Source organism: Nicotiana tabacum, chromosome 1 (assembly GCF_000715075.1).
Source record: "Nicotiana tabacum cultivar K326 chromosome 1, ASM71507v2, whole genome shotgun sequence".
Lineage (NCBI taxonomy): Eukaryota > Viridiplantae > Streptophyta > Magnoliopsida > Solanales > Solanaceae > Nicotiana > Nicotiana tabacum.
The window spans coordinates 193,704,588-193,765,535 of record NC_134080.1 but is presented as its reverse complement, the minus strand read 5'-3'; the positions used below and the strand labels follow the sequence as shown (position 1 = coordinate 193,765,535).

Sequence of the window (60,948 nt, the reverse complement as noted above, 5' to 3'; positions counted from 1 at the left end):
TGAAAGTCTTTGTGTATAGTCTGTAGCCTAGAACAGAAGAGAGTATTAGGATCCACTTAAATTCCATTGGTGTTCATTTATGTTTCATGATCATCATTTGTCACAAAATTTAATATAGTCAAATAAAATAATTAAATTATTAACATATTTGATCATGTAGATTTCTACAATAAGTATAGCAAAATATCACTCACCTATGGGCAGAATGTTGAACGCCTCAAACATAACCCTGGTCTTAATACATAATACAAACTTGTTAAATTTCTTCGTACTTTCATGCTCTATTAGAAGAGGTTAACCTGTAGCTTATATTATTCCTTAAAGTTCTCCATAGTATGGCATGTAACAAAAAGGTCAACTTTTATACAATATAAACAATACCCACGTGAGATAATGTAAAAAAAGAAAAAAAGATAAGCAAGCAAATATAAAACTTACCCTTTTAAGGAGGATGCATAAAAATCCAAGAAACTGAGCGGTCTACGTAAAGTAGTAATGAAAAAGGACAGATATGTTGTGGATAGAACAAATCCAGAAGTTGGGATTGTATAGTAAGAATTGGAGATAAAGCAGAGGTATTTGTACAAGTTAGTTAATAAAAAAAAAGAGGACAAAGGAGGAAGTCACAGACGAAAACAGAGCAAGCCATTGGAAGATGAAGACGACTCTACAGAGAACAGCAGTTGCTAGCGACGCACGTGTCAAAGTGGGAAAAAAAGGGGCAGTGCGTGTCTAATTTTGTAAGCGCAGGAGGCCTTTTCCTAATTTTTCAACCATTGCTATATTGAGTATCGGGGGCAAAATAGAAATAAACTAAATTTTATGGTTTTTATGTAAACTCACATTGACCAGAAGCTCCTCTCATTCCCCTTTCTATATAGTAGTAATAGTAATAGTAATAGTAAAGTAATATTTTTGGATGATGTCCTTTTTCTTATTTCAAGGGTTGTTTGGAGGTTATAATTTGGAGAAATTTAGTTACAGTCATTTTTAGATTAGCGGAGGTTATATGTCCTATAAAAAAGTGAAGGGGATGAATTTCAACACCCTAAAAAAGTTAGAGGTCGTTTGGTAGAGTGCATTAGAGATCTAATGCATGCATTAACTTTGTGTATTAATATATTGTTTGATATATTTTTTCAATTATGTATAACTAATACAAGCATTAGTTTTACATTATATTTGGTATTATCCTATATATAACTAATGCATAACAAACCATAGTATTAGTAATACCAAGGCTATTAGTGCATGCATTAGTATGATTAAAGATAAAATTATACTTTAAGTCCCTTAAAACTAAAGAATATAGAGGACATTTTTATAAATAACTAATTTGTTAAAAATTATGTAATGCATTTTAATTTTTAATACACCACACCAAATAGTGTATAAAAAATAATTTTTACACAACTAATACTTGCATTACTAACCCATGCATTACTAATCTCTGCATTACTAATACACTCTATTCAACATTATTCTTATACACCCTACTAGGGGTGGCAAAATGGTTCAAAAAGAACAGTTAATCACTCATATTATCCATTAAAAAAAGGGTTGGATAATGAACTATTTAAAAACGGGTCAAATATGGATAAGAACCATATTATCCATTTAGAAAATGGATAACCAATGGATAACTAATGGGTCTAACTTATACATTTGTAAAGCCTCAAATTGGGGGTTCCTCAAGTTAGGGAGACTAAGAATTCTCCCAAAAGTGATCATATGTAAGAAGTCATGGATAATATGGTTATCCGTATTATCTGCTGGTTAACCCATTTTTATCCATATTAAACATGGGTCGGGTCATATAATTTACTCCTTTTTTATTATCCGTTTTTAACCCGAACCATATCCAATCCGACCCGCCCGTTTGACATAAATCGTGCGGAAGAAAAATACAGTTTCTCGTTTTTACATAAATAACTCTAAGCTTCAAAGTTCAAACCAATGGCACCGTGAGAATAGTTGCGAGTTGCGACACTATGAGAAGAGAATATTAGCATTAATACGCAATACGTTAAATTGCATATCTTGAACTAATTTTGTTTGTTGTTGTTGCTATTGCCACGTAATCAAACTGAGTAAGTTACAATTTGCACCTAACGTATATGTAGTTTTTTGGATTTACACCTTATCTTGTTTTTAATAATCTGAACCCTAATCTTCTTAGTTTCTTGCAAAATTATATAACTTTCCTTTTTCTAATTATTTACAAGGGAAAATTAGAAAATTAGAATTAGGAAAGTGAGTAAGTTGTTGTTAATTACGTTTTTTTTATACAGTGGTATTCGAGCTAACTTGTACGTACCTCGATTGTTCCATTCCATCAGTACAAGTACTGGATTTAAGTAGAACATAACATGTCTATTATAAGTTCAAAATCATTGAACCTGATCTAAACAACTTGTTAGATTTGAAAAGTTAACTTCATTTGTAAAACTTTGCATTACATTCTGAAATTTTAATCTGTTATTTTTATATGCTACATTGACCATTTTTCCGAAAAAGGGGAGTCTTGACATAACTGGTAAAGTTGCTGCCATGTGACCAAAAGGTCACGGGTTCAAGCCGTGGAAACGCAGGGTAAGACTGCATACTATAGACCCTTGTAGTTCGGTCCTTCGCCGAACCACGTGCATAGTGAGCGCTTAGTGCACCGGGCTGCCTTTTTGATCATTTTTCCGAAATTATAATTATTGGATGCTAACTAGAATTATGCTAAAGCATTTTAGTGACTGTCAAAACTAACATAATCTGTTACAAAACAAGAACAACATACGCCTTACTGTGATCCTTATATACTAAATTAGTTTAGGTAAATGCATAGACAAGTTTAGGCTGTATTGTCACTTGATCTATGGGTCAGTAAATCAACCTTTTGCATTCCTATTCCTTGAAGGCGTCATGTTAGTTGATTTTGGATAGCAAGAACTATTTAGATAAGATATAGCACAGTTTTCACGAGTTCTGCTTGTAAAATGGTCCGTACATTAATTCAGTTTGATGAGAACTTTGGACAAGATGCCAAAATAGGTAAAGCTTTATGTTATTCTTTAAAGATAGGCTTTGCTATTCATTAACCATTGGTTTGGTGCTTCATTTTTTATTTGTAGAGAGATTTATTTATTTTGGGTTTTACATTGTTGGTCTCTTATAAAAAGGTATTTAAATTAGAATCACAATATTTGGTTTATTTTAATTATAGCACATTTTATAGAGAATGTAGGAGATAGTAACGGTTAATTCCTTAACTCTTCCTCAAAATTAGGGATTACGTTATTATCTTATTTCTATTTCTCTCTCATTCATAAATCATATATATTTCTTTCCTATTCAAAATCCTAAGTAATTAAAACATAAAATAAACAATCCTAGTAATGAAAATAATTCCTTTTTCTTCTTATCTTATTTTCTTTCTCTTTCAACTAAAAAGGCAATCGTAATTCTAAATAGACCAAGAATATTTTCTAAATATACAATGCAAAAATAAACATAGAAGGATATACATTATACAATTATTATAATTTTTGTATAATTAAACATTTCTAGTTAATTTTGCAATATATTAGAATTATTTCATAAATATTTAATGTATATTAATATATATCTTATGTATCTTTTACCTATTATGTCAATACACCTGGAATATTTTCTAAATAAAATGTGCATAAAAAATTGCATACACCATATACATTATGCTATCATTATATTTGTATAATAAATATATTTTAATTAAATTTTACATAATCGTCATAGGATGGTATGGAGTATGCGGTATGTCGTGTATGGTGATATCTGCATGTGTGAGGTCACGGTTCAGTTCTGAAAGGAAGGTCATAAATTCTTAGATAGCACGAGCAGTTTCAGATGAGTAGGTAAATGATGTTACTAATTGGTGTGGTTTGATGAGGGCATACATTTTAGAAAGGGCAATGTGTTTGAGTTAAGGGTACTTCCTTGATATTGCGGCACTCTCTTATTGGATCGACTGCTGATATTCAAGTTTGCTTGGTGGCACAGAATAATTATAGGAGTATCCCTCGTGGAATGATCGAGTATTAGAGGTGTGTTAGATATTCAGGCAGTAGAGTTGAGATCGGATGAGGTGATTCGTATGCTTCATGGATTTGGAGACTGAGAATGCTCAAAAACAGGTTATTTCGTGGTGGTAGAATGTGAAGATGTGGGCAAAGCTAGTCAGATGATAGTATGTGCCAGGATTCTGTCATTGTGAACTTTCGGAGAGTGATTTATCTATTGTGGACCAGAGTTGATTTGGGGTTCATTGGTAGGCCCAACATGGATGTATGTTCTGTACCTGATCGGATTTGTTGACTCCGAGCTGCTATTGTTGAGAGATGTGCCATTCGATTGTTGTTGAGCTTATTCGTGTTCTGGATTGATCTATGAGTTACTCTTTTGTATTACGAGGAGTTATAATTTGTTGTGCGGTTCAATTTGGGCTTTATAGCAGAAATTGAGTGAGACGGGTATTTGGGTGTTGTAGGATTGACTGCGCATTTGATGTGTTCTCTCGGACTGGTATGATATTGCGTCATTTGCTCTCTGTGGTTATGGTGATTCACTTTTGATACTAGATATCAAATTGCGCGTGGTAGTTGATTTTGGACATGGTGTTTTGAGGTGTTTCATGTGGACCAACGTTTGGCTAGGATCGTGCATTGCAACGAAGTTATGTAGAGGTATGATCCTTCGGGTTGGATTCGTGTGTTCTGGTTTTACGGTGTGTTATGGGGTTTTAGCATCGTGTTGTGATGGTACTGGTGAGCTCGCGGTACAGCTCTCTCATTTGAGTTATTCTCCATGATTTGAGTATATTTGGACTGCTGCTTATTGGTGCACGGGTTGCACGGGTTGTGTCTTGAGAATTGTATCGATGTGTCATGTCACTAGAGTAGCCGTATGAGATGAGATGAGGTTATTGGGATCTAGAATGAATACTATCGGATTCAATTTTAGCATGTTGGAAGGATATTAATATTTGGCTTAGAAATTTACTATGGTCCTTGCCAAAGGAGAAGTGGCTTCATGAATGGTTGATATGAGGAATGATTATGACTTTCTGCATGTTTCATTCAGCATTGACAATATACGAAAGTGTTGGAATGAAGCTTTATTTGATAAGAGTTTTATTATCGATATTCGGTTGTTTTGAGCAGCTGCTGTGATTTGAAGTTATCACATATGAGTGTTTGAGTTGTGTGATATATCATACGATTTCCATCTTGAATTGTGGTTATGGTTTAATACAGCGTGTTTAGATTTATTCGATGTGTAGATGTGAGATTCTGATCTTATAGATAATTTCGAAAGTGAAAATTTGGTTCTAAGGTTTATGGGCTAGGTTGGATTGTGAAATTTTAGTTACATTGTGCTATCGGACCTATATGAGATAGGGTGACGTGGGATCACCCCCGGAGATGTGCATGGTAAAGTTACACAGCGATTTGATGGTTTTCAAAACAACTCTGGGCACGTTCGAGGACGAACGTATGTTTAAGTAGGGGAGGATATAATGACCCGACCGGTCGTTTTGAGCATTCGCACTTTGCTTGCCAGTTCTCAGGCATGACTAGCCCCGTATGATGTATTATATCTTATGTAAATCGTCGGTTTCTTTTAGGATAATCGGAATAGATTTGGAAGAACAATTCTCACCTTGAAGCTTTAAATTTGAAAGGTTTGACGAAGTTTTGATTTTTTAGTATTCGATCTCGAATTTGGATTTTTATAATTTGGTTAGCTCCGTTAGGTGATTTTGGACTTGGGAGCACGTCCAGATATTTATTTCGAGGTCCGTAGCTAAATTAGGCTTGGAATGACACAACAACAACGACCCAGTATAATCCCACAAGTGGGGTCTGGGGAGGGTAATATGTACGCAGACCTTACCCCTACCCCGAAGGGTAGAGAGGCTGTTTCCAGGAGACCCTCGGCTCAAAAAAGCAATAGGAGATGATATATTAGTACCATAAAAATGCGTAATAAAAATAACAACAATATATAAGAGATATGAAATATGAAATACAGAATACGAAATACGAAATACGAAATAGATGGCTGGTATAGTACAACTAGAAGGTAAAGCCCTGCATCAATAGACGACCAATGACATTCCTAGTCTAACTCCTAACTGGATAGTCTCCCTCTATTGTGCTGTAGAAATATTCACACTCTCCCCTAACCTACAACCTTAATGCTCGACCTCCATAATTCCCTATCAAGGGCCATGTCCTCAGTAATCCTAAGTCGCGCCATGTCCTGTCTGATCACCTCTCCCCAATACTTCTTAGGTCTTCCTCTACCTCTCCGCGTGCCCACTACAACCAGTCGCTCACACCTCCTCACCGGTGCATCAGTGCTCCTCCTCTGAATGTGCCCGAACCATCTGAGTCTTACTTCCCGCATCTTGTCCTCCATGGGGGCCACACCCACCTTCTCTCGAATATCTTCATTCCTAATCTTATCCATCCTTGTATGCCCGCACATCCACCTCAACATCCTCATCTCTGCTACTTTCATCTTCTGGATGTGTGAGTTCTTTACCGGCCAACATTCAGTTCCATACAACATGGCAGGCCTAACCACTGCTCTATAAAACTTACCTTTTAGTAACGGTGGCACTTTCTTGTCACACAAGACTCCCGACGCTAACCTCCACTTCATCCACCCCACCCCTATACGGTGTGTAACATCCTCATCAATCTCTCCGATCTCCTGAATAACCGATCCAAGGTACTTGAAACTACCTCTCTTGGGAATGACTTGAGAGTCAAGCCTCACTTCAACTCCCCCTTCCGTCGGCTCAACTCCAAATTTGCACTCGAGGTATTCCGTCTTCGTCCTACTCAACTTGAAACCTTTAGACTCAAGAGCATGTCTCCAAATCTCTAGCCTCTCGTTGACGCCGCCTCTTGTCTCGTCAATTAGAATAATGTCATCAGCAAATAGCATGCACCATGGAACCTCCCCTTGAATATGATGAGTCAGTGCATCCATCACCAGGGCAAATAGGAATGGGCTGAGCGCAGACCCTTGGTGCAACCCCGTAATAACTGGAAAGTGTTCAGAGTCGCCTCCTACTGTCCTAACCCGAGTCTTAGCTCCATCATACATGTCTTTAATCACCCTAATATAGTTACTCGGGACCCCTTTATCCTCTAAGCAGCTCCATAAGACCTTCCTAGGAACCTTATCGTACGCTTTCTCCAGATCAATAAACACCATGTGGAGATCCTTCTTCTTATCTCTGTACTGTTCCACCATCCTCCTAATAAGGTGGATAGCTTCTGTGGTAGATCGTCCCGGCATGAACCCGAACTGGTTGTCTGAAATAGACACCGTCCTTCGCACTCTCATTTCTACCACTCTCTCCCAAACTTTCATGGTATGACTTAGTAATTTGATGCCCCTATAGTTGTTACAGCTCTGGACATCACCTTTGTTCTTATACAACGGGACCATTGTACTCCACCTCCACTCTTCAGGCATTCTATTAGTCTTGAATATAACACTAAACAATGCAGTAAGCCATTCCAAGCCTGCTCTACCCACACACCTCCACAGTTCAACCGGAATTTCGTCTGGCCCGGTAGCTCTGCCCCTTCTCATCTTACGCATTGCCTCCATGACTTCATCGATCTCAATGTCCCTACAATTACTTACTTCATGGTGACTGTCGGCATTCCTCGATTCCCCAAGTATAATATCCTGATCCCCTTCTTCACTTAGAAGTTTATGAAAGTAGGTCTGCCACCTCCTCTTAATCTGGTCATCTCCCATCAAAACTTTGCCATCATCATCTTTTATGCACCTCACTTGGTCCAGATCCCGAGTTGTCCTCTCTCTCGCCTTAGCGAGTCGGAATAACTTCTTCTCCCCACCTTTGTTCCTTAGTTCCTCATACAGACGAGCAAAAGCTGTCGTCTTAGCCTCCGTCACTGCCATCTTCGCCTCCTTCCTAGCTACCTTATACCTTTGACTGTTCTCTCTCTTCTCCTCCTCGTCAGTGCTCCCTACTAACCTTAGGTAAGCCGCCTTCTTTGCTTCCACTTTACCTTGGACAACTGCATTCCACCACCAATCTCCTTTGTGTCCACCATAGTGGCCCGTAGATATCCCTAACACCTCTCTCGCCGCCTTTCTTATACAGTCCGCCGTCGTCGACCACATTGTGTTTGCGTCCCCACTACTTCTCCAAGCTCCCATTGCCGATAACCTTCCTTCCAACTCTTTAGCTTTATCCTTAGTTAAGGCGCCCCACCTAATCCTGGGGAGTCCTTGTACTGACCTCTTCTTCCTCCTTATCCTAATACAAATGTCCATCACCAAAAGCCTATGCTGCGTTGAGAGGGTCTCACCTGGGATAACCTTGCAGTCCTCGCACAACCTTCTGTCGTATCTCCTGAGGAGGAGATAGTCAATCTGAGTCTTCGCCACCGAACTTTGGTAAGTAACCAAATGTTCATCCCGCTTCGTAAAACTCGAGTTTGCAATGACTAGATCGAAAGCCTTGGCAAAGTCCAACAGCGCAATGCCCCCTCTGTTCCGCTCTCCGAAACCAAATCCGCCATGTACCTCAGTGTACCCACCTGCAGATAACCCAATATGACCATTGAAATCTCCTCCTATGAATAACCTCTCAGAAGGCGGTATACTACGAACAAGCTCATCCAACCCCTCCCAAAATTGCCTTTTAATATCCTCATAAGCCTGCTTGTGGTGCGTACGCGCTAACGACATTTAAAGTACCCTTACCCACCACCAACTTAATAGTCATTAGCCTATCATTCACCCGCCTGACCTCTACCACAGACTCCCTAAGATGGCTATCTACCAGGATACCCACTCCATTCTTACCCCTCAGGACACCAGAGTACCACAACTTATACCCATCCACGTTTTTCGCCCTCGATCCGACCCACCTAGTCTCCTGGACACACGCTATATTAATCTTCCTCTTCTGCAGGATTTTTTGCCAACTCTATGGATTTACTCGTTAGTGAACCTATGTTCCATGACCCGATTCTCAACCTATAGGCTCCCTTTCCCCTTCTACCTCCCCTGCTACCCGACCCACCCCCTGAACCCCACCCCACACTCTGCCCCACCCGAGGACATGCCCTTATTCTATCATCCCAGACTGCAGCCACTACACCTACAACAATCTAGAGAAGACTCGCTAGTGCACAACGTACACAAATCAAACTAGAAGGAAACACGTGGTAACTAGTATCCTAGTTGAAAGGTTTAACTATTGCGAAGTAAAGTAACAGTAATTTAGCTAACACCAAAAGGGAAACAGTAAAACAGGAGGTACCAACTCCCGATAACAAAACCTGTGGCTGATTTGCTGTGCTCGATGTAGTTGTACGCTCACGCCCACTTCCTACCACCCTTGCTGACACTCGCCCAGGTTGCTCTCCTTTGCCAGTGCTCGTGCGCCCAACTTGTCTCCAATACTCCGAGAATTCCTGAAAACACAGAAAATACCACAACCCAAAAACCAGAAGGAGCTATCACCGCTACCACTGGTAAGCAAAGAAGCAGAGCAAAACGATTGCTCTTTTCAATTGAAACAGATGCACCACTTGCAATATGACCAAAGACAACCCAGCGAAGCAGCCGCAGATTCAGCAATCAACTATCAATCTTGAGAGTTTAAACACCCATAAGATCCCCAGAAATCACCAAGCCAGTCAACTGAAAACCCTTTGTTTTTTTGAAATTTCCAGATCTTAAAGCTTTGAAGGAGTTTTTTTCTTTTTCGGTGCGTGTTTGTGTGTTATCAACGAACGAGATGAGAAAGGAGAACAGGTTCGAAATGGGTCTGTTCGTCTCTTTCTTGGAGAAGAAATCGTCGAAGACGCAAAAAAACTTTAAAAAAAACTTAAAAAATTTATCACAGTTTACAGATTGCTTACCAGTGGAATGTTGGTAAATGAACAAAGTGTTGGCAAAATTGAGCTTACTAAAATCGATTAAAAAAATGAAAATTAGCAACTAATCAAGAAAAAGAATAAAGGGGAAAGGTCAAAGGAGGAGATGAAGAGGGGAAAGGTCATGTAGAGGACAGACTTTGAGAAGAGGGGAAACCTAGGCTTGGAATGACGAAAATAAAAAAATTTTAAGTTTGGAAGTTTGACTCGGGCGTTGACTTTTTGGTATCGGGGTCGAAATTCAGTTCAGAAAATTTTCATAGCTTTGTCATATTATTTATGACTTGTGTGCAAAATTTGAAATCATTCCGGATCGGCGCAAAATGTAGAAGTTGGAAGATTTGAAAACTTATAATTCAATTTGATGCGTGATTCTTAATTTCGGCGTTGTTTGACGTGGTTTGAAGCCTCGATTAAGTTTGTATTGTATTTTGGGACATGTTGATATAATTGGTTAAGGTCCTGAGAGCCTCGGGTGAATTTAGGAAGGTTAACGGAATGGATTTCGGACAAAAAAAAAACTTGCTGGAATTTTCTGCTGCAGAAGCTGTCTTTGGACAGCAACTGTGTAATCATAGAGCCTACTTCGGGAGCTTATATATCGATATTTATAAGGAATCTGTACATTTTCAAAACATCAAAGTTGTAGTCCTTGCATCCTAGTTTCCAGAAAGCTAAACCATTAATTATTTGGATATTTGTACAGAAAGTTATGCTCGGTCGAATAAAGGTTGGTAAAGCTGTTTTGAAAAATTTCCAGAAATTTCTGATGCGAGGAGGCTACTTTGGAAGCTTATATCTCGAAATCCATAAGGAATCTGAAAATTTGCAAAACATGAAAGTTGTAGCCCTTGCATTCGAGTTTCCAAAGAGTTAAACCATTCATCGTTTCAATATATATACAGAACGTTATGACAGATTTAGTGAAGGTTAGTACTACCTTTTGTTTTGGCTGGAAATAATGAGCAAGTCACCTTTCATAGATGCGACTTGCCTGGAAAGAAGTTTATATTCGGGAGTTAGTCATTTTTATTCATTCTTGATGATTTTAGAGCTCGGAAAAAGAGATTTTCAACAGATTTTTCAAGGTAAAACATTGGGGTAAGTGTTCTATATCCGAAAGTGATTATATTTCATAAATTCATGGTTATATTCATCGTTTAATTCAGATTTAAATGGAAGAAATTGGAATTTTTGCAAAAATCTTCAAAAATAAAAATTTAAGATTTGGTGGTCGAGTTGTTGTCGAATTTTAGTAATTTTGGTATGGTTGAACTCATAGTTGAATGGGTTGTCGGATTTTGTGAGTTTCGTCGGATTTCGAGCCGTGGGCCCGGGGGTCGGGTTTGGCCAATTTCGGGATTTTGAGTTTAATTTGATAATTTTCGTGTGGGCTTTGTCCCTTTGGCATGTATTAATGATATGATTTTGATTCGGGATGATTTGAGGCCGAATCGAGCGACAAGAGCATCGCGGTGTAGATTTCCGTCCGGTTTGAGGTATGTAATGATTGCAAATGCTGTCCTGAGGGTATGAAACCCCGTATTTCACATTGTTTCACTACTTTGAGGTAACACACAAGCTAGATGACGAGCGTGAGAGCGTGCACCATTGGGGATTGTGACTTGGTCCGTCCCGTACGACTATTAAGTCGTGTATTTGATTGAAAACTATTTGTTACTATTGTGTTTTGGAAAGTATTATTATGTTTTGAGCTGAATGCCATATTTGGGCCTCATGCCAACTGTTTGGACCCTTAGGGGCTTTTTACTACTATTCCTCACTATTATTGAATGTAAAAAAATTTCTACCATGTATTGTAAATTGATATTTGCTGTTAGGGTTATGTAATTTTTTTGTATCTTGCACAATTATGTTTTTTGCCCTTTATTTTTCTCCTATTTAATCTTTTTCCGCGCAAGCTCCTTCTTTCACATAATAAACACGTAATGAGCATATTTTATATAAAAAACGGTTTGAACTCCCACAAATCACACAAGAAATATACGCAAATTCATTCAATACATGCACTTTTCATCCTTTATTAGTAATGATAAATGAAACTAGTGACGGTGGTACTTGTTGATTATGGTGGTTGGCTATGGCGATGGTTGGTGGTGGAAGGGGCTATTGACGGTGGTAGTTGGTTGTGGTTGAGGTGATTAGCTAATGGTGGTTAGTGGTCGTGGCTGGCAATGTCAGTGGTTGCGCGATGAAGATTGATCGGGCAGGTGGTTGGTAGTAGTTGTTGGCGGCAAAGATGATTTGCAACAGTGGAACTTGTAGTGGTATAAACTAGCAATGAAGGTGGTTGGTATGGTCAGAGGCAGATCTAGGATTTGAAGGTTGCGGGTGCAACTATATATTATCCATTAGCCACAAATATCGAATAGTAAAAATAGATCAATTAAGTTAGTATTTAATTAATCCAATTAAGTTTTTTATTCACGAATGGCCAAATAAGTTTACTTTTAGTTCAACTTTTTTTACACTTAGTTTAATTATATTCTAGAATAAAATATAAATTTTTTTTGATGAAAGTTGGCTCCAATTAAAAAAAAAATTCTTAAGTAGTAAATTTCGAACCTGATTGAGCTCTTCTTGGAATTTTACCAGTTTCTGTTCAAGTTGTGACACATTTTCATTAGGAACCCCAATACCCTGGCCATCAGTGGCCTATACCCGTTCAGTTGTGTTCTTTTTCCTGATGTTGTTTAAATCATCCATTTTACCTTTGTTCTTGCCTTTAATGGGATTAAGAGGAGGAGTGGGTGGAAGGCCCCTAGATCTTGTGAAACAAGATGATGATACCAGAGTGCACGAACTAACCTTTGGGGGGGGGGATAATAAAAAAAAAACAAAAGGTAATCAAGTCAGTGAGGGTTATAAAAAATATTGCAATATTTAAACATATAGTGCAGGAATGTAAATCGTGTCCTAATTTGGGAACCTCTTTGTGCCCGAGGTAGGCCTAGCGACAAATTGATTTGTAGAACTTAAAATGCTAAATGCCTCATTTTATTGATAAAAATATACGAATCATTCTTGTGTTTGATTTGATTAATTGATTGGGTTAATTTTTTCGATTTAATTGTCGAGTTATGAGACAATTATTTTCAAAGCAAAAGTTTTAAATTTTCAGTCTATGAGAATCAATTCTAAACCTATATTAGTAAGGATTTTATTTTTTCAAAAGTCAATAAATGATACAGCTCAAATTATAATCCAATACATAAATTAATGTTGTCAGTGGCGGAGGCAGGATCTCCATGAAGGGGGTTCAAATTTTTTTTTTTTGTATCTAGTGAGAATTGAACTCATGACCCTATGTAGGTTTTGAACCTCCTTTACCACTAAACTACACTTTTGGATTGTGTTAAGGGGGTTCAAAACTTAATATATAAAGGTAAAAAATAGATTTTGCCTTATATATACAGTGTATTTTTTCGGCGAAGGGGGTTCGGGTGAATCCCCTTGCGCCCCCCTAAATCCGCCCCTGAATGTTGTATCATCAAAAAAATATAAGCTACATATTATCTAGAATCATTTAAAATTATGCATCAAACGAAATTGCTCATAAAATAAGGTATAATTCAAGATAACAAAATGAAGGCTAATGTAAGAAAATTTAAAAAAGATAAAAGATAGAGAAATTTAGTATCAAATAACAAAAGGGGAAAGAGGAAAGAGGAAAGAGGAAAAAGAAAGAGGAGGAAAAGAAAAGGAAGAAGAGGTAAGGGCCCAAGGCCCAACGGAGAATAAATAAAGAAAACTGGGACTAATAAGCAGGAAAAAAAAATAAAAGAAAGAAAAGCTGTTGCGCGGACTCGAACCTTAACCCGCGAAGCCAAGGAGAGACTTCAAAACCGACGCTAAAGCATGGCACTCACATGCTATTTTTGTATTCCAGGTGCCACTTTAAATATATAATTTTTTCATAGATATCAACTTACTTACTAAGAATTTTTGCCCGAAGCGCGTGGGTGACGTGCCACCCCAACCCTATAAGGAGATCCGCCCCTGGGTATGGTAATAGTTGTGTGATTATAACGAAGAGAATAGTGGCAAATAATTCATATTCAAATGAATTTAAGTGAACATGTTAATGATTTTAAACTCTATATAAAATTTGATATGAAACTATTATCTTCTTACTGATAATACCATGACCTTCCCTGACATGAAGAAATTCCAGAAAATGATGTACTTTTAGTTCGTATATATACATCTCTTCATTACTTCCCTTAAATCAATTCCTTCCTGCCTTTAATTTGTTGTCCAACTGAAAAAGGAATCAATACGGTCAACAACTTGCCCTGTCTCTTAATTTTCTGCAAATGCTGCATCTTGGAACAGTAAATGCTTCGGACCATTCCTGCTATAATAGGGAGCGGGAACCCAATTGTGGTTTTTTTGGACTCAAAATATATAAATAGGTGATAAAAAAGGTGACATTTTTATATATAGTGCCACATTACTTGGCGCTATACATTAATGTTAACTGTGCCGTTAATGTATAGCGCCAAGTGTTGTGGCACTATACTGAAAAAGCTGACACGCCTAGGTATAGCGCCAAGTATTGTGGCACTATACTGAAAAAGCTGACACGTCCAGGTATAGCGCCAGGTATACATAAATTTTTAAAATAGAACGTCTTCTTCATTGTCGTTCTGTTCTCTTCCTCAATATTTTACTCCTCTTTCTTCTTGGTCCCCCCATATCCGCTGCCCATGATTTAAAAAAAAAAAAAATTCTAGGTCCCCCCGTCACATAAAAGTTGTAGAACGTAGGTCCCACATTCGAGTAGAGTTTCCTATTATTGTTGATTCACACTTTCGAAGTCAAAATTTCAATCTATTTGCTTTCCGAAAATTCTAAATCGAGGTATTTCGGTTTATTTTAAGTTGAAACTTTTATAATAATGCATATTATTTGATTTGTATGTGTTCTATTTCGGTTTGTGTTTTTTTTTCCGAAACTAGCATGTTAAATTTATCCGGATTTAATATTAGTGTTTTATAAAAAAATATCCTGATTTATATATATGTGTTTTCATGCCGTTTTGTGTTTTATTTGCAATTAAATTTATTTGTTGTTTATGTTTAGTTTAGATTATTTTTTAGCGTAGTAAACTCTAGACCTTTTTAGCGTAGTAAAACGTAGATCCTTTTAGCGTAGTATAATTTAGAGCCTTGTAGCGTAGTAATGTGTAGTATTTTAGCTTAGAATTCCTTTTGGTTAAGTATCTTATACTGGTAGTTGAAAACGCAAACTTTGTACAATTAAGTTAATAATTGTATCAAGACACATAATTAGTAATTTGTACAATTAAGTTATTAAAAAATATGAATTTAAATTATAAAAAAAACACATAATTATTAGTGATAGTTTGGTGCCACTGGGCCTCAAAATATCGAGCCCGGAACCCATAGGTATATATATATATAATTTGTACAATTAAGTTATTAAAAAATATGAATTTAAATTATAAAAAAAACACATAATTATTAATGATAGTTTGGTGCCACTGGGCCTCAAAATATCGAGCCCGAAACCCATAGGTGTATATATATATATATATATATATATATATATATATATATATATATATAATTTGTACAATTAAGTTATTAAAAAATATGAATTTAATTATAAAAAAATACATAATTATTAATGATAGTTTGGTGCCACTGGGCCTCAAAATATCGAGCCCGGAACCCATAGGTATATATATATATATAATTTGTACAATTAAGTTATTAAAAAATATGAATTTACAATTGACGACATGGACGTGACTATACATCCCGGCCCTCAGACGTAGGATCTATTAGCCCTATAGCCCCAGCATAGATCCGAGTATATATGGGACGGACAGTTGCTTACGCAGACTTTCCGGGCTAGGAGAGTGGATCTATTGTGGGAGTTTTTGAGTCCTCCCCGCGTTCTACATCCCCGCGTGGTCCATTACCTGGAGGAGATGGGATTATATAGGATTATTAGGATTGGCCGGATACAACTCGACTATGCTTTGATCACGACCTTGATTGTGCGGTGGCGACCGAAGACGCACACTTTCCATTTGCCCATTAGCGAGGCCACCATCACACTCCAGGACGCTGAGATTTTATATGGCCTGTCCGCTGATGACTTGCTAGTTTTACTGCCTGCGACCATAAGATATTATTCGCGGCAGGCATATTGGGATATGTTGCACATGCTCACGGGTTTCATGCCGGAGGACAAGGAGGTAGCGTCTGGATCCAGTCGTATACAGTTGGTCCCCATTAGAGACCACATGGTGCAGATCCACCATACTATCATCGACGAGTTAGCGAAGGTGGATGTACAACAATATACGAGGCTGTTGTTGCTCCTTTTATTTGGGGGGTTTTTGTTTCCGAACACTTCGGGGAACCTAGTGAGCCTACGTTTTCTGCATCATATTGTCCGGTTCAAGGATACAACCATCTACAGCTGGGGTGGTGCTATCATCTCATATCTGTACAGGCAGATGTGTCGGGCTTGCATCGGCACATAAAGAGACGTTGGTGGCTTTCTGCCGCTTCTACAGGTGACAACATATTCAAATAATATGCCCATTAGTTACAATTCTACCTAGTTATAGTTAATCTTATACTTTACGTCAACTTTGTATGTTAAGTTTGGGTCTGGGAGCGATTTCTGCAGTTTCGGCCACCTCTACCACAACTACCGGCTTATGTAGAATTTCCGCAACTCCCTCTAGCCTGTAGGTGGGTTATGCGTCGTACTGTTGCACGAGAGTATGATGCCCATCATAATCTCCCCCTCTGCAGGGATGTGTTAGATCTGCTGCAGGATGCACAGGTGAATATCTAACTAAACTTACCTGTTATAGATTAACTTAGTGTTGCGCATACTAACGGTTTGTGTTCTTATTTGATAGTTCATTTGAACGCCGTACATCGATGAGATGATAGGTACCCTGCCAGCGTATTGCACGTTCAGCCGACATATTTGGAGGGCTTCTGTCCCGCTCATATGCCTCGATATTGTCGAGCATCATGCCTCCGAGCGGGTATTTCGTCAGTTTGGCCTGCCGCAGCCTATATCGACTCTGCCTACATGGCATGCTTTACATTATGAGAGGGATGATCGGTCCAGGGCGGACGACACATTGATGGCATGGCTTAACGAGCAGTTGGGTATTTGGGACAGGCGAGGGGACTTGACCCCACCTCCGCAGCACTTTCCTATTTAACGTTATATGGCATGGTACCACACTGTTTCCCTACTTTTTATCGGGAACCCAGTTCATCAGGCACACGGTCGGTACGTCCCATACACTGGGAGACACGAGGCCTTGGTATGTTTTCTATTATTATTAATTATATACCTGTAATTTAGTGCCAAATATGTAGTTTATATTTTTTACTTTGTGCAGGCGATTGGATTGCATACCGTCTATCATATGGGGCAGCAGATGCAGAGTCATGTCCACGATCCTGTGGCCATGTAGGAGTATAGTCGTAGATTCATAGATGTGGCTGGCCAGACACTACAGCAAGCCCTATCGGATCAGAGTTTGGCACACGAGGCTGATTATATGGACCCAGCACAGTACCATCGAGGTCGTGGTATCCCACGAGCTGGTATGCTTGACGAGCTGGTGGTGCTGGACGACGTGGTCATGGGTGGAGAGGATATGGTCCCCAGCAAGGGGGTGTTGAGGCTCCTGCTGATGATGTTGCTGCTGATATGGTAGGTGGCATGCATGAGACGGACATGCCGTCTTACAGCCTTGGAATTTATCGCACTCCAGTGCCATAGCAGGTGACCCCATCGGGTCAATTATTGATCATGGGCTCGGATATTCAAGGAGTGGATTGGGGTAGATACTTCCCAGGCCCATCTACCACTATTGAGGATTGACCGACCCGAGATTTTTATAGTGGGCGCCGACTGAGTTATGGCTCCACATCACATGCGCAAGTATGAGTTTATTATTATTTAATTTGAATTTGTTTTAACTGTAACTTATTTATTGTCTTTAACTTTATTAATTTCCTTTTTAAGGCTTCATGCGATGCAGCGACAGATGACTACATTCAGGATCTAGACACGATGATGGTAAGACAATATAAATTGTTGTGAATTGTTATGTATTTTTCTATACTAAGTTTCATATTATTATGTAGCCTTCTACTGGAGCTGACAGCACCACCGATACATTTCATCCTGCGCCGCATCCGGCTATAAGGAGACGACTTGATGATGATGATCCTGATAGCGTAACCGGGCAGGAGGGGATGCGCCTCAGGCCAGCGGCTGCATTGAGACACACCGGATGCGGGACACATTGACATGGTGTAAACAATATTTTTGTATACATTAACAACAATATTTAATCGAATATGCCCATTACTTTTTTTAGTTCTCCATTCGTTTGATTGTTTCATAAAATAAAATTTAGAACAACACAAGCACTTAAACTTAGCTTCCACTTCAATTAAAATAAAATTTAGTACAACACAAGCACTTAAACTTAACTTCCACTTCAATTAAAATAAAATTTAGTACAACAAACAAGGAAAACATTACTACAGCACAAACACAAACATAGCAGACCAACATAATAAAAATACATGAAATATGAAAAATACACTAAACACATACATGCCAATGTTTAGCCCCGGTTGCCATTTATTCTCCGCTCCAACCACTTATATCGTTCTTCCAGTTGTTCTTTTTCTTCTTCTACCTCTTTCAGTTTAGCCTTCACCTGTTCCAGTTTATTTTTTATTTTTATGTTTCTTTTGTGCTTTACAATTCCATTGTGTTTTCCATTTTTCTTCTCCCACCTCCTTCAGTTTCGCCCTCAAGTCTGCAATAATTCTATTGCTTTCTTTTTCATGTTCTCGTTGTCTTAAACACATATTATGAAGAAATTGTAGTTGTTCTTTGTAACATTCCTGATAACATGGTTCATCAACCCATTCCTCAAAATCACAAATAGGTTCGCCGGGAACCTTGTAAAACTGGTTCATACAGTGCCAGTAGCGGCGTCCAACTTCACCACCGTCCCAACAATTTTGCATCAAACATGCTTTTCCACAGTTGCACTTTGGTGGACGAAGAGGTTGAGCCATTTGTGAAATATTTGCTTTTAGTAAAAAAAACCTTACTTTTAATGAAATATTTGCTTTTAGTAAAGTTTGAGCACACAAAATAACTACAATGAGCCCATTATTTATAGGCGAGACAACACACACATAACGTACTATCTAATGACGCTATATTTTGCGTGTTAAATATCATAATGTTGATAAGATAACTTTATGTCAGCTGGTCAGCTTTTTCAGTTCGACAAGATAACACACACATAACGTACTATCTAATGGCACTATATTTTGCGTGTTAAATATCATGATGTTGACAAGACAACTTTATGTCAGCTGGTCAGCTTTTTCAGTTCGACAAGACAACACACACATAATAAATATACAGATAATTTTATTAAATTATTATTTAAATAGGTAAAATGGAAAAGTACAAATCATAATTAACAAGCATAATTTTATTTCATAAATCTTGCAATATAGACATAACAACTAATTATTACAACATCAACTCATGGGTAGTTAGGTACACTAGAAGAACACCCACCTCGAGCTTGATTATTGTTGCCACCCAAAGGACATTTTCTACGGTCGTGTCCTGTTTGCGAGCATATACCACATTTGAGCGCATAAACGGTGTCACTAACATCCATTTGGTTCCGTATACGCGTTCTCTTCTGCACCTGTTTTTTACGCAAATAGGACTTGTTACATACCATTTTAAATGGTTCCGGAGGCCAATAATACTCAGCACCCACTGGCTGCAACTGACTACTATATGTGTTTAGGTACTTGGAAATACTATATTGTTGATCAACATAGTTGGTCTTCGCATAACCAACACGTTGAAAACACTTGATGGCATGTGAGCAAGGCATGTGGTAGATGGACCATTTCCCACAGGAGCATAACCTTGCAGATTCATTTATAGTATGTACATTAGTACCCCAATTATTATGGATAGTGGTGCGAACTTTAAAAATACCTCTTTCGTTATCATACTGCAAAAATGAATGCAAATGTGCTCGCCGTCTATATTTCTCAAATCTCTTCATAGGCACTGGCATAAATACCCCTCTCCATCAATTTCGTTGCAGCTGCAGACCGTTCAACAAACCTCTCCGCCATCTGCTTGAACGACATCCGCACCATGGTTGTGACGGGCAATCCTCTTGCCGACTTCAATAACCCGTTGAAGGACTCTGACACGTTTGTAGTAAGAATTCCCCATCGTCTGCCACCATCCGCATGCAACGTCCACTTTTCAGGGTCATGTCGCATTAACCAACGATAGGCTGCCTCGTCTTCTTGCCTGATAGAATCCATATGCCTCTGGAATTTATGCTATTGGTGGTGTGTTACTACCATCCACATCAAATCATGTAGATCCTTGTTGGGATGTGCCTTCTGGAAATTGGCCTTCAAGTGCCTCACACAGTAACGGTGGTATGCATAAGGTTCTTGCCATGCAGGTAAGTTCTCCACAGAACTTAATATACCACCGTGTCGATCAGATATTAGACAAATACCTGAACGCTATTTGACAACATGCTCTTTCAGGTGGTTCAAATATGGCGTCCACGTCTCTGTGCTTTCATTGGCACAAATAGCAAAAGCTAGAGGAAATATCTGTCCATTAGCATCCACTGCCACAGCTATCAATAGCTTGATATCGTACTTTCCATAGACATGAGTTCCGTCTATGGATATTACTGGCCGGCAATGCGAAAAACCATCAATTGCTGGCTTAAACACCCAGAACACGTAATTGAATATGTATTCTGGTGTTCCCGGACTCTGCTCAAGCTTTCATTCAACAACTGTCCCGGGGTTAAAGTGCTGCAGTGCAGCCATGTACTTTGGCAGAGATGCAAATGACTTATCCCAATTACTGTAGACAATTTCAAACGCTCATTTGCGCCTGAGAAATGCCTTTCTTTTCGTAATGTATGGCCATATTCCTGGAGGACTGATGTAATGCACTCTTTGATTGTGTACCTTATGGACGCTTCGAGGTGCGGAATAAGTACAAGAGAAATCAAGTCAATATCCAAGTTGAAGTAATTCCCGTTGAATGTGTCCATTTCGCATGTGTGGGTGGGAATGTATTTACCCACTTTCCACATACCTATCTTCTTCTTGGTCGCACGCAACATCCAATTACATGGCCAAAACCACATGCGGCAAACAACCTTGTATACTATCAGACTTGACTTCTGTACCTGCATCTCACGACACTCTTTTACGTTGTGCATTTTACTATCCCTGCTTAAGCGCGCTTTATCAGGAAAAAGCATCCCCTTTGCAAGCACCATTGGTCTAGACTCATCCCACATTGCTGTCCGGATTTCATCAAAATCCCTTGTGAGAGATTCCACATCCTGCACAGTTGGCAAGTTATCAATGTAAGGAATCTCTTTTGAATGAAACGACACTTCGGACTCATACACTCTTCATCTAGGAGGGTCTCTCTTCATATCAGGTCCTTCCTCCTCATCCTGCTCATCACCATCCTCACAAGGAAAGGGTGTCTCATCTCCGAATTCATCGGCATTGTTATCGTAATTACTGTTTTGTTCCTCACTTTGTGCATCTGCCAGATCCCGATGTAATATGTCTTTTTTGGTCAATTGAGTGAGTACGGGTGGTTCAACTTGCTCGTTTTCACTGTACAACCAACAAAAATATAAGCTACTGAATTAATAAATACTTTCCATATGGCTATATCACTTCACTTACAAGTCGTAATGTGATGAAATTCCATGATGGACGTTTTCAATTAGGTGATGACTACCAGATGGGTCACTTGTAAAATTCATATACGGCCGGTACCCCCTATTAAATATATGAGCGTTAATACAAATTCAATACGCCAAAAATATACATAATTAACACAAATGAAAATTGAAGTTTACCACTCGTTTTGTGAATTATGGAAAGCAGGGTATAAATTATTTTCTCGCTGCTCATTCGCCGCAAGGAAAACTCTTTCATCCGAGACCTGTCCGGCAAAAACTGCTCCAAAATAACCACTCGATGACTGGGGGTTATCTCTACTATGCACAACCTTGTTTTTTGGAACGTCTTCGACCTTCACATACATCTCCAACATTGTGATTACAAGAAATTCCTGGCATTTGTCCGGAGTCCTCAGAAAATCACTCAAAGTTTCATCATCGTCGATGTTAAACTCCGAGTAAAACGCAACCCCCTGCGGAGTGACGGAATACGGATATCTTCCGGTTACTTTAAGTATCACTGAACGTTTCCTCACACTCATTTTTTTTGCATAACAACGATATCAATTTATCGTACTACATTGTAAGTGGCAATTTAACATGACACTAAGCAGGTAAACTGTAGCCCACGGAGTTATTCTCCATCACAACCTCAACCCCCAATATAATGAAACTCTTATTCTATGCTCTTCAGACATAATAAAAAAATGCTGGAGAATTTAACAACAATAAACGTTTCAACAAGAGTTAAAATTTTTTTGAATGAATTTCTATACAATCCTAACCTCTTTATATAGGGAATGACTAGCCAAATTATATATATGTATATATATATATATATATCGTGGGCAACGGGTATGGGGGACCAAGAAGAAAGAGGAGTAAAATATTGAGGAAGAGAACCAGAACGACGATGAAGAAGACAGTTCTGTTTTTAAAAATTTATGTATAGCGCCAGGTATTTTGGCGCTATACCTGGGCGTGTCAGATTTTTCAGTATAGCGTCAGGTATTTTGGCGTTATACCTGGGCGTGTCAGCTTTTTCAGTATAGTGCCAAGTATTGTGGCACTATATATAAAAATGTCATTTTTTTTATCACATATTTATGTATTTTGAGTCCAAAAGAACCACAATTGGGTTCCGGAGCCCTATAATAGTCCTATGACTGACTCATCTTTCAGTTATCTATTTATCATTTCTTTTTTACATGTCAACCGTAAGATAAAAATATCGTCCTGCGACTACATTAAATGCAAGACACTTGAAAGATTGGGACACGCTCTTAGACAATGTACTATCAAAAAGACAAACTTTTAAAATTTGTGTTTTGTAGTAATTCAAAAAGAAATATATTATAATAATCTATAAAATTTGCGACTATAAATTATCTCATAAAGGATAAAATGAGAAATTTAAAGCTAAATTATTTTTAAATATTAAAATATATTATTATTTTTGGGATAGAATAAAAAGAAATTAAACTGCATTAAATTAATTGGGATAGAGTATGTATATTGCTTTAATAGCATTAGCTTCATGTACTTATCAACGCTTGATGAGATGCCTTGTGTTCATAAGATAGTTATCAGTGTAAATAGTGATCTAACAAAATCATCCTGATATAGTAATTGAATTTGTAATGACCCAACCGATCGTTTTGAGAGTTGTAGCCCTGTTCCCCCATTTACTGCTCATTTTGTGCTTTATAGCTGTTATGTGACTCGTCGGGATAGTCGGTTCGGGTCCGGAAGGATTTCGGAATAAATTGAGACACTTAGTCTCAAGGTTGAAAGCTTACGTTGAAATGGTTGATCGGATGTTGGCTTATGTGTAAACGACTCTCAAATGGAGTTTTGATGGTTCCATTAGCTCCGTTAGGTGATTTTGGACTTAAGAGCCTGTCCGGATTTTGATTTGGAGGTCTATAGTTAAATTAGGCTTGAAATGGCAAAATTTTGAAATTTGAATGTTTGACCAAGAGTGGACTTTGTGGTTACAGGACTCGGGTTGGGGTTCTGGGAGTTGGAGTAGATCTGTGGTGTCACTTATGACTTGTGTGTAAAATTTGAGGTCAATCGGACGTGATGATAGGTTTCAGCATCGTTTGTAGAATTTGGATTTCTTTAGTTCTATTAGGCTTGAATTGGGGTATGATTAGTATTTTTGATTTGATCTGAGGGCTCGACTAAGTTTGTATGATGTTCTGGTACTTGATGGTGTGTTTGGTTAAGGTCTCGAGAGCCTCGGGTGAGTTTTGAATGGTTAGAGGATCGATTTTGGACTTGGAAGACTGCTGAAGAAGTTCTAGTGTCCAGTTTTGGTTTCCTTCTTCACATTCGCGATGTGAGTCCTGCGTTCGTGAAGGGTAGCTGGTGGCATGTTAGGATTTTTTCTTTGCTCTTGCGAAGTGGGAGACGCGTTCGAGAAGGTCTGGGTGGTTGGTGCATCGTGAATGCGAGAAGGGGGACGCGTTCGCGAATAGGAGAGTTGGCAGCTGAGACTCACGCGTTTGGTCTACGCGTTCACGTAAGGTTGGCCGCGTTCGTGAAGCATGGGGTTAGCAAGGCATTGCGTTCGCGAGTGGTACCTCGCGTTCACGTAGGAGGTTTTGGGTAGCTGATTTATTTGTGCCACATGAATGCGAGATGAGGGTCACCTTCGTAAAGAAGGCATACCTGGGTAGGTTTAAATGTTTCAAAAACGAGGATTTGAGTTCATAAAACAAAAATTGATTTTGGGAGCTCGGTGGGAGGTGATTCTTGGATAGATTTTCAAGTGGGTGATTAGGGTTAGTGGTTCTTATCTGGTTTTGGTTAATTTCCATGATTATGTCTTTAATTCATCATTAAATTAGTGATTTGGGGTGAAAACTGGGGAAAATAGAGGAAAGTTCTTAGGCCGAAATTTTGAGGTTTTGATCGAGATTTGGTATTGGATTTGAGTAATTGTGGTAATGGGTGGACTCGTGATTGAATGCATGTTCGGATTTTGTGACTTTTACCCGATTTCGAGATGTGGGCCTGGGGCTCACTTTTGAGTTGACTTTTAGACTTTTGATTAAGAGCTTAGTATTTTCTTATGGAATTGATTTCTTTAGCTCGTGTAGAATTTATTTGTAGCTAGATTAGAGGAATTTGTAGGCTGTTTCTCGAGGCAAAGGTGTGTTAGAGTAGAGATTTGCACGTCTTGCGATAAGTAACAGTTCTAAATTTGGTTATGAGGGTATGAAACCCCGTATTATGTGTCATGTGATTAGTTTTGGGGTGACTCACATGCTAGGTGACGGGAATGTGGGCGTGCACCATAGGAATTGTGACTTGGTCAATTCCATGGAACTGTATAGTTGAAAAATTTATTGTTATCCGTATATTCTCCATGTGTTATAGAAAATTGAACTGTAAATCATGTTTAGACTATGTGTTGGCACTGTAGAGACCCACAGAGGTTGTGTACATATTGCATTATCGGCTAAAGTATTGTTTTGTACTCAGTCACAATTTTACTTGCATATTATATCCTAGTCTCTATTGTTCTTACTTGATACATTACATCATTGCTGTTTGGGCTGATTATTATAATTTCTGAGAGCCCGAGAGACTGGAGAGATTGATGACTGAGTGAGGTTGAGGGCCTGGTTGTGAAGATATTTTAGGATTGGGTTGCACACCGCAGCATGTTCAATTGATTTATGCCAAGATTGGCTTTTTATAGCGCTTGGACTAAAGGATACCCTCCGGAGTCTGTACTCTGTACACACCCCCAGTGAGCGTAGATACCTACAGAGTGCACGTGCCGAGTGTCGAGTGCCGAGCGACTGATAGGAATGAGAGGCTATAAGGAAATGAGTGACTGTAAGGTTGGAGTATATGTGTCACGCCTCGAGCCTGGGGGCGAGACCGGCACCCGGTGCCTCATCTATTCTTGCGTACCAACTTGCGACTCAGGAACTCTGGACATATAATGTCATACTTTGGCCAGGGGCCACATTACAAGACAATTTGTGAAGCAAAATATAAAATTGAATGGGATCTAACGGTGACTAAATGTCAATATAAAGCTGGGCCGGCAAGGCCGTCATAACTACTACAACTTACAAGCCAACAAAATATACGTACAAGGCCTACAAGCCCAACATAGTGCACTAACTGACAGGATATGTCTATAAGCCTCTACTGATGGATGTACTGTGATCGGAATAGGGCTCTGACCTACCCATAGCCTATATGCATATATACACAAGATGTAAACCAAACTTCTAGACTAGGCAACTCTGAAGGACGTGGAGCTTACCGATAAAGCTGAACTCGGGCAACACCTACTGAGAAGGTCTACCCATCTGTCTGTCTGAACCTGGAATAGGGAAAAATCTGTATGATATTCTTGAAAAAGGTTGTACCGTACTCCTTTAGAACTGCAAATTTTATGCTGCTACGGTTCTAATAATTCTCGTTGGAATTGTTTGGTTGCAAGAAGTCGTGTCGAAAACTTGTAGTAATTCTAGCATTCTGATTGTAGTGTTCTTTTGTAGGAATTTGTAAGGATTCATGTTACTAATGTCCAAAGCTCATGTCTGAATTGTAGTATTATTTTGTATTGAAATTAGTAGAGTGAAGTGTCTTGTTATTAACCTATTAGGTTTCCACCTAATCAAAATGACTTAAGAGTCATTTGTCTAAGAGGTGGCTTGCTGCCACATGGGGGTGGGGAGAGGAATTGTAATCTTTATCCAACTTATTAGTTAATTAGGTAATGTTCTGTTACCCGGTAATTAACCAATTACCCGTATACTTAAGAATTGTCTTAAATTACTTAAAATTCTACTTATTTTTAATATACTTTATACATCATACTATCATGGTCATATGGTACCTTGTATGGTGCTAGTCCATAACTATCGGGTATAATTGCTCGGCCCGTATTTTATCCCAAATCGACAACCTTCAACGAAACTCATTTTTTTCTATTTGCTTACCTTCTCTCATTCACGAATTTACTCATCATATGTTTGAAATAACCTAATGCTTATAATCTCAAGAATATCTCATCCCCGAGTCTACATCAATTAACTGGAGACAAAACTTTAACCTACGAAAAACGCTAGATGTAACAGCATGGGAGGACTGAGTGACTGTTCCTCTGAGATTTTGCACTTGATTTTATTACTGTTGTAATTCAGCTGGCATTAATCATTTTTATGTAATATCTAAGAGATATTATATCCTGTTTCAATTGAACTTGACATGAATTAATTGTTTTAGCCTTAATTGTTGAACTTGAAAGCATGCCTATCTTCCTATGTTGTAATTTCTATAATTGAACTATATCTGTGATGCTCATCACTACTTTCAGTCCATCACTTAGTGTAGTTACTTATTAAGTTGATTGTACTCAGGCTACACTCTGCACTTCGTGTGCAGATCCAAGCATTTCTGGACACGACGGATGTTAATTTCTCTGCGCAGCTTGATTGTTAGGAGATTCCAAGGTAGCTGCTCGGCGTTCGCAGACCTTGTCTCTCCTTATCTATCTTTAGCTTTATGTATTTATTTTTAGTCTTTCATAGTCAGTATTTCCAGACTTGTATTGTGTAGATGCGCACGGACTCAGTGACACCCCAATGTTAGGAATTTTTGTAATGTGTTTTGACTTTCTATCCAGTTTTGAGAGTTTTGATGATTTAACCCTGTGTTATTTTATTTCTCATATAAAAGTGTTGGAAGTTTTTTGAAGTGTCGTCTTTCCTAGTATCACGTTAGGCGCCATCATGGCAGGCTATGTTTTGGATCGTGACAAGTTGGTATCAGAGCCTAGGTTATCTAGGTATTACGAGTCATGAGCTGGTTTAGTAGAGTCTTGCGGATTGTTATGAAGGCGTCTATGCTTATCTTCGAGAGGCTGCCGAACCGTTAGGAAATTCACATTCTTGTATTCTTGTTGTGCAGTTTTTTTTTATTTTGGTAACTAAAATTCTATTATTCTATTCTCTCATAGATGGTGAAAACACGTGCTACCGGCCAGGGCGGATAGCCACCAGTACCACAGGCTAGGGCCATGAGAGGCCGAGGTCGCAGTAGGGGCCGCGACAGGGGTAGAGGTGCACCTCGTATAGTAGCTAGATCAGCGCCTGCAGATCCACTAGTCGCTCCAGCTTAGGAGCAAGTACCAGATATGGTTGAACCAATGGGCCAGCTTAGGCACCAATTGTGCCCATTGTGATTCCGGGCCTTTAGGTGGCTTTGGTCCAGATTTTGACTATGTGCATCAGCCTTGCTCAGACGGTCTCTATTCAGGCCCCAGCAGCTACTTCTCAGGCCGATGGAGGTACTCAGACTCCCTCCGCCTGTACGTCAGAGCAGGTGATGTAGGGACTTCAGACATCGGGGGTAATACCAGTCCGGCCGGTTGTAGTTGCTCAAGCTAGGTGGGTCCCGTTATGACTGATGATGAGTAGAGGAGACTAGAGAGATTTGGAGGCTTCAGCCTCCATCATTTAGCGTGGTTAAGTCAGAGGATGCCCAAGGCTTCATAGATAAGTGCTAGCAGATTCTTTGCACTACGGGTATTTTAGAGACAAGTGGGGTCTCGTACACTACTTTTCAGTTTACTGGGGCTGCCTTCAGATGGTGGGAGGATTATGAGAGGTGCAGGCCAGTCAGTGCAACACCACTTTCATGGCAAGAGTTCTCCGTTATCTTCTTGGAGAAGCTCGTGCTGCAGTCCCGTAGGGAGGAGTTGTGCATACAGTTTGAGCAGCTATATCAGGATGGCATGTCTGTGACCCAGTACAAGATGAGGTTTTCATAGTTGGCTCATCACGCAGTTTGGTTGGTTCCCACTAATTGGGAGAGTATTAGGAGGTTCATTGTTGGCTTCACATCTGGTTCTACTTTTGACGAGGTGGTTGACATTGCTCGACAAATAGAGATGGTCCATAGTCAGGAGAGGGAGGCCAAGAGGCTTCGAGGTGTAATGACCTGACAAGTCGTTTTAAGTATCCACACTTTTCTCGGTGCTTCAAGGGCTCGAGTATCTCTTTATGATGTATTATGACTTGCGTAAATCATCGGTATTGGTTTTCAAGTTATTCGAAATCGATTTGGAAGAATGAACTTCATGATTTAAGCTCTAAGCTGGAAGAGTTGACCAAGTTTGATTTTTTAGCATTTGACCTCGGAATGGAGTTTTGTCAGTTCCGTTAGCTCCTTTGGGTGATTTTGGACTTAGGAGAACGTCCATATTGTAATTCGGAGGTCCACAGTCAAATTCGTCTTGAATTGGCAAAAGTTGGATTTTTGGGAAGTTTGACCGAGAGTGGACTTTTTGATATCGAGGTCAGATTCTGATTTTGAAAGTTGGAATAGGTTTGTAATGTCAAATGTGACTTGTGTGCAAAATTTGAGGTCAATCGAGCATGATTTGATAGGTTTCGGCATCAGTTGTAAAATTGGAAGTTTCAAAGTTCATTGATTTTGACTTAAGGTGCGATTCGTTGTTTCGAGGTTGTTATGTGTGATTTGAAGCTTTGAGTAGGTTTGTTTTGTCATATGGAATTTGTTTGCAAAGTTTGGCACCATTTGGGGTTGATTTGATATGGCTCGGACGCTCGGTTGCGATTCTAGAAGTTCTTGAAGTTTAGTATGATCTTCATGAGTTTTGGCATCCGATTCGTGGTTTTAGAAGTTATTTTGATGATTTGAGTGCACGAGCGAGTTCGTGTAGTGTTTCTGGACCTAGGTGTATGTTTGGTTTGGATCCTCGAGGGCTCAGGTGAGTTTCGGCTTTGGGTCGGAATGATTTCATGATCTTTGATTTCTATTACTAGTGTCATCGCATTTACGATATTTTTGTCACAAATGCGATGGCCACAATTGCGAAGCTGTCATCGCATTTGCGAAGTCTGGGCTGCTGGGGAAAATTCACTTGTGGGAAGAACCCTGTCGCATTTGCAAAATTATTGCCTTCGCATTTGCGAAGTATAGTGTCGCAATTGCGACCTAAGTAGGAGGCCCTCTAGTTCGCATTTGCGACGTATTGTTTGCATTTGCGAACCCCCTCTCGCAAATGCGACATCTGCAACCTGTTAAATGCTGAGAATTTTGAGACTTACCTTTATTTTGATTTATTTTGAACCCTAGCTTCGATGAGAGACGATTTTGTGAAGGGACTTTCATACCAAATCATTGGGTAAGTGCCCCTAATAAATTCTCAACTATATTTCATGATTTTATATAAGATTTAACATCAAATTCATGAGAAATCAAAGGAAAATTTGGGGATTTTGTTAAAGTTTTTAAAAATGAAAATTTGGGATTTGAGAGTCAAATAGGACTCGGATTTGAAAACAAAACACATATTTGGACTCGTGAGGCTATGGATAGTCAAGACCTACCCTTGGACCCGGGTTTTGACTGGGCGGACCTAGGGTTTGACTTTTGCTTACTTTTTAGAAATCTAATAAAAATCATAGCTTTATTAATTAAAATTATTTTATCTTGCATTGTGTGATGTATTCAAGTCGTCGTTGGCCAGATTGAGCCGAGCGGAGGCGAATTTGTAAATCAAAAAGGCTAAAATAAGTGTTGAGTTAGTCAAATTGAGGTAAGTGTCTTACCTAATGTTGTTGAGGGAATGTTTTATCCTATTTGACATTGTTTGCTACATGCAGGGGTGATACATATATGAGATGACGAGTGTATATATATGTGCCAAGGTTAATCATGCTCTTGGTGTAGATTATGTTATATTTGTATTTGTAGAAATAACGCGACCTTCCTGCTTCATGCCTTACTTGACTCTTAGATACTAAGAACATAATATTAATGTGACGACCCGGTCGATCGTCTTAAGAATTTACGCCCTGATCCCCTATTAACTGCTTTCCCCAAGTTTATTTCCACTATTTTAATTTGCCGGGATGTTCGGTTTCTAGTTTCGAAGGGTTTAGGGACAGTTAGTACCTAAATGAGAGTTTAAGTGTTGGAAAGTTGACCGTAGCCGGAACATTGTGAAGACGGCCTCGGGATGGAAATCCGATGGTTCTGTTAGCTCAGTTGGGTGATTTCGGGTTTAGGAGCGTGTTCGGATTGTGTTTTGGAGGTCCGTAGCTAATTTAGGCCTGAAATGCCGAAAGTTGATTTTTTGAAGTTTCCAGTCCGATAATGAGATTTTTATATGAGGGTCAGAATGGAATTCTGGAAGTTGGAGTAGTTCCGTTGTGTTAAATGTGATGTGTGTGCAAATTTCAGGTCATTCGGATGAGGTTTGATAGACGTTTTGATCGAAAGCGTATTTTTTAGAGTTTTTGGAATTCTTAGGCTTGAATTCGATGAAAAATATGTGTTTTGATGTTGTTTTGAGCATTTCGAAGGTTGGAACAAGTTTGAATGATGTTTTAGGATTGGTTGGTATGTTTGGTTGAGGTCCCGGAGGTCTCGGGATGAATTCGGATGGTTGACGGAAAGATTTTGGAGTTAGAGTTACAGCTTCAGTTGCTGGTTCTATCATAACTGCACCTGCGGTTTGGGTTCCGCAGGTGCGGCACCGCAGAAGAGGTTCAGTGGCCGCAGAAGCAGAATTTGGTCATTCCTTCAGGAACCACAGAAGCGGTACCGCATCTACAGATTGGGAGTCACAGATGCGGAAGCTGGCCCTTTAATGAAAAGTCGCAGATGCGAGCTTGTCTCCGCAGAAGTGGGACCGCATATGCAGTACCAGGGCCACAAATGCGGAAATCGCTGGGCAGAACATATAAATTCTTGCCTTCGCGAAATTTAGCCATTTTCATCTTTTCAAAACGGGAAGAAGCTTGGGGAGCACTTTTCAAGAGGGATTTTCAGAGGAGTTCACTGGGGTAAGGTCTTTGATCCCTAAACTCGTTATTGGAATGATTTTTTTTATCAATTTAAGCATGAAAAATTAAAAAAAAAATCAGTGGTAATTGGGAGGTTAGAGCTTGTCTAATTGGAGACCTTTGAGTGATGATTTGAGGGACAAATTGAGGTTCGATTTTGGTACTTTTGATATGACTGAACTCGTGAGAGTGCGAGGTTTCTGTAAATATAAATTTTACCTGATTCCGAGACTTGGCCCCGAGGGGCATTTTGGTCATTTTACATAATTTCACGTATTAGTTTAGAATTTAATTGTAAAATCAGTTACTTGAAGTGTTATTTACATTATGCAATTGAATTTAATAGATTTGGGCTATTTGGAATCGAGTACTCGTGGCAAGAGCGTGGTTTCGAATTGATTTTGAGCCGGTTCGAGGTAAGTGACTTGTCTAACCTTGTGTGGGGGACCTTCCCCTTAGGATTGGTATATTTGGTAATTGAAATGCCTTATACGTGAGGTGATGAGTGTGTACTTGTGCTAATTGTTGGAAATCCGTTTTTCATTGAGTAATCACTAGTATGTTTCCTTCCTGTTTTTATTACTTGCACTATTAAGCCTGTTGTTAGCTTAGGAAAGCCTGTCTAAGTGACTTAATTGCTTTATTTTCTCAATCTGCCTTACCTGAATTCTGTGCAGCATGCTAGGCTAGAATCACTTGTTGCCTTAATATGAATTTTGCCATTTCTGTATATTTTTCTGTTGCTGCTGTGTATCTATTTTGGGACTATGGATGTGGGATTCCGGTAGCTCCCCCTTGTCTATTTATTTTGGGACTACGGATGTGGGATTCCGGTGGATCCCCCTACACAGTTATATGGAACTATGGGAATGCACCCGGTAGATTCCCCCAATATTGGGTAGTTACATTTGGGACTACAGAACGGATTCCGGTAGATCCCCACGCACTATGAGTTGGACCCCGGGAGATCCATTGGATATGTACACATGGGACTACAGGACGGTATCTTGGGAGATCCCCGATCGTTATTATTAGTGCTGAGTTGTATTTCCTTTCCGTGTTTACCTTGTTTCTGTATAGTTGTTGTTGTCCTGTACATCCTGTGTTATTTTACTGCTGTATTTATTTATACTGTTCTATTCTATTTTGTTGATCTTTATATTTTATTTAACCTCAGTAGGGCCCTGACCTTCCTCGTCACTACCCAACCGAGGTTAGGCTTGGATATTACTGAGTACCGTTGTGGTGCACTCATGCCCATTCTGCGCATGTTTTTCATATGCAGATCCAGGTACCGCTACTGAGGCCTACCATCCTTAAGGGAGGCAACTACTCTAGAGACGTCGAGGTACATCTGCCGCGTCCGCAGACCGAGGAGTCCATTTCTATTCTAGCTATTAAACATTGCCCTTCTGTATTTTCTTTCTTGTTAGATACTCTGGAGTTAGACTGTTAGATATTCCAAAGGCTTGTATCTTCGTGAGTTTCTGGGTTTTGGGATAGTGTACTTGGTTCTGAGAAATGTTGTGTTGTGTATGCCGAGCGGCACTTTTAAACACTGATTTATCGTTCTTCATTCTATATTAATTTGTTTTATTCCGTACTTGGTTTATATTCCGCAATTTAGGCTTACCTAGTCGTAGAGGACTAGGTGCCATCACGATGGCTCACGGAGGGCGAACCGGGGTTGTGATAAGTTGGTATCACAGCTCTAGGTTCATAGGAGTCATGGATCACAAGCCGGTTTATTCGAGTCTCGCTGATCGGTACGGAGACGTCTGTACTTATCTACGAGAGGCTATGTAACTGTTAGGAAAATTTCACTCCAATTAATTTCATTGTCATGCGATATTTTTGATATCAAAATTCTAAAGTTTTGTCTTCTATTCTCTCACAGATGGTAAGGACACGTGCTACCCGAGATGATCAGGCACCTGCGCCCCCTACTGCAGCCGTTAGAGGCCGGGGCTGGGGTAGAGGCCGAGGACGCGCATGTGGTGCAGCCAGAGCACCTACACGAGCTGCCGTTGAGGTACCACCAGCAGTTCCAGCCGGAGTTTAGACACCTGACACGCCTACTGCTACCACTACTCCAGCTCTCCAAGAGACTTTGGCACAGTTCATGAGCATGTATACCACTCTGGCTCAAGCAAGGTTGCTTTCCCGTGTTGCAGCCACATCTCAGGCCGGGGGAGGAGCATAGACTCCTGCCGCCCGCACTCCTGAGCAGTGAGTGCATGTTGACCAGGTCCTTGAGATTATTCCTGTACCGCCTGCAGTGCTAGTTTAGCCCGAGGCCAGGGCAGCGGCTTCCTAGGAGGAGCAGCTGAGGCTTGAGAGGTTCAAGAGGTACAACCTCCTGTATTCAACGGTCTAACATCGGAGGATGCTTTGGGATTGCTAGATGAGAGTTACCGCATTCTCCGTACCATGGGTATATCAGGATCGAGCAGGGTTTCCTTCACTACCTTCCAGCTTCGAGGAGTCGCCTATGAGTGGTGGCACACCTATGAGTTAGACAGTCCAGATGAGGCTACTTCATTGACTTGGACTCAGTTTTTAGATCTGTTCCTCAGAGAGTATGTTCCTCAGAGCCTTAGGGACGCATGGCGCACAGATTTTGAGCATTTTTGCCAGGGTACTATGACTGTCTCAGAGTATGCTGTCAGTTACACCAGTTTGGCTAGGCATGCACCAGCCTTGGTTTCTACTATTCGCGAGAGGGTTCGCCGGTTCATTGAGGGCCTTATTCCCAGCTAGCATGGCTCGTGAGTTGGAGATGAATATTTCTTATCAGCAGGTAGTGAGCATTGCTAGGTGGATTGAGGATATGCATGCTAGGGAGAGAGAAGAGAGGGAGGCCAAGAGGTCTCGAGAGTCGGGCCATTATTTTGGTGCCCGTACCCCAGCTGCAGGTCGTCATGGTAGGGGTTATATGAGTTGTCCTATTCATTCAGCTCTTTTAGCAGCCAGTAGTGCTCTAGCTAAGGGTGTATTGTGGGCCGGGCCCAGCCCGAAACTGGCCCGGGACCGTATGCCAAACGGGCCGGTCTCTAGTAGTGCAAAAGCCCATAGCGGGCCGGTCCTTACCAAAAAGCCCGTGAGCCCGGGACCGGCAGGCGGGCCTGGGCCGGTTCAACCGGGCCAAATGGGCCCAACAACTAATTTTTAATTTTTTTTTAAAAAGGGACAATGGTCAAATATTTAAAATGTAGCAATTGGACTGCATTTTTAGCCGTTTGGCACTTTCAAAAATAGTCATTTGGCTCCCAAACTTTGTTTTAACCCCAAACTTTTTATAACTACACTTTTTCCCTATTCTCAACTATAAATACCCCCTCATTCTTTCATTTTTACTTACAAATTCATCAATCTCTCTTATTTCTCAAACTCAAATTGAAGTATTCAAGTCTTCACTCATCTCTCATTTCTCAAACTCCAATTCTTAATTCAAGTTAAATCATGCCCGGTGATTCTAGGTTACACCTATTTGTTTTGGAACACTTTAATGTGATAGAAGAAAATGAAGAAGTTTACATAATAAAGTGCAAGAACTATGGTCGAGTCTACACTCGTCGTCAAAAAAAGGGCACAAGCTCTTTAAGGAGGCATATAAAGAGTTGTCTTGCGCATTCTCCAGACATTCGTATTTAAGATTTTAAGTTGATTTGAGATAATTTGTGTTATTTTAAAATTATTAGACATATTATGCTTAATGTTCTAGTTTGTTAGATTAATTTGAAGTATTATATTGAAGGTATTGAACTTTAATTTAAAGTATTAAATGTAAATTTTAATTTGCAGCTTTGATACCGAGTATTGGAGATATATATATATATATATATTTAGTTTATATGTATTGGAGATATATATATTTGTGGTCCGGGCCCGGGCCTAAACGGGCCTGGGCTTTGGCAGGCCGGGCTTTGGCGGTCCCGGGCCAAACGGGCCAAATGAGTGGAACTGGCCCACTGCGGTCCTAAGCCCACATGGTCCCGGGCTAAATGGGCCGGACACACGGGCCTAAACGGGCTTTCTCGTTCCGGGCTATTTTTTTTATCTAAGGAAAGTTCTTGTAACCTATATATGTATATACTAATATAAATTGCTTATATATAGCTATATAAATATATATAGTATATATAGTATGTATATATAATTATATATTGCCTTATATAATATATAGCTTATATATATTATATATACTATATCTATATCTATAATATATATATCTACAAATATATACAACTATACATATTATATATATATATATATTTCCTACAGACCTACCAGGTATGCCACCCGACAGGGATATCGATTTCAGTATTGACTTGGTGTCATGCACTCAGCCTATTTCTATTTCTCCGTATCGTATGGCACCGGCTAAATTGAAAGAATTAAAAGAATGCTTGATAAGGTTTTTATTCGGCCCAGTGTATCACCTTGGGGTGCTCCTGTCTTGTTTGTGAAGAAAAAGGATGGTTCTATGGGTATGTGTATTGATTATCGCCAGTTGAACAAAGTGACAGTTAAGAACCGTTATCCTTTGCCTCGTATTGATGATCTGTTTGACCGGCTTCAGGGCACACGGGTTTTCTAAGATTGATTTGCGCTCAGGTTACCATCAGCTGAAGATTCGGGAGCCAGATATCCCGAAGACTGCTTTCAGTACTCGGTATGGTCATTACGAGTTCCTTGTTATGTCATTTGGGTTGACCAATGCCCCAGCAGCCTTTATGCATTTGATGCACATTGTGTTTCGATTGTATCTTGACTCGTTCATCATTGTCTTTATTGATGATATTCTAGTGTATTCCCGGAGTCGGGAGGATTATGAGCAACACCTGAGGACTGTGCTTCAGACTCTGAGAGAGGAAGTTATATGCTAAGTTCTCGAAATGTGAGTTTTGGCTGGATTCAGTGGCATTCTTAGGCCACGTGGTATTGAGTGAGGGTATTCAGGTGGATCTGAAGAAGATAGAGGCCGTGCAAAGTTGGCCCAGACCATCCTCAGCTACAGAGATCCGCAGTTTCCTTGGTTTGGCGGGCTACTACCGTCGTTTTATAGAGGGGTTTTCATCGATTGCGGCCCCTATGACCAGGTTAACCCAGAAGGGTGCTCCATTCTAGTGGACGGAGGAGTGTGAGTCGAGCTTTCAGAAGCTCAAGACAGCTTTGACCACAACCTCAATTTTGATATTGCCTACAAGTCCGGGGTCTTATACGGTCTATTATGATGCCTCGAGGATTGGCCTCAGAGCGATGTTGATGCAGGACGATAGGGTGATTTCCTACGCGTACAGACTGTTGAAGATACATGAGAAGAACTACCCTATTCACGACCTTGAGTTAGCTGCCATTGTCCACGCCCTGAAGATTTGGCGCCATTATTTTTACGGGGTCCCCTGTGAGATTTATACTGACCTTCGGAGCTTGCAGCACCTGTTCAAGCAAAAGGATCTAAATTTACGCCAGAGGAGGCTGTTGGAGTTGCTGAAGGATTATGATATCAATATTTTGTATCACCTTGAAAAGGGCAATGTGGTGGCTGATGCTTTGAGTCGCCGGGCAGAGAGTTTGGGGAGTTTGGTTTATTTACCAGCACCGGAGAGGCCTATGGCGATGGATATTCAGGCCTTAACCAGCCAGTTTGTGAGATTGGATCTTTCGGAGCCCAGTCGGGTTCTAGCTTGCGTGGTTTCTCAGTCTTCCTTATTTGATTGTATCAGGGAGCGGCAGTATGATGACCTTCATTTGCTTGTCCTCAAGGACAAGGTTCAGCACGATGATGCTTGAGATGTGACTATTGGTGATGATGGGGTATTGAGGATGCATGGTTGGATTTGTGTACCCAATGTTGATGGGCTTCGAGAATTGATTCTAGAAGAGGTCCATAGTTTGCGGTATTCCATCCATCCTGGTGCCGCGAAGATGTATCAGGATTTGAGACAACACTATTGGTGGAGGTGGATTAAGAAAGATATAGTTGGATTCGTAGCTCGGTGTCTCAACTGTCAGCAGGTTAAGTATGAGCACTAGAGACCAGGTAAGTTGCTTCAGCAGATAGAGATTCTGGAGTGGAAGTGGGAGCGGATCATCATGGACTTTGTAGTTAGGCTCCCACGGACTTTGAGAAAGTTCGATGCTATTTGGGTGATTGTGGATCAGCTGACCAAGTCCGCTTATTTCATTCCTGTGTGTACTACTTACTCTTCGGAGCGGTTCGCGGAGATTTATATCCGGGATATTGTTCGTCTGCATGGTATTCCAGTGTCCATCATTTCAGATAGAGGTACTCAATTCACATCACGGTTCTGGAGGGTCGTTCAGCATGAGTTGGGTACTCGGGTGGAGTTGAGTACAACATTTCACCCTCAGACGGACGGACAGTCCGAGCGCACTATTCAGATTCTTGAGGATATGCTCCATGTGTGTGTGATTAAGTTTGGAAGGTCTTGGGATCAGTTCTTGCCATTGGCAGAGTTTTCTTACAACAACAACCATCAGTCCAGTATTCAGATGGCACCATATAAGGCTTTATATGGGAGACGGTGTAGATCCTCGGTGGGCTGGTTTGAGCCGGGTAAGGCTAGATTATTGGGTACGGGCTTAGTTCAGGATGCTTTGGAGAAGGTTAAGGTGATTCAGGATAGGCTCCGTACAGCCAGTCCAGATAAAAGAGTTACGCGGACCGGAAGGTTCGTGATGTTTCCTATATGGTTGGAGAACGGGTTCTGCTTCGGGTTTCGCCTATGAAGGGCGTTATGAGATTTGGGAAGAAAGGGAAGTTGAGTTTGAGGTTTATTGGCCCTTTTGAGATATTGAGGCGTGTGGGGAGGTTGCTTATGAGCTTGCCTTACCTCCCAGCTTGCCCAGAGTTCATCCGGTATTCCATGTTTCGATGCTCTGGTGGTATCACGGTTATCCGTCGCACGTGTTGGATTTTAGTTCAGTCCAGTTGGACAAGGATCTATCTTATGTTTAGAACCCAGTGGCAATATTGGACAGGCAAGTTAGAAAGCTAAGGTCAAAGAACATTGCATCCGTGAAAGTTCAGTGGCGGGGCCAGCCGGTCGAGGAGGCGACCTGGGAGACCGAGAAGGATATGCACAGTCGTTACCCTCATCTTTTCACTACTTCAGGTATGTCTTTATTCTCGTTCGAGGACGAATGAATGTTTAAGTGTAATAGGATGTGACGACCCGGCCGCTCGTCTTAAGAATTTATGCCCCGATCCCCTATTAACTGCTTTCCCCAAGTTTATTTCCACTATTTTGATTTGCCGAGATGTTCAGTTTCAAGTTTCGGAGGGTTTTGGGACACTTAGTCCCTAAATGAGAGTTTAAGTGGTGGAAAGTTGACCGTAGTCGGAACATTGTGAAGGCGGCCTCAGGATGGAAATCTGATGGTTCCATTAGCTCCGTTGGGTGATTTCAGGTTTAGGAGTTTGTTTAAATTGTGTTTTGGAGGTCCGTAGCTAATTTAGGCTTGAAATGCCGAAAGTTAAATTTTTGAAGTTTTCGGTCCGATAGTGAGATTTTGATCCGAGGGTCGGAATGGAATTCTGGAAGTTGGAGTAGCTCACTAGTGTTGTTTTTAGGATTGGTTGGTATGTTTGGTTGAGGTCCCGGAGGCCTCGGGATGAATTCGGATGGTTGACGGAAAGATTTTGGAGTTAGAGTTACAACTTCAGCTGCTGGTTCCATCAAAACCACACTGCGATTTGGGTTGCGCAGGTGCGGTGCCGCAGAAGTGGATTAGTGGCCACAGAAGCGGAATTTGGTCATTCCATCAGGAACCGCAGAAGCAGTGGTAATACCGCAGAAGCGGTACCGCATCTGCGGATTGGGAGTCGCAGATGCGAAAGCTGGCCCTTTAATGAAAAGTCACAGATGCGACCTTGGCTCCAAAAACACAGGACCGCAGATGCGGTCCTAGGGCCGTAAATGCGGAAATCGCTGGGCAGAACATATAAATTGTTGTCTTCGTAAAACTTAGCCATTTTTCATCTTTTCAAAATGGGAAGAAGCTTATGGAGCACTTTTCAAGAGGTATTTTCAGAGAGTTCATTGGGGTAAGGTCTTTGATCCCTAAACTCGTTATTGGAATGATTTTTTTTATCAATTTAAGCATGAAAAATTAAGAAAAATCAGTGGTAATTGGGAGGTTAGGGCTTGTCTAATTGGAGACCTTTGAGTGATGATTTGAGGGACAAAATTGAGGTCCGATTTTGGTACTTTTGATATGACTGAACTCGTGAGAGTGCGAGGTTTCTAGAAATATAAATTTTACCCGATTCTGAGATGTGGGCCCGAGGGGCGTTTTGGTCATTTTACATAATTTCGCGTATTAGTTTAGAATTTAATTGTAGAATTAGTTACTTGAAGTGCTATTTACATTATGCAATTGAATTGAATAGATTTGGGCCATTTGGAGTCGAGTACTCGTGGCAAGAGCGTGGTTTCAGATTGATGTTGAGCCGGTTCGAGGTAAGTGGCTTGTCTAACCTTGTGTGGGGGACCTTACCCTTAGGATTGGTATATTTGGTAATTAAAATGCCTTGTACGTGAGGTGACGAGTGCGTACATGTGCTAATTGTTGGAAATCCGATTTTCATTGAGTAATCACTAGTATGTTTCCTTTCCTGTTTTTATTACTTGCACTATTAAGCCTGTTGTTAGCTTAGGAAAGCATGTCTAAGTGACTTAATTTCTTTATTTGCTCAATCTGTCTTACCTGAATTCTATGCAGCATGCTAGGATAGAATCACTTGTTGCCTTAATATGAATTTTGCCATTTTTGTATATTTTCTTGTTGTTGCTGTGTATCTATTTTGGGACTACGGATGTGGGATTCCGGTAGCTCCCCCTTATCTGTTTATTTTGGGACTACGGATGTGGAATTCTGGTAGCTCCCCCTTGTCTGTTTATTTTGGGACTACGGATGTGGGATTCCGGTAGATCCCCCTACACAGTTATATGGAACTACGGGAATGCACCCGGTAGATTCCCCCAGTACTGGGTATTTACATTTAGGACTACAGAACGGGATTTCGGTAGATACCCGCGCACTATGAGTTGGACTACGGGACGGGATCTCGGGAGATCCATTGGATATGTACACATGGGACTACATGACGGTATCCTGGGAGATCTCCTATTGTTATTATTGGTGCTGAGTTGTATTTTCTTTCCGTGTTTAACTTGTTTCTGTATGGTTGTTTCTGTCCTATACATCCTGTGTTATTTTACTGTTGTATTTATTCATACTATTCTGTTCTATACTGTTGATCTTTATATTTTATTTAACCTCAGTAGGGCCCTGACCTTCCTCATCACTACCCAACCGAGGTTAGGCTTGGCACTTACTGAGTACCGCTGTGGTGTACTCATGCCCCTTCTGCGCATGTTTTTCATGTCTAGATCCAGGTACCGCTACTCAGGCCTACTATCCTTGAGGGAGGATACTGCTCTAGAGACTTCGAGGTACATCTGCCACATCCGCAGACCGATGAGTCCTTTTCTATTCTAGCTGTTAAACATTGTCCTTCTGTATTTTCTTTCTTGTTAGATACTCTGGAGTTAGACTGTTAGATATTCCAAAGGCTTGTGTTTCCGTGAGTTTTCGGGTTTTCGGATAGTGTACTTGGTTCTGAGAAATATTGTGTTGTGTATGCCGAGCGACACTTTTAAACACTGATTTATCGTTCTTCATTCTGTTTTAATTTGTTTTATTCCACACTTGGTTTATCTTCTACAATTTAGGCTTACCTAGTCGTAGAGGACTAGGTGCCGTCACGATGGTTCACGGAGGGCGAACCGGGGTCGTGACAATTAAATGTTAGAAATCAAGACTTAGCTTATTATAACTTGATTAGATTTGACGGAAATTATGAGAATACATTGATGTGTTTAATTCGGTCATCACTATACGTAATCATTAATACATTACTATGGCCGATATTCTTGAGATACTAGACTCTACAGTTGTGTTATGGATCATTTGTATGATTTGTGGAAGTATTTGAATAATATGGTTCTTGAGGGTTTATCGAATCATTGTTGGCTTGGAAAGTTGTGATTGGGATTTGTTTGGAATATCTATTAAAACACTCCCCTTGATGTTATTTATGCTCCCTACCTTGTTTATCATTGATGTACATATGCTTGGTAAGGAAGAGAGGAAAGAACGAAGGGTGATGCCGTGGCATTGTTTATACATTATCTTGTGAGAGAGAGCGTAAATCCCGAAGGGTGATACCGTACCACATTATTGAGAGTAAAAGTACAAAGGGTGATGCCGTGCCATATCATTTGAGAGTAAAAGCACAAATGGTGATGTCATGCCATTTCATTTATATTGTTATGCTTTTATATTATCATGAGATCATGGCATGATGGGTGTTTTCATGCAGGTGAGGACGAGGGACATGCATTATGATGTGATATCTATTTTCTGTGTAAGTGTTCACATCTTATATTGAGATGTTATTGTCGTACTTATAGATCTTGTGTGACTTGTCGTTATTGTCCTATACTTGGTGTCTATCTCAATTGTTGTTGTGTTGCCCATGTCATCTACTTGCTTAATATGCAAACACATGCCTATTTCCTACTGTTATAATTACCTCCATGTCGTGTCTATTCTGTTGCATTTTAGTACAAGCCCTTTTTGCTATGTTAGTCATTCATGCCTCTATTTGTTAACTTGTAAAGATCATATGTTTCCTTATTATTTGTCATATATGTACTTAGGCATCCCTCATGCTAGTTAATTGAAGTTTATATTCCCTGTTTCCCAATTTCTATCACTACTCACATGCTTTCCGCCTAGTCTTTTACTGTTTCCCATATGGTTATCCTTGCTCATTATTTCTACTTGCATTTTTCCTACCTTGCTATTCCTGTTATCAATATTTCTGCCATTTGGTTGGTTCTGTTATACGTATATTGGGTGAGGATGAGATAAAAGAACGAAGGGTGTTGCCATGAAATTGACTTGATATCCGATTACATTCCCCATGCTATGAAAGTTAAGAATTGACTGTTGTGGTTTAATAGTTTCATTCTGAGGAAATGATTAGTTGAGTTATTTAAAGATGCAAAATTGTGATCTCTGCTAACACTCGGCTATTGTTTTGCATATCTGTTTCATGTATTCTTCTCTATTATATCATGGTATAGTTCTATTGATGATTTACGGTGCAGGTTTTATCATAAAGTATCTTTTAACTAAAAATCATCGTCACTAGTTCGATGAGGTTAGCCAAGATAGTTACCAGTACATGGGGTCGGTTGTACTGATACTACACTTCTGTACATTGTGTATAGATTTTTGGAGCGAAGCTGTTGGTGATGTCGGGTGCTGACTATGAAGATGTTCGTGCATTCCAAATTTATCTGCCACTTGTCCCTGGTAGCTTAGGTTTTGCTATTCTCTTTATGTATCTTTCAAACAGAACGTGTAATTATTTTTTATCAGTTTTGCAAATTCTATGTCTTAGAAGCTCGTGATTCGTACTACTAGTTCTTAGGTCAATTTGTAAATGTTTAGTTAATTATTCTCTATTTTCCTATTATCTTAGTTGGGTTGTATTTTCTATTAGTTTGCTTACCTAGCGGATTGAGTTAGGTGCCATCACGACTAGTGTTTTTTTATCGTGACAAGGTGGTATCAGAGCACTAGGTTCGTAGGTTCTACGACTCATGAGAAAGTGTCTAGCAGAGTCTTGTGGATCGGTATGATGACATCCATACCTATCTTCGGGAGGCTACAAGGCATTTAGGAAAAGTTTCCCTTTCTTCTTTCCTTATCATGTGACCTTGTTTCAGCTTGAAATCTACAACTTTGACTCCTCCCAATCACTCATATGTGATGTTCTGCACTCGGTATTCGCTATGTGCTGACGATCTGTAATGTTGCAAATAGATAAAGATGGGCTATGGATGCTTGACTATCATCGCGATATGTTGTTTATCCTCAGAAGCAGATGTAGTGTTAAATCTTCTAATCATTCATTTGTGGTATGAGGCGGGTTCATATGTCTGGTGGGTAAGCATAGAATTGGAAAGATTGGCTGGTGACCTAGCTATTGTGATTAAGGTGGGTTCATGGTAAGGTGACGATTTGAGTATAACCGGTGGGCCATCTCCGACATGATGAGTTTGAATCGTGTATCTTGTATGAGGTTCCCATTTGGTGGAGTGCAAATATTATCATTTTAGAGCATTTGGGGAAGTTGTTTGACTATTACAATGATGAGTAAGCATTTGGCAGAGTCTTCAGGGTGTTCTATAATCAGCATTGCATGAGTTTTGAAATATTCAGCTAAATAGTCATGCGGGATCAGGGCATACTGTGAAGATATGGTACTTTGGGCTGCTGATGAGTTATTCTATGGCTTCAATCTAAGTGGTAGAGTCTATTAATGATGATCAGATTTTAGGATCATGGGCTGTATCAGTTTCTCGACCGAGGGATTGCTTGGTTATTTGTTTGAATGGGCATATGTTGGAGAAGCACGGGTTGCTCGACGTGTATTAGCTGTGTATTGAAGATCATAGTAAGATGAGTGGTTATCGAGAAAGTTCTGGCAAGTTCCAGATCTTATGTATGTTTTAAGGACTTAGAATTTATCTACGAGTGGGCTTGAAAAAGGTAGCGAATGGTAATCGGATCTGCAATATTTCCTTGTCAAGAAAGGTCTACATGTCAATGTTGGAGTGATGCAAGAAGTGGCTTCAGGTTCTCAGGAAGTTCCCTCAGGGTGATCATATCAGATTGCGTGACTCGGTCGAGTTAGAGGCGATTGGTTCTGATTACCCGATTACATGTTAATGAGTTTTGAAGAATTTATCATGGTTATGAACACAAACAAAGTTGATGTTATCTACAGGTATAGAAGCGGTATTGCGTGTGGTGGTGTTCTCCTAGATTGAGTTAAATGAATGATTCTCGGTTAATGAGGTTTTCAATTTGCTTATGGTTTAGAGTTGATATTATGGAACCTTCGTAGTGTTTCGAGTTAGCATGTTAGAGGCGATGCACCGTGTGGAGTTGAAAAGTTGCATGTACAAGGTTGCAATTTAGTTTTAGAGGGGAGGATATGAGTTCTTGATGTCTCGGAAGATTTCGGGTGTTTAAGGTCTTGCTGGCATAATGTGTTCCCACCGGAGGAGAGTTCCCCTGTTGGCAGGTACATTGTGTTTTGACTTATGAGTATTTTTCCGTAAGTTGATGGAGTATAAGTTACATGTCAGCCATTTGAGTAGCGGTGTTGAGATTGTGTATGAAGATTCTAATATTCGTGAGGTTCAGAGACTGGATGTCCTCGTTGGCAGGCTATTCCTTGATTGCGAGTTGTGAAGAAATGTTGAGGATTGGATGATTGATAGTAGGTGTTATGGAAAGGTTGCTATGGAATTTTGTAAGGTTAATTGCATATTTGGGTATAATTGGAATTTGGTTTGGGGGTTATTTTGAGCCTAATGAGAATGTGCATTCTGTGTCGGATCGTATTTGTTTGTTCTTGCGCAGTTGTTACCACATGTATATCATCGGGTGGAATGGATGTTATTCGCACCTTGGTTTATGCTATATGTTTCTCTCTTATACTATGACGGGTTGTGAGGATTATATGATTCTTCCCGCGCATATTGTGATTCAGTTTAGGCCTCTTGGCATTGTCACGACCCAAACCGATAGGCCGCGACAGGAACGCAGTGCCTTACTCAATCGAGTACCAATGTAATGTATCTTTCTTATTACATCATCATGGGTAAGTAGAACCGGAGGGCCATATGAGGCAACAAGAATAAAATATGAGGAATCACTCGACATAAAATGACCCAACCTAATATAAAAACTTATACACGTGACATAAGGGCCTATAAGGCCCACATGATCATTTGTAAACTCAAAACATAGGTCGACAAGTCCATACAAGTATTCGTATACATGACATTGCCTGCAAGCCTCTAAGAGTACATAAGTAACATAAAGGTCGGGATTGGGCCCTGCTATACCAACCAATATATGTCCTAATTATACTGACCAAATATGCAACTCCAGAGCAAAATGGAGCATACCAACACCTTCCGCTGAGCTGATAGCCTACTTAGAGGACTCTTAACCTATCTATCGGGACTTGCGGGCATGAAAAACAACATCCCTAGGCAGAAGGGACATCAGTACAAATAATGTACCGAGTATGTAAAGAATGAAAATCATTAATAAATAGACATGAGAGAAACATGGAGTAAAATACTCGACATGTAAGTCTGAATAGCTTTGTGAATCATTAATATGTATAATGTCATGCATATGCGTATCTATATCATGTCGTGTATATGTACATGTGTTCATAACATCATCAAGCCTATGAGGGCATCCCATCATATCATCTCGACCACTGTGGGCAAAATCATCAACGTATACCAGTTGATCAGGTGGTGGTGCGTATATAACGCCGTAAGCTGATCAGGTGGTGGTGCGTATATAATGCCGTAATCTTTTCCTATATCCCATATACATATATACGCATATATAACGCCATCTTGTCATGGGTCAATGTACATGTATAAATGAATGCAATGCATGAGAAGTACGTCAATAAAATCTCTCGGAATGTTATAAGACCATTATGCCTTTGAGTAATATCATGAAGTAAACTTTTTTCAACTTACGTATTTTTTTCTGAGACCCATGAGCAGAAGATGTAATAATAAGACACATGGGAATTCAAGAATATAGGCACCTCTAATACTTTTATGAATATAGTCATTTATGGAAGTGGTGAATTTGCTTATTTCTTGTGTCGTATAGATCATGACAAAAGGAAAGAAGGGATAGCCGTAACATACCTGAGCCAATTCACTTGACAATCCCTCTAATACACGTTAATTGTGACAACACGTAACGACAAGATCAGAGTAGAAAAAAATTCGTATGATATTCTTGAGAAAGATTGCACCGTACTCCCTTAAAATTTCAACATCTCACGTTACTAAGATACTAAAAATTCTCGTTTGAATCCTTGAAGATGCTATGAATCTTGTTGAATTGTTGAAGATTTCATACAAACTCCTTGTTTTGGAGATTTCAACCGTCCCTTTATTTTGGAATTCTAATCCATATCCCTTTAATGAATTAGGGAGGTGGATTTTTAACCTTGAGAGTGGTCCCCACTTTAGGATTACTTAGCCACAAATTCTCCTAACATATGCCACCTTACAACCTAAAATTAAGAGTCACCAATTGATTTGAGTCTCATTTTACTTGCTGCCACGTGAGTTCATCAATCTTTATCCAAAGATTTGAATTAATCACCCAATAATTCTTTAATAAACTAGTTAATCTCCCATTAACCAATAATTAATCAATTACACACATAATTAATAATTATCTCAACTTACATAAAATACTACTCACTTTTAACACACTTTATATATCTTATTATTATGGTCATGTGGTACCTTGTATGGTACTAGTCCATAAATACCAGGTATTATAGTTCAGACCATATTTTATCCCAAATTGTCAAACTTCGATGAAACTCGTTTTCTTTGATTCACTTGTTCTCTAACCTTCACGAATTTACTTATCACTTATTTGAAATAGCATATTACTTATAATCCCAAAATAATCTCATTCCCGAAATTACATCTATTAACTTATGACGAAACTTTAACGTACAAAAATGCAGAATTTAACATCTCATTTCCAAGATTTCACCAATTTACTTATGGCATACTTTCGCGTATGAAAACATGGGGTGTAACATCATTCTCCCCTCTGGAACATTCGTCCTCGAATGTTGACTGATGCACTTATCATTATCATAAGTTATAGTCCTTGCGAATACATTAGTACTCTCCTTTCCATCTAGGCAGTTATTCTGTGAATAAATCCAAAGTCCAGGGTATTCCCACCTGTAGGTCTCTTTCTCACACCACGGCCTATGGTCGGGATTCTTCCAATCTCATAACTCTTGCTACCTTCTGTCATGCAACCTGTACGAATTTTTCCTTATATGTGCGCCTATGCGACTCTTCCCTTCAGCTTTTAGCCAATCTCTAGGCCTCACTTTAGGAATATATATAGATCTTGACAAGATGTCCCTTTGGAAATATATAGGTGTATTGAAGTTCTTCGCTTGGTACTTTGTTAAACTTACGAATATTACTATGTCTTATTTCATAGATCCAGTTATCTATCAGTATGACTTTACTGCATCTAGATAAGTCATATTATACCATAACTCTTACTTCAATTTATCGTTGCTGAGGTCTGCTACCAAACCCCAGGTTCCTCTCTTGCTGCTTATCATGTATGTATAAATATAAATCCTTCAATGCTTCTTCATTACTATTCATCTTAAGACTGATGGCCTAATCTCATCTACTTTGTAACTTTTATGTATCCATTATTGATTCATCTCAATGTTGATCTACAATCTACCACTGATAACTTGAAACTTCTTGTGTAATACATTACCACTAGGCTTATGTCTCATCGGAGGATATCTGAAGTAATTAGACCGATCCACCTAGGGGCGATACTATACTTCCATAACTGTATTCCATAGCATCCCAATGTGATTCACCTTATGTGGGTATTTTAATCCCATACAATTCATGAAATCCCTCTTTTTTTCTTCAAATCATTACTCAATCGAAGGACCAAACGTCATCCTTTATATATCATAATTACACCCTTATTCTACTACCAATGCAACATTCCATCTCTTCTAAATGCTACTAGTCTTAGACTCCTTTGAGTTCATTTAGGCTATACTGAACTATCTATAACTTAGAGAAACTATCAGCTCTCTTGTTCTCATGGGCTTAATCCCAAGGACTTATCCATTCTCGTCACCTTCTCACTCACCTTTTCTCATCCTTACTCATGTCTTCCTAAGATCTTGTCGCTTTACTATACTTTAGCTTGCGACACACACATATCCATTTATACTACTCGCAACCTTTCTTTAACTTGCTTGCACCATAGATTTCCTTATATCATTCTGGGATATCAAACGAGACATCACAACGTCTCTAACTCTTCGTTACTCTCTTAATAAGACTTCTTGATACCTAGAAACCATAGGCAGGAAGACATGCCGCTGAGGATGCCGCTAGCATTCCTGGATACTAAATCCCAATGGTTTTATCCTTCTACCCGAAGTATGGACTGTCCACAACCTTCTGCATTTGAGTATCTCGTGCATTGTTTACCTTTACCTTACTTACCTTAAAATATCGCACCACATCTTCTATCTCTTTCATGACCTCCCTTCCACATAGGTGTAATTCACATCTACAACTTGAAACTCTATTATAATACTTGCAACTTTGATGCATACACAATCTGATGAGAGCTTCATACTGACTTCTTATAAGGCTGGTACTTCTTCTAACTAGTTTTCTTGTAGAGACATTATAGAATATAGTTGTTGTATTATCTCTCTTGCACCTCTGATTGTAAGAGTGATTCTGACACGTTCTCAAGCACAATTTCTATAATTTTCTAGGTCCAACAATCAGACTCCTGATTTACTTCGTTGATATAATCCTCTTCCTTCTGATCAGCCTTTATGCAGACTTAAGCTGTCTTCCGATCTGTGGATCATGGTATTAGTCATTACTTTAGCCTTACATGGACGCTATGGAATATCTGTGATACAATCTTCTAACAATTCAATCCTTTGTCTATGACCTGGGCTCAATTGTTTCTTTTAACTTATACCGGAATCTTCTACGCCTGTATGATTGTCAATATATATGCTGCATGGATAATATTCTGAATTTTTAAGTGAGTTCATAATGTAACTAACTCTTTATGATTAATCGAATAATTCTTTCCGTTCCTTCTCAGCTTTCTTTAAATGTAAGCAATTATTTTTCCTGGTCTTCCTGCCCTTATTACGTGCATACTTAGCTTAATTTATTGTCCACACACATTGGAATTCCATACAACTCATATGATCTTGCATATCACTTCTGATTTTACTCCCCGTTCATTAGCCACGGTAGGTGCCACTTTCTTATGGAATGGATGCAATGTTGTTGTAAGACTTTTGTTACAAGACCATTTCTTTTTAGGTCACTATGCTTAGGTTGCAGCTTTTTTCCTTATTTCCTCAGCTATCCTTTCATTGTAATACTTAGGGAGGACCATATGACTCTTGTAAAGCTGCGAGCTTATTACATTGTATATTCAACAAAAATTTGATGTCCTTCCTCGCCTACAATTATCCCTAGTTATTTACCTTCGCGCCCTTGTGCTCGTAGGGTTGCTTCTGAACTGAATTTTGAAAAGCCTTCCTAATGGCACTCTCTTTTATTTGTAATAATCATACGGTACCTTTAACTACCCCAACTCCTATCTGAATATATCTCAAGTATTACCTTGTCATAATTGCGAGGCTGAATTCACTATATTGGGTTTTACTATGTTTATCTTGCATGATCTACTGATTTGTCTGTAACCTCTTGTTTAGCCATAACCAGGCTCTTCCTGAATCAACTACTAACTACTCATTGTCCCATTCTCATATTAATATCTCGTAAAATCTTTCTTGGGTTATTTCCTTTGTCTTAACTTACGTCTCGCACTGGCTCCTTATCTATCAATAACATCTCGAGCAAGAACCCTTACTTCCTTTCATTGATGTCGTTCTTGCATAATATTCTAGAATTGTAGCATATTTGTTGGATTTGGATAAGTACAATCTCATTCCTTTCTCATTTTTATTGCATTCTTCCTTTACCATTCCATACTTACTAGAACTACTTAATTCTGACTTATTGCCACATCACTCCATATTCCCCCTTTAGGGGAGTCCTAAGAGTTAGAGCTACGATGATCTACCTATAGATGTTTTACCTCTTCATCTTTGGCATCTTTTCACATCATCGATGACCCTTACTCACCTTGCGATAATCTTTCTGTACCAAGGATAACAAAATTCTTTACCCACGAGGGTGACACTTAGTGTAACTGGCACACATAGTCCCTTAAGCTTAACTTTGCTCACATTGCTTACTTTAGGAAAGCGTCTTCCTGAATGACCATTCTCTCAATTTCTCGTGAATCTTCTTCTATTGTCCATTCTATTATCGCCCGAATGAAATCTAAAATTCTCATGATGCCGACTATTATCAAATCACTCAGTCCCTAATTCATGTTTAGTTTACCTTGTTCACCAGCCCATTCAGATTTGTATTACTCTGGGGTCTAACTTTTCCTTTCGGTAGTCACGTTAGAGTCACGAACATATTTCTCGAAATGAGGATATGACTTTATGGCCTATACTCCCTTGTTGTTTCAAGGCCTGTCACCTCTCATCTTTTCCTTCACTTGACTATAAACTCTGTAATACTGTCATTTTTATTTTTTCGATCTACCATTGTCATCCATGTATCACATCTTAATTGTAATGCTTCATTAACTCTCTTCTTATTTCCCTACTAACATTTCTGTCTATCACTTTATTCTAAAAACTTCAACAAGATATTCTTTTGCTTTTAGCTCCCCTTGTTCCATCCACTAGCTCTTCGGGTTGTCTAACATTCTCTCTCTACTAAGGACGGGAGCCACACTAAGATAATATTTATCCCTTCCAGGCTTCTAGTGCCTATCTTTGTAGTACTCATATCTAGTTATACTATATTAGAGTGCACCATCTGTGTGTCTCACAAGGAGATCTATTAGCACATTTGCAATATCCTTCAGAAAAGTTAACTAACACAAACAATCCGTTCTCCATTTTGGGTTATTCTAAGCCCAGTCGGATCCTAATATCTCGTCCTTCTCTTAAACTACACATGTTAGCCCTCATAGGGAATAACTAAGATGTGTGTGGCCAATTATACATACCTCTGTTACTCTTGAAGGTAACTCAAAATGCTTATATCCCCCTTCCTGAGTGGTGAGTAATGATAATTTTCTCTAGCTGAGTACTCGTACCCTTCTTCATCTTGCTTCTTTTACTTGTTGAAACTTATATCTACCTTCTGATTCTCTCGTTGCTTTTTACCATATGGGTGGATAGATATTCATGCCTTAGGGCTTCTTTTCCAGAAGCTCAGACGTCTTATTACATGCATGATCTGCTGGAGACCTTATATTTCCTCATCCTAAGCATGATGCGAAATCAAGTTCCTCTGACTCAACTCTTTCACAGCCGCATTCAATCCCTTACAACCCATCCTTCTAGATGTAGGCATCGTCGTATTATGAATAAGATAGAGTTTATGAAATTGAGTTCTTACAACTGAGCTCTACCACACGGTCTAGAGTAAAAAGTAAGAATGACAATCCTAAATGCCCTATAGCCTCCTGCTTATAAGTTTGGTGTACAACACACCCATAAACGAGACTCTACTAGACATGGCTTGTAGACTCCCTAGGACAGAACTGCTCAGATACCACTTTTGTCACGACCAAAACTGATGGGCTGCGAGGGGCACCCGATGCCTTACTCAACCGAGTATCAACGTAATGTATCTTTCTTATTATATCATCAAGGGTAAGTGGGCAAGGAGGGTCGTATGAGGCAACAGGAATAAAACATGAGGAATCACTCGAGATAAAATGACCAACCTGATATAGAAACTTATACACGTGACATACGGGCCTATAAAGCAAACATGATCATTTGTAAACTCAAAACATAGGTCGACAAGGACATACAAGTATCCGTATACATGACATCTATCTACAAGCCTCTAAGAGTACATAAGTAACATAAAGGTCGGGACTGGGATCCACTATGCCAACCAATACATGTCGTAATTATACTGACCAAATAAGCAACTCCAGAGCAAAAAGGAGAGCACCAACACCTTCCACTGAGCTGATAGCCTACTTAGAGGACTCTCAACATGTCTATCGGGACCTGCGGTCATGAAATGGAGCATCCCCAGAAAAAAGGGACGTCAGGACAAATAATGTACAGAGTATGTGAGGAATGAAAATTATTAATAAATAGACATGAGAGAAACATGAAGTAAAAGACTCGACATGTAAGTCTGAATATCTCTGTGAATCATTAATATGTATAATGTCATGCATATGAATATAAATGTCATGTCGTGTATAGGAACATGTGTTCATAACATCATCAAGCCTCTGATGGCATCCCATCTTATCATCTTAGCCACTGTGGGCAAAATCATCAACGTATACCAGCTTATCAGGTGGTGATGCGTATATAACGCCGTAACCTTTTCCCATATATATATATATATAACACCGTTTGGGTCAAACTACGTGTATAAATGAATGAAATGCATGAGAAATATGTCAATAAAATCTCTCAGAATGTTATAAGACCATTATGCCTTTGAGTAATATCATGAAGTAAAAAAAATTCAACTTACATATTTTTCTGAGACCCATGAACAGAAGATGTAATAATAATACACATGGAAATTCAAGAACATAGGTACCTCTAGTACTTCTATGAATAGAGTCATTTGAAGTTGTGCATTTGCTTGTTTCGTTTGTGTTGTATAGATCATGCCAAAAGGAAAGAAGGGATAGTATTAACATACCTGAGCCGATTCTCTTGACAATTCCACAAATATACGTCAATTGTGACAACACGTAATGGCAAGATCGGAGTAGGAATAAATCCGTATGATATTCTTGAGAAAGATTGCACCGTACTCCCTTAAAATGGCAACATCTCACATTACTAAGATACTAATAATTCTCGTTTGAATCCTTGATGATGCTATGAAATCTTATTAAATTGTTGAAGATTTCATATAAACTCCTTGTTTTGGAGATTTCAACCGTCCCTTTATTTTGAAATTCTAATCCATCTCCCTTTATTGAATTAGGGAGGTGGATTTTTGACATTGAGAGTGGGACCCACTTTTGAGATTATTTAGCCACAAATTCTCTTAACATATGCCACCTAGTAACCTAAAATCAAGAGTCACCAATTGATTTGAGTCTCATTTTACTTGCTGCCACGTGGGTTCCTCAATCTTTATCCAAAGATTTGAATTAATCACCCAACAATTCTTTAATTAACTAGTTAATCTCCTATTAACCAATAATTAATTAATTACTCAAATAATTAAGAATTATCTCAACTCAAATAAAATAGTAGTCACTTTTAACACACTTTATATATCTTATTATCATGGTCATATGGTACCCTATATGGTACTAGTCCACAAATACCGGGTATTATAGTTCGGACTTTATTTTATCCCAAATTGTTAAACTTTGACGAAATTTGTTTTCTTCGATTCTCTTATCCTCTCACCTTCATGAACTTACTTATCACTTGTTTGAAATAGCATAATACTTATAATCCCAAAATAATCTCATTCCCAAACTTATGTCGATTAACTTACAACGAAACTTTAACGTACGAAAATGCGGAATGTAACATTTCATTTCCAAGCTTTCATCAATTTACTTATGGCGTATTTCACATACAAAAACATGGGGTATAATAGGCATTATGGGCGAGATGGACTTTGTGATGTTGATTTGCTTATTGCACCATAGTTGTGCTTGTCTTTCTGAGTATTGTTTGTTCCTTATGATTTTCCCATAGTTATATTTTGTGCACTCTATTATGCTTGATATTGACGCACATGTGATCAGTGAGCCCGAGTATTATGGCTTGAAGGTTACCTTATGTGGATTGATATGATGGGATTGGGTTGCACGCCGCAATGGTACAATGATGAAATGTAACTCCTTATTCCTATTTCGTGTATTTTGCTTTCACCTTGCTGGATGTAGTTCATAGTAAAATGCTAAAAATTTCCCTGCCTACTTAACTTGCTTAGTAGTCTTCATATTTAGTTTTCTTACGTTTATCTGTCATGTCTGAATTGTTACTTGTTGGTGAATGGAACCGGTTTGTGTGGGGATCCATATGATTATTTTTGATACTTATCGATGGCGCTGTTTGTGTTGGCTGAGACGGGGTTTCTAGACCTGAGATTTGTACTATTGTATTGGGATGAGGAAGGATTGAAAGAATAATACTATATTTTGGCTGAGGATTTGGACAATGGCCTTGGTCGGATGAGTGATTTTCTTGGCTTATTGATCAAATGGGTGGTTAAGCGGTTATGCGTGTTTCTTTCATCATCGATAGAGTATGAAAGTTTTGAACGAGGTTCTAATCGATATGAGGTTTGTTACCGGCGCCAGATTTATTTTTGGGCAGTAATGGTGGTCAGCAGTTTCTACTATGAGTGTCGAAGTGATGGGGTATATCTTGTCATTACATCTTGGGTTATGGTTATAACTTAATACATCTTTTTTAGACTTATACAATGTGTAGATGTGGGATTTGGGTCTTGTAATGAATTCTGGATGATAGAGATTGGCTGTAAGGTTTAAGGACCAAGGTTGAAATAAGGATCTCCAATTATGTTGCGTTGGCGGGCTTATGTGGAACAGGGTGATGTGGGATCACCCTCAGGTTTGTGCTTAGTAAGGCTACACCATGATTTGATAGCTTTGGAACAACTTCTGGCACGTTCGAGGACGAACGTATGTTTAAGTAATGGAGGATGTAACGACCCGACTGGTCATTTTGCGTATCTGCACTTCGCTCGGTGCTTTGAGGGCTCGAGTATCTCCGCATGATGTATTATAACTTGTGTAAATCATCAGTATTAGTTTTCAAGCTATCTGAAATCGATTTGAAATAATAAGTTTCAAGATTTAAGCTCAAAGCTGAAAGAGTTGACCAAGTTTGACTTTTTAGGATTTGACCTTGGAATGGAGTTTCGTCAGTTCTGTTAGCTCAGCTGGGTGATTTTGGACTTAAGAGTGCGTCCTGATTATAATTTGGAGGTCCGTAGTCGAATTAATCTAGAATTGGAGAAAGTTGGATTTTTGGGATATTTGACCGGGAGTGGATTTTTTGATATCGGGGTCGGATTATGATTCCAGAAGTTGAAATAGGTCCATAATGTCAAATGTGAATTGCTTGCAAAATTTGAGGTCAATCGAACGTGATTTGATAGGTTTCGACATTGTTTGTAGAAGTGGAAGTTTCAAATTTCATTTATTTTGACTTGAGGAGTGATTCATTGTTTCGAGGTTGTTATACCTAATTTGAAACTTTGAGTATGTTTGTTTTGTCATATGGAACTTGTCTACAAAATCTGGCAGCATTTGGAGCTGGCATCCGATTCGTGATTTTAGAAGTTATTTTGATGATTTGAGCGCGCGAGCGAGTTTGTGTTGTGTTTCAGGAGCTAGGTGCATGTTTGGTTTGGAGCCCCGAGGGCTCGAGTAAGTTTCGAATTGGTTTCGGAATGATTTTTCATGATCTTTGATATCTAGTACTGGTATCATCACATTTGCGATGTTTTTGTCGCAAATGCGACAGCCGCGATTGCGAAGTAGCCATCGCATTAGCGAAGTCTGAGCTGCTGGGGAAAATTCACATTTGCAAAGAACCTTGCCATATATGCGAAATTATTGCCTTCGCATTTACGAAGTATAGGTTCGCATTTGCAACATATTGGTCGCATTTGCAGGGGTTGCATTTGCGAACCCCCTGTCGTAAATGTGACATTTGAACCTGTTAAATGCTGAGAATTCCGAGACATACCTTCATTTTGATATATTTTGAACCCTAGCTTCGATGAGGGCTATTTTGTCAAGGGATTTTCATACCAAATCATTGGGTAAGTGCCTCTAATCAATTCTCAACTATATTTCATGATTTTATATAAAATTTAACGTCAAATCCATGAGAAATCAAGGGAAAATTTTGGGGATTTTGCCAAAGTTTTTAAAAATAAATATTTGGGATTTGTGAGATGAATAGGATTTGAAAACAAAACACATATTTGGACTCGTGGGGCTATGAGTAGTCAAGACCTACCCTTGGACCCGGGTTTTGACCGGGCGAACCTAGGGTTTGACTTTTGTTGACTTTTTAGAAATCTAATAAAAATCACAACTTTGTTAATTGAAATTATTTTCTCTTACATTGTGTGATGTATTCAAGTCGTCGTTGGCTAGATTGACCCGAACGAAGGAGAATTTGTAAAGGAAAAAGGCTAAATTGAGTGTTGAGTTAGCCGAATTGAGGTAAGTCTTGCCTAATGTTGTTGAGGGATTTTTTCATCCTATATGACATTGTTTGATACATGTGGGGGTGATACATATATGAGGTGACAAACGTATATGTATGTTCCAGGGTTAATCATGCTCGGGGTTGAATATGTTATATTTGTGTTTGTAGAATTACGTGACCTTCCTGCTTCATGCCTTACTTGACTCTTTGATACTAAGAACATAGTATTAAATGTTAGAAATCAGGACTTAGCTTATTATAACTTGATCAGATTTGACGGAAATTCTGAGAATACATTGATGTGTTTAATTCGGTCATCACTCTGCGTAATCATTAATACACTACTACGACCGATATTCTTGAGATACTAGACTCTATACTTGTGTTGTGGATCATTTGTAAGATTTGTGGAAGTATTTGAATAATACGGTTCTTGAAGATTTATTGAATTATTGTTGGCTTGGAAAGTTCTGATTGGGATTTGTTTGGAATATCCGTTAAAACACTTTCCTTGATGTTATTTATGCTTCCTTCCTTGTTTGTCATTGATATACATATGCTTGGTAAGGAAGAGTGTAAAGCACGAAGGGTGATGCCATGCCATTGTTTATACATTATCTTTTGAGGGAGAATGTAAAGAACAAAGGGTGATGCTGTGCCATATTATTGAGAGTAAAAGCACGAAGGTTGATGTCATGCCACATTATTGAGAGTAAAAGCACGAAGGTTGATGTCGTGCCAAATCTTTTGAGAGTAAAAGCACGAAGGATGATGCCGTGCTAGTTTAATTGTATTGTTATGCTTTTATATTATCATGATATCATGGCACGATGGGTGTTTCTGTGTAGGTGAGGACAAGGGACATGCATTATGATGTGATATCTGTTTTCCATGTATATGTTCACGTCTTATCTTGAGCTGTTATTGTCGTACTTATAGATCTTGAGTGACTTGTCGTTATTGTCCTGTCCTTGATCTCTATCTTAATTATTGTTGTGTTGCCCATGTCTTCTACTTACTTAATTTCAAACACATGCCTATTTCCTGCTGTTATAATTACCTCCATGTCGTGTCTATTCTATTGCATTTTAGTACAAGCACTTTTTGTTATGTTGGTCATTCATGCCCGTCGCGCCCCCTTTTTTCCCTTCTTGACGGGGAAGTCCGGGTTTTGACATTCATGGAAGAAATAACTTATTTTCCTTTTGGGAATTGGGCATTTGAAGAGTCACCACCTAACAGATTATGGTGCATTAGGGCACCTTGAGCGATTAACTTATGGACTAGTTTGCATTACCAGAGATCTAGGGTAAGGGCTCGAAATAACCTAGAGAGGAAGGTATTAGGCATCCCTCATGGTCCACAACGGTGGGTCCCGACCGAACTTAAACTATGTGAAATAGTCATTTTAACACATAAACAGTTTTAACATGTACTTGCAAGTAAAGGCATGTTTTGACATTCAAACCATATATATGATTCAAATAATGAAAGAAGGGAAAAGGTTCGAACAAGTTGCACATATATAAAGAAAAGTAAATTTATTTAAACACCGGGAGTTGGGAAAGAGGGGTCCTAGGTTGGTTAGCCTATATGATCATACCCACATAATGCTCGATAAACACTCCTCAACGAGGGGCTACATGTGACATTAGCGCGTGGTCATCATATTCCTTACTACCCAATCCCCTCCCCTGGTCATAGCCTAAAGAGTTCTAGCAACCTTGAAAGATATCCTATGTGTTCACTACCCGTCCCTTCCTTGTGACCCTGGAGGTATCTAGGACCCCTAATTTAGGTGGTTCTAGACCATCCTAAGATATTTAAAGGAGAAAAGTCTAAGCGTCAATCAAAACAATTAGGACTGCACTTAAAGAGGGAACAATTAAAGGCTCACATTTACCTCCACAAACATAACAAGTAAGTGCACGTCTTCAAACAACAATTTTGAATATTTAAGAGAAAACCATAGAACATGATATCTAGGTGAGCAGAGATTATACAGTATGAAATTAGGACCAACGTGTCAAAGAACTGAATCCTACTTGTCTACTGATTCTTTTAAACCTGTTGAATATGAGCAGTAAATATCAAGGCGCAGTTTTATAGTTTACAGAATTTTAATCGTCCTACAGGCTTGCCTAGACGTATAACAGTGATGTCCTATGAGCATGATATCTATTATTGATTAAGAATAAACATCAAATAGTTTTAGACGACAGTTCGAATCCTATAGGCATGCTTTCTAGCAATATTATTTAAGGCGGAATTGAAACTTATTAAAGAAGTGGACATATTAGTTGATTAAACCAATTCAGAATAAACGGACATGAATTAAACTGATTTTTTAACCAAACTAGTCCTATGTAAGCAAAATAACTACCAAAAATAAGACTAGTATTTAAACAAAACTATATTTTTTAAATATTTTTCAAGATTTAAAATAGCTACAAAATATTAATAAAACTATTTTTTTTAATTTTCATTTTTTAAATATTAAGATAAAATATGAGGTAATATTTTTTGTATTTTTCAAAGTTAAAATGACTATAAAACCTTAATAGAACTATATTTTTTTTGTAATTTTCGAAATTATATAAAGTACAAAAATAAAGTGCAATTTTTGTATTTTTCAAGTTTATGAGAGATACATAAACTAAAATTTATATATATATTTTTTGAAATTTTTCTTTTTTGGCAACGAAATAAAGTAAAAATAGTTAAAACAGCCCTACTAGACCCAATTTCACATATTCACGCTAAAAATGTGAAAATTCTCGGGGAGGGTCAAAAATCACGTGCTTACAGCTGCCCCTCTTTGACTGGAAACACGAAGAGTTTTCCGACAAAGAACGACTAGACGTGTTTTTGACCCGACCATTACTTGGACGGACTACACTTAAGGAAAGGGAGGGAATGTGACCGAGCCCTGGTATCTGAGCCGCCTACATATCCTTGGTTATACAGGAATCAGGCCACGTGTAGTTCGGGAATGAGAGAGATAGTGAAGTGTACCGAGGTGGAGAGCCGATCGAGGTGCCGTTCCGTTGAGGTTCCGGTCCGCGGTCCTGTCATTACAACAAAAATGAAAACTGAAAAAAACTAACTAAGCCTATCAGCTACTAGTTACAAGGATTCCTATCTCTTAAGTCTTCTAAAACTTGGTCTTGAGTCTTGAATGGTGCTTCATACAGACTTTGGATTTGAACCTTGATACTTGCTAGTTGTAGGTGCTAGTTCTTGAGCAGACCACATTTGTTCTCCACTTCCGTATTTTGGGCTCTTCTCTTTCTTCTTTTTTTTTTCTTCTTTTTTTCTTATTTTTTTTTCTTATTTTTTTTTTGTTTTTGTGACCAGCTTCTGTTGATCATCCCAGACTATTGATTCGCGTTCTTGAGGCAAGCTTCTAACTTGGATTGAATGCTGGGGATTTCTGTTGTAATCCTTCTGCTTTCCTGTGGGTCACTGCTTGATCTTTGACAGGCGGACTCCTGACTTCTTCGATCTTTGACATACCACAAACTCCGTTCTACAGGCGGGTCCCTGACAATCAAAACAAACAAAACAAACAAAATTTCCTAACCCAGTTTGCACTGGGGAGGTTTGTGAGTCGTTAGCAAAATCGTAGCCCACTGATACTACTGATGCAGTGCTGAGAGTGAACTAAACACTAGACTAGGATGTATTCCCTTGTTATACAGGTGGGCGCCTAACTTCAATGCTTGAAATGTAAAGACTGAAATGTATTCCTCTGTTCTATGGGCGGGCTCCCAACTTCAACACTTGTAATGAAAAAGACTGAAATGTATTCCTCTCGTTATACAGGTGGGCGCCTGGCAAGAAATTTAAAGATTGGAATGTATGCCTCTGTTCTATGGGCGGGCTCCCAATTTCAACACTTGAAAGTAAAAACTGAATGTATGCCTCTGTTATTATGGGCGAGTTCCCAATTTCAATACTTGAAAGTAAAAACTGAATGTATGCCTCTGTTATTATGGGCGGGCTCCCAATTTCAACACTTGAAAGTAAAGACTGAAATGTATTCCTCTCGTTATACAGGTGGGCGCCTGGGACATGAAATGCAAATACTGAAATGTATTCCTCTCGTTATTCAGGTGGGCGCCTGGGTTTAGGAAAATGACTCTTTTTTTTCAAACGTTTTTTTTTTTTTTAGCATCTTAGGAGAAAGATTCATCAGACTAAGATTTTGATCCT

At 39.3% G+C, this 60,948-nt stretch overlaps 1 long non-coding RNA gene across 1 annotated transcript; it reads left to right on the top strand.

Moving 5' to 3' along the window:
- The first annotated feature begins 15,639 nt into the window (after window positions 1–15,639).
- LOC142162402 (uncharacterized) lies at window positions 15,640–18,367 on the top strand. Its single transcript, XR_012693727.1, has 6 exons — window positions 15,640–16,542; window positions 16,633–16,817; window positions 16,897–17,316; window positions 17,395–17,942; window positions 18,027–18,080; window positions 18,149–18,367. It is a non-coding gene; the product is annotated as an uncharacterized LOC142162402 (long non-coding RNA).
- Window positions 18,368–60,948: the final 42,581 nt, after the last annotated feature.